We start from the raw sequence: 72,089 nt of genomic DNA on the forward strand, positions 1-72,089 counted from the left end.
CGATGATTCAAAGGGATCATCCCGTCGACCAAATTTTGGGTGATATTAGCAAGGGAGTAACTACTCGATCTCGATTAGTTAATTTTTGTGAGCATTACTCCTTTGTCTCTTCTATTGAGCCTTTCAGGGTAGAAGAGGCCTTGCTAGATCCGGACTGGGTGTTGGCCATGCAAGAGGAGCTAAACAACTTCAAAAGAAATGAAGTTTGGACACTGGTGTCTCGTCCCAAGCAAAATGTTGTGGGAACCAAGTGGGTGTTCCGCAACAAACAAGACGAGCACGGGGTGGTGACAAGGAACAAGGCACGACTTGTGGCAAAAGGTTATGCCCAAGTCGCAGGTTTGGACTTTGAGGAGACTTTTGCTCCTGTGGCTAGGCTAGAGTCAATTCGTATCTTGCTAGCATATGCCGCTCACCATTCTTTCAGGTTGTACCAAATGGATGTTAAGAGCGCTTTCCTCAACGGGCCGATCAAGGAGGAGGTGTACGTGGAGCAACCCCCTGGCATCGAGGATGAACGGTACCCCGACCACGTGTGTAAGCTCTCTAAGGCGCTCTATGGACTTAAGCAAGCCCCAAGAGCATGGTATGAATGCCTTAGAGACTTTTTAATTGCTAATGCTTTCAAGGTTGGGAAAGCCGATCCAACTCTTTTCACTAAGACGTGCGATGGTGATCTCTTTGTGTGCCAAATTTATGTCGATGACATAATATTTGGTTCTACTAATCAAAAGTCTTGTGAAGAGTTTAGCAGGGTGATGACGCAGAAATTCGAGATGTCGATGATGGGCGAGTTGAACTACTTCCTTGGGTTCCAAGTGAAGCAACTCAAGGATGGCACCTTCATCTCCCAAACGAAGTACACGCAAGACTTGCTAAAGCGGTTTGGGATGAAGGACGCCAAGCCCGCAAAGACGCCGATGGGAACCGACGGACACACTGACCTCAACAAAGGAGGTAAGTCCGTTGATCAAAAAGCATACCGGTCTATGATAGGGTCTTTACTTTATTTATGTGCTAGTAGACCGGATATTATGCTTAGTGTATGCATGTGTGCTAGATTTCAATCTGATCCAAGGGAGTGCCACTTAGTGGCTGTAAAGCGAATTCTTAGATATTTAGTCGCTACGCCTTGTTTCGGGATCTGGTATCCAAAGGGGTCTACCTTTGACTTGATTGGATATTCAGACTCCGACTATGCTGGATGCAAGGTCGATAGGAAGAGTACATCGGGGACGTGCCAATTCTTAGGAAGGTCCCTGGTGTCATGGAGTTCTAAGAAACAAACCTTCGTTGCCCTATCCACCGCTGAGGCCGAGTACGTTGCCGCAGGACAGTGTTGCGCGCAACTACTTTGGATGAGGCAAACCCTCAGGGACTTTGGCTACAATTTGAGCAAAGTCCCACTCCTATGTGATAATGAGAGTGCTATCCGCATGGCGGATAATCCTGTTGAACACAGCCGCACAAAGCACATTGACATCCGGCATCACTTTTTGAGAGACCACCAGCAAAAGGGAGATATCGAAGTGTTTCATGTTAGCTCCGAGAACCAGGTAGCCGATATCTTTACCAAGCCTTTAGATGAGCAGACCTTTTGCAAGTTGCGTAGTGAGCTAAATGTCTTAGATTCGCGGAACTTGGATTGATTTATAGCATACATGTGTTTATGCCTTTGATCATGCTCCTTATGCATTTTGTTGCTTAATCATGGTGCTCAAGTTGTACAAGCACTCCCCGGATCTCACATGTCCGTTGCACAGTGATGCACATATTTAGGGGGAGATGTGTTACAACTTGACCCTTTGAGACTAACCATGTGCTTGAGTTTGCTTGATTTAGTCTCTAAGGAGGATTGAAATGGAAAAGGTGAACTTGGACCATGCAAGACTTCCACTGCACTCCGATGAACGAGTAACTTCTTCCAAGTTCATCTTCCCACTTGTATTGCCTTTTACTCTTAGTTGAAGATTTTTGGTGAGGCAATGGGGTTAAAGGGCCAAGATTGATCCCGTTTTGGTGCTTGATGCCAAAGGGGGAGAAAATAAAGGCCAAAGCAATAACTGGATCAGCTACCACTTGAGAATTTTGAAAAAGTAGAGTTAAAGTTTTTGTTGTCAAAATACTCTTATTTGCTTCTTATTATCAAAAGTTAGTCTCTTGTGGGGAGAATGGTTGATTACGGGAAATAGAGGGAGTTTTTGAAATCCTTGATCAATTTCTTTTGGAATACCTCTCTTTATGTCTCTACGAGTGAAGTTGACTTAGAGGTAGGAAATTGAGGTCGATTTGCAAAAACAAACCAAGTGGTGGCAAAGAATGATCCATATATGCCAAATTTGATTCAAAACAAATTTGAGTTTTCATTTGCATTGATATTGCACTTGTTCTAGTTGCTTTATGTTGTGTTGGCATAAATCACCAAAAAGGGGGAGATTGAAAGGGAAATGTGCCCTTGGGCCATTTCTAAGTATTTTGGTGATTGAGTGCCAACACAAGTGCTGAAGTGTTAATATATGCAAAGTGGTGGACAAAGTGTAAATCAAGTCAAAAGGTATGTTTCTCAGACTTAGTACATTGTTTTAAGGACTAATGTATTGTGTCTAAGTGCTGGAAATAGGAGAAAACAAATTGGAGAGAGATAACTTTGTTTCAGCCAAAGCCAGCACTGTCTGGGTGCACCGGACTGTCTGGTGGTGCACCGGACAGTGTCCGGTGCGCCAGGCTGGCTCAGGCGAACTGGCCGCTCTCGGGAATTAATTAACGGCGTACGGCTATAATTCACCGGACTGTCCGGTGAGCCAACGGTCGGCCGGGCTAACGGTCGGCTGCGCGATCTGCGCGAGACACGTGGCCGAGCCAACGGTCGGGAGGGGACACCGGACTGTCCGGTGCGCCAACGGCTCCCAGGCGCCAACGGTCGGCTCCGCCACAGAAGGAAAGAAATCCGCATCGGACAGTGTCCGGTGTGCACCAGACTGTCCGGTGCGTCAGGCGACAGAAGGCAAGATTTGCCTTCCTGGAATGCTCTCAACGGCTCCTAGCTGCCTTGGGGCTATAAAAGGGACCCCTAGGCGCATGGAGGAGGACACCAAGCTTCCTCTAAGCATTCCTAAGCACTAAGACATCGATTCCGCGCCTTTGATTCTTTGCGATAGCAATTAGAGCTCTAGTTGAGTTGTGAACTCATTGAGTTGTGTTGTGAGCTCTTGTTGCGATTTGTGTGCGTGGTGTTGTTGTGATTTCTTGTCTTGAGTGTGTTGCTCATCCCTCCCTTACTCCGTGCTTCTTTGTGATCATCTAAGTGTAAGGGCGAGAGGCTCCAAAGTGTGGAGATTCCTCGCAAACGGGATATAGTAAAGCGAGCAAAGCACCGTGGTATTCAAGTGGGTCTTTGGACCGCTTGAGAGGGGTTGATTGCAACCCTCGTCCGTTGGGACGCCACAACATGGAGTAGGCAAGCGTTGGTCTTGGCCGAACCACGGGATAAACCACTGTGTCATCTCTGTGATTGATCTCTTGTGGTTATTGTGTTTTGTTGAGACTCCTCTCTAGACACTTGGCATTATTTGTGCTAACACTTAATCAAGTTTTTGTGGCATTAATTTTAAATTTTACAGGATCACCTATTCACCCCCCTCTAGGTGCTCTCATCTTGTTGCTTGGCTTTCATAATCGTGCTTTCTGCATCTCCTTCAAAACTCTCAAGTGACTTATAAAGATAGCAAGAGACAGCTAATTGTGTGGTGATCCTTGTGGGGTCTAAGTGACCCTCAAGATTAAGAATCACTCAATCGGTCTAAGTGATCATTTAAGAGAGAGAAAGGGTTGAAAGAGACTCGGCCTACGTGGTCTCCTCAACGGAGAGTAGGTTCTTTGGAACCGAACCTCGAGAAATAAATCGTTGTGTTCATTTGTGTTGATCATTACCTTACGATTTGATTCTTCCTCTCCCATCTCTCTAAGTTCACTTGCTTACAATTTTTTTTGAATTAGCTCCCAAAGTTACCCACATTGATTGAGCAACTCATAACAAGAACTCTCTTCCACACTTTGATTTCATTATAATCCTAACCGCGAGGAAAGTTTATAAATTTCAGGTTTCTCTTATTCGCCCCCTTTAGGCGACTTTCAGTCTCCATGATTGGGGTCCAATGTCCTGAGGATAGAGCCTGGTGTCGTAGCTTTCTTCGGTAGCATGGTGTGGTTGATGTGGTCGTGGAATCACCAAGGGTGGGCGCCAATGTTGATCACTTGTTTTCAAAAGCTTTATAGCATAAAAAACAATGCAACACACTGTTAAAAGGTATGAACCTTCTGAGAGCACCTAGAGGGGGGGTGAATAGGTGATCCTGTAAAAACTTAAACTTATAGCCACAAAACTTGATTAGGCGTTAGCACAGTTTATGCCAAGTGGCTAGAGAGGAGTCAAAACACAATAACCACAAGAATCCAATCACAGAGATGACACAGTGGTTATCCCGTGGTTCGGCCAAGTACAAAACTTGCCTACTCCACGTTGTGGCGTCCCAACGGACGAGAGTTGCACTCAACTCCTCTCAAGTGATCCAATGATCAACTTGAATACCACGGTGTTCTTGCTTTTCTTTTCTCAATCCCGTTTGCGAGGAATCTCCACAACTTGGAGCCTCTCGCCCTTACAAAAGATGTTCACAGAGAATCACAGAGCAAGGGAGGGATTAGCAACTCACACACGACACAAAGATCACAGCGAATACGCACACACAAGACCCAGACTTGAGCTCAAAAGACTAGCACACTAGAACGGAGCTCAAATCACTAGAATGTCGAACAAGTGCGCGAGATTGATGTGTGAGTGATCAAGAGTGCTCAAGGAATGCTTGATTGTCTCCTCCATGCGCCTAGGGGTCCCTTTTATAGCCCCAAGGCAGCTAGGAGCCGTTGAGAGCACATCTGGAAGGCTATCCTTGCCTTCTGTCGTCGGGCGCACCGGACAGTCCGGTGCACACCGGACACTGTCCGGTGCCCGATTTATTTCCATAAACAGCGCAGCCGACCGTTGCCGACCGTTGCAGATCTGGCGCACCGGACAGTCCGGTGCACACCGGACAGTCCGGTGCTTCCTTCCGACCGTTGGCTCGGCCACGTGTCGCGCGGCGATCGCGCGGCCGACCGTTGGCCCGGCCGACCGTTGGCTCACCGGACAGTCCGGTGCACACCGGACAGTCCGGTGAATTTTAGCCGAAGTCGCCGGAGAAAAACCCGAGAGCGGCCTCTTCGGCCGAGGCAACCTGGCGCACCGGACACTGTCCGGTGCCCCACCGGACACTGTCCGGTGCACCACCGGACAGTCCGGTGCCCCAGACCGAAACAGCCCCTTGGCTGCACACAGCCAAGTCTTCTCTTCTCTTCTTCTTTCTGTTTCTAACACTTAGACAAATATATTAGTACACAAAACCAATGTACTAAGACTTAGAAACATACCTTTGTTGAAGATTTGCACTTTGTTCATCCATGGGCATTGATTTACATTTAAGCACTTGTGTTGACACTCAATCACCAAAATACTTAGAAATGGCCCAAGGGCACATTTCCCTTTCAATCTCCCCCTTTTTGGTGATTTATGCCAACACAACATAAAGCAACTAGAACAAGTGCAAACTCACTTCAAATAAAAACTCAAGTTGGTTTTGATTCAATTTTGGCATATATGGATCATCCTTTGCCACCACTTGGTTTGTTTTTGCAAATCAAACTCAAATCTCTATCTCTAAGTCAAACACACATGTTGAAGCATAAAGAGAGTCATTCTAAAAGAGATTGATCAAAGATTTCAAAAACTCCCCCTATTTCCCATAATCAATACTTCTCCCCACAAGAAGCCAACTTTTGACAATAAAGACAATAAAAGCTTTTGACACAACAAAAACTCTATTCTACTATTTTCAAAATCTCTCAAGTGGTAGCTGATCCATTTATCACTTTGGCCTTTATTTTCTCCCCCTTTGGCATCAAGCACCAAAACGGGATCAATCTTGGCCTTTTAACCCCATTGCCTCACCAAAGTCTTCAATTAAGAGCAAATGGCAATAAGATTTCATGAGATGAACTTGGAATTAGTTACCCTCTCATCGGAGTGCAGTGGAAGTCTTTCATGGTCCAAGTCCACCTTTTCCCTTTCAATCCTCCTTCGAGACTAAATTACCAAACTCAAGCACATGGTTAGTCTCAAAGGGTCAAGTTGTAACACATCTCCCCCTAAACATGTGCATCACTTTGCAACGGACTTGTGAGGTCCAGGGAGTGTTTGTACAACTTGAGCACCATAATAAGCAACATAATGCAAAAAGGAACATGATCAAAAGCATAACTACATGTATGCTACAATTCAATCCAGGTTCCGTGAATCTAAGACATTTAGCTCACTACGCAACCTGCAAAAGGTCTTCTCATCTAGAGGCTTAGTGAAGATATCGGCTAGCTGGTTCTCGGTGCTAACATGAAACACTTCGATATCTCCCTTTTGCTGGTGGTCTCTCAAAAAGTGATGCCGGATGTCTATGTGCTTTGTGCGGCTGTGTTCAACAGGATTTTCCGCCATGCGGATAGCACTCTCATTATCACATAGGAGTGGGACTTTGCTCAGATTGTAGCCAAAGTCCCTGAGGGTTTGCCTCATCCAAAGTAGTTGCGCGCAACACTGTCCTGCGGCAACATACTCGGCCTCAGCGGTGGATAGGGCAACGGAAGTTTGTTTCTTAGAGTTCCACGACACCAGGGACCTTCCTAAGAATTGGCACGTCCCCGATGTGCTCTTCCTATCGACCTTACATCCAGCATAGTCGGAGTCTGAGTATCCAACCAAGTCAAAAGTAGACCCCTTTGGATACCAGAGCCCGAAGCAAGGCGTAGCAACCAAATATCTAAGAATTCGCTTCACCGCCACTAAGTGACACTCCTTAGGATCGGATTGAAATCTAGCACACATGCATACGCTAAGCATAATGTCCGGTCTACTAGCACATAAATAAAGCAAAGAACCTATCATTGACCGGTATGCTTTTTGATCAACGGACTTACCTCCTTTGTTGAGGTCGGTGTGTCCGTCGGTTCCCATCGGCGTCTTTGCGGGCTTGGCGTCCTTCATCCCAAACCGCTTTAGCAGATCTTGCGTGTACTTCGTTTGGGAGATGAAGGTGCCGTCCTTGAGTTGCTTCACTTGGAACCCAAGGAAGTAGTTCAACTCGCCCATCATTGACATCTCGAATTTCTGCGTCATCACCCTGCTAAACTCTTCACAAGACTTTTGGTTAGTAGAACCAAATATTATGTCATCGACATAAATTTGGCACACAAACAAATCACCATTACAAGTCTTAGTAAAAAGAGTTGGATCGGCTTTCCCAACCTTGAAAGCATTAGCAATTAAGAAATCTCTAAGGCATTCATACCATGCTCTTGGGGCTTGCTTAAGTCCATAGAGCGCCTTAGAGAGCTTACACACATGGTCGGGGTACCGTTCATCCTCAAAGCCCGGGGGTTGCTCCACGTACACCTCCTCCTTGATTGGCCCATTGAGGAAAGCGCTCTTCACATCCATTTGGTACAACCTGAAAGAATGGTGAGCGGCATATGCTAGCAAAATACGAATGGACTCTAGCCTAGCCACAGGAGCAAAGGTCTCCTCGAAATCCAAACCTGCGACTTGGGCATAACCTTTTGCCACAAGTCGAGCCTTGTTCCTCGTCACCACCCCGTGCTCGTCCTGTTTGTTGCGGAACACCCACTTGGTTCCCACAACATTTTGCTTCGGACGAGGCACCAGTGTCCAAACTTCATTGCGCTTGAAGTTGTTTAACTCCTCTTGCATGGCCAACACCCAGTCCGGATCTAGCAAGGCCTCTTCTACCCTGAAAGGCTCAATAGAAGAGACAAAGGAGTAATGCTCACAAAAATTAACTAATCGAGATCGAGTAGTTACTCCCTTGCTAATGTCACCCAGAATTTGGTTGACGGGATGATCCCTTTGAATCATCGCTCGAACTTGGGTTGGAGGTGCCGGTTGCACTTCTTCCTCCATCACTTGATCATCTTGTGCTCCCCCTTGATCATGCGTCTCCACTTGAGGTACCTGTTCGTCATCTTCGGTTGGGGGTTGCACCATAGTTGAGGAAGAAGGTTGATCTTGTTCATCTCGTTCCTGTGGCCGCACTTCTCCAATCGCCATGGTGCGTATAGCGGCCGTCGGAACATCTTCTTCATCTACATCATCACAATCAACAACTTGCTCTCTTGGAGAGCCATTAGTCTCATCAAATACAACGTCGCTAGAGACTTCAACCAAACCCGATGATTTGTTGAAGACTCTATACGCCTTTGTATTTGAGTCATAACCTAATAAAAACCCTTCTACAGCTTTGGGAGCAAACTTAGAATTTCTACCCTTCTTCACTAGAATGTAGCATTTACTCCCAAATACACGAAAGTACGATACGTTGGGTTTGTTACCGGTTAGAAGCTCATACGACGTCTTCTTGAGGAGGCGATGAAGGTAGACCCTGTTGATGGCGTGGCAAGCCGTGTTCACGGCTTCCGACCAAAAATGCTCGGGGGTCTTGAACTCTCCTAGCATCGTCCTCGCCATATCGATGAGCGTCCTGTTCTTCCTCTCTACCACACCATTTTGCTGTGGTGTGTAGGGAGCGGAGAACTCGTGCTTGATCCCTTCTTCTTCAAGGAACTCCTCCACTTGAAGGTTCTTGAACTCAGATCCGTTGTCGCTCCTTATCTTCTTCACTTTGAGCTCAAACTCATTTTGAGCTCTCCTGAGGAAGCGTTTGAGGGTCCCTTGGGTTTCGGACTTTTCCTGCAAAAAGAACACCCAAGTGAAGCGGGAAAAGTCATCAACAATAACTAAACCATACTTACTTCCTCCTATGCTCAGATAGGCGACGGGTCCAAAAAGGTCCATATGCAGCATCTCCAAGGGTCTTGATGTCGTCATCACATTTTTGGTGTGATGAGAGCCTCCCACCTGTTTCCCTGCTTGACAAGCTGCACAAGGTCTATCTTTTTCGAATTGAACATTAGTTAGACCTATCACGTGTTCTCCCTTTAGAAGCTTGTGAAGGTTCTTCATCCCCACATGTGCTAAGCGGCGATGCCACAGCCAGCCCATGCTAGTCTTAGCTATTAAGCATGCATCTAGACCGGCCTCTTCTTTTGCAAAATCAACTAAATAAAGTTTGCCGTCTAATACACCCTTAAAAGCTAGTGAACCATCACTTCTTCTAAAGACAGACACATCTACATTTGTAAATAGACAATTATACCCCATATGACATAATTGACTCACAGATAGCAGATTATATCCAAGAGACTCAACTAAAAACACATTAGATATGGAGTGCTCATTAAAAATTGCAATTTTACCTAAACCTTTTACCTTGCCTTGATTCCCATCACCGAATATAATTGAATCTTGGGAATCTTTATTCTTGACGTAGGAGGTGAACATCTTCTTCTCCCCCGTCATATGGTTTGTGCATCCGCTGTCGATAATCCAGCTTGAACCCCCGGATGCATAAACCTGCAAGGCAAATTTAGGCTTGGGACTTAGGTACCCAACTCTTGTTGGGTCCTACAAGGTTAGTCACAATTTCCTTAGGGACCCAAATGCAAGTTTTATCACCTTTGCATTTTGCCCCTAACTTCCTAGCAATTACTTTTCTATCCTTTCTACAAATTGCAAATGAAGTATTCAAAGCACAATAAATTGTAGAAGGTTCATTCACTACTTTCCTAGGAGCATGAATAACATTCTTTCTAGGCACATAATGAATAGCATTTCTCCTAGACATATTTCTACCATGCATAACATGAGAACTAGAAGCAGTCATAGCATAAGAGTCATAAGCATGTGAATCAAACACATCATGACCTCTAAAAGCATTTCTAGAATATCTCCTATCATAGTACATAAAAGCATGGTTCTTTTGCACATTACTAGCCATAGGGGCCTTCCCTTTCTCCTTGGCGAGAATGGGAGCCTTATGGCTTGTTAAGTTCTTAGCTTCTCTCTTGAAGCCAAGTCCATCCTTAATTGAGGGGTGTCTACCAATTGTGTAGGCATCCCTTGCAAATTTTAGCTTATCAAAATCATTCTTGCTAGTCTTAAGTTGAGCATTAAGACTAGCCAGTTCATCATTAAGCTTGGAAATTGAAACTAGGTGTTCACTACAAGCATCAATGTCAAAATCTTTACACCTAGTACAAATTTCAACATGTTCTACACAAGAATTGGATTTATTTGCTACTTCTAATTTAGCATTTAAATCATTGTTGACACCTTTCAAAGTAGAAATGGTTTCATGACAAGTAGATAGTTCAAAAGAAAGCATTTCATTTCTTTTAACTTCTAAAGTATAGGATTTTTGTGCCTCAACAAATTTATCATGCTCTTCATACAACAAATCCTCTTGCTTTTCTAAAAGTATATTCTTTTCATTCAAGGCATCAATTAATTCATTAATTTTGTCTATCTTAGATCTATCTAAGCCCTTGAACAAACATGAATAATCTACTTCATCCTCATCACTAGATTCGTCCTCACTTGAAGAAGCATAGGTAGAGTTGCGAGTACATACCTTCTTCTCCCTTGCCATAAGGCATGTGTAACGCTCGTTGGGGAAGAGGGTTGATTTGTTGAAGGCGGTGGCGGCGAGTCCTTCATTGTCGGAGTCGGACGAGGAGCAATCCGAGTCCCACTCCTTGCCTAGATGCGCCTCGCCCTTTGCCTTCTTGTAATGCTTCTTCTTTTCCCTCTTGTTTCCCTTTTCCTGGTCACTATCATTATCGGGACAGTTAGCAATAAAATGACCAAGCTTACCACATTTGAAGCATGATCGCTTCCCCTTGGTCTTAGTCTTGCTCGGCTGTCCATTGCGACCCTTTAGCACCGTCTTGAATCTCTTGATAATGAGGGCCATTTCTTCTTCATTAAGACCGGCCGCCTCAATTTGCGCCACCTTGCTGGGTAGCGCCTCCTTGTTCCCTGTGGCTTTGAGAGCAAAAGGTTGCGGCTCGTTGATCGGTCCATTCAAGGCGTCGTCCACATACCTTGCCTCCTTGATCATCATTCGCCCGCTGACGAATTTTCCTAGGACTTCTTCGGGCGACATTTTGGTGTACCTGGGATTCTCACGAATATTATTCACCAAATGAGGATCAAGAACGGTAAAGGACCTGAGCATTAGTCGGACGACGTCGTGGTCCGTCCATCGCGTGCTTCCGTAGCTCCTTATTTTGTTGATAAGGGTCTTGAGCCGGTTGTATGTCTGAGTTGGCTCCTCGCCCCTTATCATCGCGAACCGTCCAAGCTCGCCCTCCACCAACTCCATTTTGGTGAGCAAGGTAGCGTCATTTCCCTCATGAGAGATCTTGAGGGTATCCCAGATTTGCTTGGCGTTATCCAAGCCACTCACTTTATTATATTCATCCCTGCACAATGAGGCTAGAAGAACAGTAGTAGCTTGTGCATTCTTATGGATTTGCTCATTAATGAATATAGGACTATCCGAACTATTAAAGTGCATTCCACTATCTACAATCTCCCATATGCTAGGATGGAGAGAGAATAGGTGACTACGCATTTTGTGGCTCCAAAATCCGTAGTCCTCCCCATCAAAGTGTGGGGGCTTGCCGAGTGGAATAGAAAGCAAATGTGAATTTGAACTTTGCGGAATACGAGAGTAGTCAAAAGAAAAGTTAGAATTAACCGGTTTCCTTTGTTTGTCGTGGTCGTCGTCCTTTTGGGAAGAAGAGGACTCATCGCTGTCGTAGTAGACGATCTCCTTGATGCGTCTTGTCTTCTTCTTCTTCCCATCTCTTCGCTTGTGGCCCGAGCCCGAGTCATTGGACTTGTCATCCCTTGGCTCGTTGACGAAGGACTCCTTCTCCTTGTCGTTGATCACAATTCCCTTCCCCTTAGGATCCATCTCTTCGGGCGGTTAGTCCCTTTCTTGAAGAGAACGGTTCTGATACCAATTGAGAGCACCTAGAGGGGGGGTGAATAGGTGATCCTGTAAAAACTTAAACTTATAGCCACAAAACTTGATTAGGCGTTAGCACAGTTTATGCCAAGTGGCTAGAGAGGAGTCAAAACACAATAACCACAAGAATCCAATCACAGAGATGACACAGTGGTTATCCCGTGGTTCGGCCAAGTACAAAACTTGCCTACTCCACGTTGTGGCGTCCCAACGGACGAGAGTTGCACTCAACTCCTCTCAAGTGATCCAATGATCAACTTGAATACCACGGTGTTCTTGCTTTTCTTTTCTCAATCCCGTTTGCGAGGAATCTCCACAACTTGGAGCCTCTCGCCCTTACAAAAGATGTTCACAGAGAATCACAGAGCAAGGGAGGGATTAGCAACTCACACACGACACAAAGATCACAGCGAATACGCACACACAAGACCCAGACTTGAGCTCAAAAGACTAGCACACTAGAACGGAGCTCAAATCACTAGAATGTCGAACAAGTGCGCGAGATTGATGTGTGAGTGATCAAGAGTGCTCAAGGAATGCTTGATTGTCTCCTCCATGCGCCTAGGGGTCCCTTTTATAGCCCCAAGGCAGCTAGGAGCCGTTGAGAGCACATCTGGAAGGCTATCCTTGCCTTCTGTCGTCGGGCGCACCGGACAGTCCGGTGCACACCGGACACTGTCCGGTGCCCGATTTATTTCCATAAACAGCGCAGCCGACCGTTGCCGACCGTTGCAGATCTGGCGCACCGGACAGTCCGGTGCACACCGGACAGTCCGGTGCTTCCTTCCGACCGTTGGCTCGGCCACGTGTCGCGCGGCGATCGCGCGGCCGACCGTTGGCCCGGCCGACCGTTGGCTCACCGGACAGTCCGGTGCACACCGGACAGTCCGGTGAATTTTAGCCGAAGTCGCCGGAGAAAAACCCGAGAGCGGCCTCTTCGGCCGAGGCAACCTGGCGCACCGGACACTGTCCGGTGCCCCACCGGACACTGTCCGGTGCACCACCGGACAGTCCGGTGCCCCAGACCGAAACAGCCCCTTGGCTGCACACAGCCAAGTCTTCTCTTCTCTTCTTCTTTCTGTTTCTAACACTTAGACAAATATATTAGTACACAAAACCAATGTACTAAGACTTAGAAACATACCTTTGTTGAAGATTTGCACTTTGTTCATCCATGGGCATTGATTTACATTTAAGCACTTGTGTTGACACTCAATCACCAAAATACTTAGAAATGGCCCAAGGGCACATTTCCCTTTCACCTTCGCCCTCATGTTATTACTTCTCCAAAGTATTAGCTTGAGGACAAAGATACTGATGAGAGACAAAGGTAAAATAGAATTGGGTAAAGTGGCAATGAATAATAGAGTACAGAACTCATCTTGAATGCCTTATCATTTTTATTTCATTTTCATTCATGTTAAACAAATGTACACATACCTTGGGCTTTTTGGCACAAAATAATACAAAGGTGTTTTGGATGCTAAGCAAAATGAAGCTAAGGCCCTTCAAAAAGGTCCGCCTAAGTAGGGCACTGTTCACCTATATATAAGAAAGTTGAATGGCATCGTAGAAAATTACATACATGTCCATGGGGTTTACACACATGATTTACAAATGATACAGGGACATTGTCGTCTTTTCCCTTTCTTTTTTGCTGCGCAAGTTTTGACTTCTTCTCCTTCGCTGGCTTGCGCTCGAAGCTTTTCTCCATTGTCGAAGTTACCAACTTCGGCTCGCACCTTCACTGCTCGCACCTTCATCTGTGGCTTCATCTGTTGTGGTGGATGTATCCTAAGCTTGAATAACTTCTTCCCTCTTAGCTTTAGCAAAAAAATCATGGAGACGACACACTTGTCAAGCATGTCACACACATCTATTATTTGAAACAATGTGGTCTTAAGGGAATAGATAGACTGAGGTGGGTTACATTCACAACACCATTAGTGACCAGGCTGCGAATGATATCAAGGCTTCCCTGGATCACTCACACTGTGCTCTCTACCATTTCGATGGGGTCCTTGTCCATTGTTGGTACTAAAAAATACCATCATAGAATAAATGCGGTCTCTAACAATTGCATTTGCATAGAGAAAATTATCTACACTACCAACTCTTGAGCATAGGTGACACTTAATATGACAAGAACATGTACGATGTGCCTAAATCAAATAGTACTATGTAGGGTGAAAGATGGTATGATTTGTGCATTCCTATATTCCAGACTCTAGCTAGGTAGTTATTTGGCTATGTTCCCAACAACATCTGTGTCCAAATTTGTATGGGGAACAAAAAAAATTGGAGGTCCATTATAAACGTTTAGCAAAGTAGTAGCCCACGTTAGATTTCGACATGGAATCTATGGTGTCGTGTGGCAGGGGCGGGCCCATGTAGAAGCAAGGGTATTCAATTGAATACCCATTATTTTCTGGCAACAAAATTTATTTATATCTATATATATTATGTTTATACACTAAAATATTGTCAAAACATAAAATAACACTACTTTACAGCTATTTTGTCCTAAACTTCGCTTTTCGCTAGTGTTTTTTATTTCCCTACCGTGTGACTAGGGATAACAATCGCGTGGTTAGGACACAAGTATATAGTTTACAAATCTATAACTACAAGACAAAATTAGATTTATACTTGTACCCATATAGGTTCGCATATATAGATATATACTAATGTCAGATACACATCGGGTAACGGGTATGGATACTGTATATTCATATCTACGAAATGTTTACCAATGGATGCCTTTATACTCATACTCGTACTCGTGGACAACAAATTATATCATATCTGTGTTCGATGGATAAAGGATAATTATCTGTTTTTCATAAATAATAAATTTAGGCTACCAAGAAAATTGTGGTCACTGAGATTCGGAATACCATCCTTGAAATCCTGGGCCCGCCCCTATCGTGCGGGTTTAGGATTATTAAGTGTGCAGTTGTAACAAAGGTGTTGTGGACACCACTGATTAATGGGGAACAAAAAAAACTGTGAAGATTTGCCTTAAATTGTAGGGCGTGCTGTCAGTTTGAAGGGAGTGGACACGGCCTCAGAGTTCATCGAAAACCCGAACGAATAAACCCCTAATTGAAAACCTTGGAAGCTTTATGGCATTCAGATCGGCGAGATTTCAAGCGAGTGAGAGGGACAACCCGGATCTGTTACCGGTGACTTGAGCGACCAATCGTCGACGATGAGCATCATGCGCTTCCCGGGAATCTCTCTCTAGCCCGATGAGGTTTACACTCTGGTCAGGCTTCCATCACATGGACAACAACACGGCCGGAGCCACAGACAGGAACTAGAGGCGACGCTCGTGCTTGAAGAAGACGAACTATTTGGAAAGCAGCGTTGGAGTGCGGGGGAGAGAGAGAACGCGGAGGAAAAGGGAGTCCACAAGCCGGCCTCCATTTTCCACGCCTGGATGCAGAGCAGAGCTCATTGGGCGGATGAATAGTGCACGCGACCGCGCATTTTGGGGATGGTGAGCGCGATGCAGTCTCTGCTGAAGTTGGTCTAATAATTCCATTCTGGCCCAATGAACCTTGGGTTGGGTTTTACAGTCCGTTTGCTGCTTCCCCCTTCCGTCGGCCCATCCGGCTCCTGAATCTTGATTTTCCCCAGCAGAGCCGTTGTGACACAGCGCCCTCTCATTTAAATCCGCAATGACACAAGTTTTGCCACACCTGTGAACAATTTAATCCACGAAATCGCAGATGTCTTTTGCTATCCTGTATGCTAGCTAGTACGAGTAACATCCCCCACCGCAGCCCGATACAGACACACACAAAGAACGAGAGTGCTTTATTGATTACTCATAGCTCTTAAGCCTGGTTATGATCTTTTTTAAGATACAGCCATCATACTGCACAATGGGCCCCAAGTCCAGGTCATCTCAAATGTGCTCTCTTCCATGTGAGCTTTTTTTTTGATAAAGGAAGATTTTATTAATAACTTCAAGCACATTACATCAAGGAGATACACGCTCTTGAAATTTCTTCCAGCCTCTGCTTAATAAGCACACAGCTTTGTAAATGAAAAAAAAAGTTTATAACCCACACACTCTAATGGTAATCAATCCGAAGACTAGACCGCCACCCATGTGCCCGGGAAAAAAAGTCCTTGGCCACCCGCACCAAGTATTGCGTAGCCTCCACAACCATAGGTCGCAACTCCGCCTTCTGTAAAACAGCCCATGTACGAAGGCAATGGGCAATGGTATGGATAACCTGCAAGGGAGAAGAATTTTTTTTCTTTTCAAAGACAATATCATTCCTGTTCAACCAAAGAGACCAACAAGTTGTAGCAGCGCCAAGTAAGATTATCTTTCTAATATTTCTATCAAAGCCACTAAGCCAGGTACCAAACAAATTAGAGACATTAAACGGTTTAGATATCCTGAAGGCCATGTGAATTAAAGCCCACGTCATACGAGCAAACCGACAATCAAAAAATAGATGTTGAATTGTCTCATCTTCATGACAAAAGCAACATGTTTTGTTTTCATGCCAGTTACGTCTCGCTAAATTATCCTTGGTAAGAATCACTCCCCTCTTGAGATACCATAAAAAGATTTTGATCTTAAGAGGGGCTTTTAAATTCCACAGTCTTTTATTTAAATTTGGTACCTCACGCCTAATCAATGCTTGATAATGTGACTTTACTGAAAATTGTCCTGACTTGGACAAGGTCCAATAGAAGGCATCCTCATCTTGTGTTAGGTGAATATTAGCGATGCGTGAAAGTAATTCATTCCACGCCACCAATCTCGACCCAAACAAAGTTCGTCTCCAATAGGTGTTAGATTGTGTTGTCGTTAGAAACTCACCAATGGTTACGTGCTTCTTTCTAGTTATACTATATAACCCAGGGTATTGGTATTTTAAAGCGTTTGATCCAAGCCATGTGTCTTCCCAGAACCTCACCTGCGATCCATTGTTAATTTTGAAGGTTCCAAAGCGAAGAAAGTCTTGCTTCACCTTCATCAAACAGGACCAAAAATGTGAGTCTCCTACTTTCCATTCAGCTCGGACAAGTGGTTTAGAGCCCAAATATTTATTTTTTAAAATTTGTTGCCAATTCCCATCTGATGTTAATAATTTAAATAGCCATTTACTTAGTAAGGCTATGTTCTTAAAATTCAAATCGTGAATCCCAAGGCCTCCTTGATCCTTAGGTTGACATAGGATACTCCATCTAACAAGGCGATATTTTCTTTTATTCTCATCACCTTGCCAGTAGAAACGAGAGCGAAAATAATCTATTTTTTAAGAACGCCTTTGGGAATCGCAAAAAAGGACATCATATACATTGGAAGGCTACTGAGCACTGAATTAATCAATGTCAATCTACCTCCAATAGAGAGAAGTTTCCCTTTCCAACTGGCAAGCCTCTTCTCCACTCGTTCTTCAATATTCCTCCGGTCAGAGTTTTGAAGCTTCTTGTAATGGATAGGTATGCCTAAATATTTTAAAGGTAGATCTCCATGTTTGCAACCAAACAAATCCAAGTAAGAGTTTAAGGAGTCTTGAGCATCCCCAAAGCAGATCAACTCACTTTTATAGAAATTTATTTTGAGTCCTGAAATTTGCTCGAAGGCACAAAGCAATAACTTCATGTTGCGAGCTTTTTCTAGGTCATCGTCCAAAAATAGGATGGTGTCGTCTGCATATTGTAGGATAGATAGGCCTCCATCAATTAAGTGAGGCACTACCCCACTGATTTGCCCTTGATCCTTAGCTCTTTTAACTAAGACCGAAAGCATGTCTGCAACAATATTAAATAGGATAGGTGACAAAGGATCCCCTTGTCTAAGACCTTTCCTAGTTTGAAAGAAATTCCCAACATCATCATTCACGTTGACTGCAACGCTGCCACCCGAAATAAATGATCTTACCCAAGAAATCCACTTGGTGGAAAATCCTTTCATCCGAAGGGCTTGGAGCAGAAAAGGCCATTTTACCTTGTCATAGGCTTTTTCGAAATCGATCTTAAAAACAACCCCACTCATTTTTTTTCTATGTAACTCATGTATCGTTTCGTGCAGAATGACAACTCCTTCTAGGATGTTTCGTCCCCGTACGAAAGCGGTTTGCGTTGGACTCACGACTTTATCAGCAACTAAGCTCAACCTATTTGTGGCAACTTTGGTGAAGATTTTAAAACTAACATTTAGTAGACAAATAGGCCTATATTTCTGGATTACATTGGCCTCCTGAACTTTAGGTATTAGGGTGATAACACCAAAGTTTAGGCTAAATAATGGCAAGTCTCCAGAATGCAACTCTTGGAACATGAGAAAGAGGTCACCTTTGATGACCTCCCAGAATTTCTGGTAAAATTCGGCAGGGAAGCCATCAGGCCCGGGTGCCTTGTTGTGCTCCATCTGAAATAAAGCATCCTTAATTTCCTTCTCAGTAAACTGAGCAGTTAAAAGTGCATTTTCAAGCTCTGAAACTTGTGTTATGTCAGCAACCACTTCTTCATCTAAAGTCAAAAGGCTCTCCTCCGGTTCCCCAAAAAGTTCTTTGTAGAAATCAGTTATGTAACTTTTAAGATTAGCCTGACCCTCAATCTTTTTGTCCTCATGATCCAAGGAAAAAATTCTTTTCTTTCTATGCTTGCCATTGGCAATCATCTGAAAGTATTTGGTGTTACTATCCCCGAGAAGGACGTCATTCACCTTAGCTCGCTGAAAGTATTTGATCTCCTCCTCTCTCAATAGGCAAACAAGATCATCTCGAGCTTGGGCTAGTTGTTCTCTTTCGTGCTCGGTCAGGTCTCTAACTTCTGCGGCTATATCCAGCTCATTTATTGTTAACTGGAGACTCTTTTTCTTCTGTTTGTATACATGTGAGCTATACTGCTAATGTGCACCCTTTCGGTTTAGGTACTAACTTGAGTAAAAAAAATAAGACAGCGTCAGAGCCGAGCATCAGGTACATGAAAGTTGGACAGAAAATGGATTCAGTAGAACAATCTGACGTGTATATACGAGCCAATTGCATTATTGCATCCGAGCAAGTGCTCCATGTCATTAACAGCATCAACATGGATGATTTGTGGTGCATCATAATTCATATATGAACATTGTTCTGAACATAAATGCCACTATAGTGTTTTGTCGAAAGAATCTAAATTCATATGACATCAAGTGATTTGGACGTCTCTTCGATTCTATAAACTATGTTGGTGCAACATCCTGTACTCCAAATAGCATGTAGCTGAGATAGCAGCGTAGGCAGTGTGCACTAATGTTTAGCAGGTCCTGCTAGCATTGAAGAGCAGTCCTTTGTGAACTTTGGCAATTTGAAATGCGCTCTTCGCTCTGTAAAGTCTGGCGGTCGCTCGTATACAACTGAAGCAGCATGGATCAAGACGCGGGCGGTCAGACCCCAGATTAAGTACTTCTGGATTCCGTTCTCATAAGTGAAGTAATGAACTGTGAATGTCTGGCCCATCTTTTCTCGCTCCTCCGATGTCCTGTTCTCATCCTGTGCCATTCAACGCAAATTGGCCATGGGGTAAATGCATCAAATGAAAATGACAAAGACCATTTGCTATTTGCAATTGCTAGTTCTACTAGTACACCAAACTATCATAGTTTGCTATTCTGTACAGTAATGTATAGACCACAGGGCTGCATGACGAGCCAATTCAGTTCGGCTCGGCTTGTTTACGAGCTCAAGCTGCCTTGTTGCATTTATCTAAAGCTTGAAAGTAGTAATAATACAAAAGTAACGCATCCAATAGCCTTAAATCGAACAAAAAATTAATATATGCTAACATATATACAAGTGTAACAATATACTATAGTATTATATCATGCATCCATGGTCCACTCCCCATACCATATATAAAACATCCATAAGTATCCGTAGTTCCGTACATCTATTAAAAACAAAATGATGAAGTCGTAAATAATACCAAGTTTGCAAGGGCTAATGACTGTACCAGCCATCAATTGGGCGCAAGACATGAAGTAATACAAAACTAATATAAGTTCAAGAACAACAGTTTTGGCTCGTTAGGCTCACAAGTCACAAGCCGGCTTGTTAACTACACAAGCTAAAAAGCTAGCTCAGCTCATTGATAAATATAAACAAGCCAAGCCAAGCTACTAACGAGCGGCAAGCCAAGCCAAGCTACTAACAAGCGGGAGTCAAGTAAGCTAACAAGCTGTGAGTTTTTTGTCCAGCCCTAATACACACTATCATGATGCACATGCACTCAACCTGGTGGTATTTTTCAGTAAAACTGCATAAGGCAGTTACCATAATATCAAAAACTACACGGCAGATCTTAGTGTGGTATGAGGACAAAGTTACTAACCTTGAGGAACATCTCCAGGGGTACATCAAATATTTCGTCTACCTCAGCAATATTAAGAGCAGGTTTAAATGCTTGTCTGTCTAACAGTATGCCAACAACAGGAACAACTACCAGAAGATGCTGTTGAGAACATGAGAAATTTTTTAGTGATGAATCATGAGATTAAATAGTGATATTCCTATACAACAGAATTTTATCATTTCAAATAATGTGATAATACACTTTACTAAAACGCTGGGAAAATGATCACCAGAACTATCTATACTGCAACCAAATCCTAAACAAGACCAACAGAACTAAAAAAATGATCATAGCATCAGTAAAATGACAAAGTGCACCATTTGCATAAGCTTAGTAGTTCCAATGTCACAATGGAAGCACAGCTTTGGTCCAACCCAGTCACATAAAACGGGTTCAATGCATTTTATCCTTTGACCAGGTTCATCGACCCAGACCCAGATTCACGGATTCATTTTTTACCCGAAGTGCAAAAACCTCCAATAAGTAACAAGCCATGTTCCACGGCCCCTTGACCATGTCGACCCAGAAACTGTGACTATGGTCCAAACCATACTACAAAATCATTTTTTTCACATTTTAGATAAGTAAAACACTTTGATATGCAAGTCATAGTACGATGGTAATCCAAGATACTGGAAGCATAGTAATACAAATTTCTTTTGGATGCAGAATGATTGTTATCCTCAAGTTATAAGAAAAAAGGAACGATTATTGAATGTGGCCTGGCAAGAAAGAACAATTTATGTGTGATCCTCAAGACATATATAAGAGGACCCAGAGTAAAATTGAATTGGCTACAGATGCATGTTTGGTTACATAGTCTGAAATCCGAAAGGATGAGACTTTTGAACTCTTCCACTGATGCATCATGACTCAGTGGGCAGCATACACAATTTGAGGCAATATCCTGTTGGGATTCAAGAGAGAACAAAAGGCATTCACCTTGGACAAGAAGTGTTCAAGAGAGGCAACCACAGTTACCAGAGCTGGATCAAGTCCAATCTCCTCTTTTGACTCTCTTAACGCTGTTGCTACATCATCAGCATCACCCTCCTCGACCTTTCCTCCTGGCAATGAAACTTCACCTGAAAATCCCAGTTCGACGAAATGGAATTATAAACAAACACACAGAAGTTGTCCCACAAAATTAATCAAGAATTGACCTATATTCTTCATGTTTTCATAGAAAGCTAAATGTACGTGTCGATTTGAGAGTTCACTACAGCAAGAGATCAGGGACTAAGCTCCCGTTGTTTCTTTTGTTGGCCTTTGGTGCCCTCTTCTCTTTCCTTTTATTTCATTATCTATGTGCCTCTGTGTGTGTGTGAGGGGGGGTGGACGCGGGGACCATTCAAGCCAATAATAATCATGCATGACAAAATACATAGACGACAAGTATATACATAACAAACAAATAAATCTTTATTACAATACAAAAAACTTAAAAACAAAAAAAACATTAAATATTATAGAGAAGGGGAAAATAATTAGCCTCGGGTCTTGAAAGGGAAATGTGCCCTTGGGCCATTTCTAAGTATTTTGGTGATTGAGTGCCAACACAAGTGCTTAAATGTGAATCTATACCCATGGATGGACAAAGTGCAAATCAAGAGTAAAGGTATGTTTCTAAGCCTTAGTACATTGTTTTGAAGACTAATATATTGTGTCTAAGTGCTGGAAACAGGAGAAATCCAATTGGAAATGTCTTGGCTCGAGCAGCCAAGACTCTGCTGAGTCTGGGAGCACCGGACTGTCCAGTGGTGCACCGGACAGTGTCCGGTGCGCCAGACTGACTCGGGCGAACTGGCCGCTCTCGGGAATTTACCGGCGATGTACGGCTATAATTCACCGGACTGTCCGGTGTGCACCGGACTGTCCGGTGAGCCAACGGTCGGGCGGGCCAACGGTCGGCCGCGCGATCTGCGCGGGACACGTGGCCGAGCCAACGGCTAGAAGGGGGCACCGGACTGTCCGGTGTGCACCGGACATGTCCGGTGCGCCAACGGCTCTCTGGCGGCCAACGGTCGGCTGTGCCGTTTAAGGAAAGAAATCGGGCACCGGACAGTGTCCGGTGTGCACCGGACTGTCCGGTGCACCAGTCGACAGAAGGCAAGATCAGCCTTCCTAGATTGCTCTCAACGGCTCCTAGTTGTCTTGGGGCTATAAAAGGGACCCCTAGGCGCATGGAGGAGGAGATCAAGCATTCCTACAACATTCCTAAGCACCAAGACATCGATTCCGCGCATTTGATTCATTGTGATAGCATCTAGAGCTCTTGTTGAGTTGTGAACTCATTGAGTGGTGTTGCGAGCTCTTGTTGTGACTTGTGTGCGTGCTGTTGCTCTGATTTTGAGTCTTGTGTGCGTTGCTAGTTCCTTCCTTACTCCGTATTTCTTTGTGAATCTCAAGTGTAAGGGCGAGAGGCTCCAAGTTGTGGAGATTCCTTGCAAACGGGATATTGAAAGGCAAAGCAAAACACCGTGGTATTCAAGTTGGTCTCTGGACCGCTTGAGAGGGGTTGATTGCAATCCTCGTCCGTTGGGACGCCACAACGTGGAGTAGGCAAGCGTTGGTCTTGGCCGAACCACGGGATAAACCACTGTGTCATCTCTGTGTTTGATCTCTTGTGGTATTGTGTTTTGTTGAGACTCCTCTCTAGCCACTTGGCGATTATTGTGCTAACACTTAACAAGTTTTTGTGGCTATAAGTTTAAGTTTTTACAGGATCACCTATTCACCCCCCCTCTAGGTGCTCTCAATTGGTATCAGAGCCGTTCTCTTCACAAAGGGACTAACCGCCCGAAGAGATGGATCCTAAAGGGAAGGGAATCGTGATCAACGACAAGGAGAAGGAGTCCTTCGTCAACGAGCCAAGGGATGACAAGTCCAACGACTCGGGCTCGGGCCACAGACGCAAAGATGGGAAGAAGAAGAAGACAAGACGCATCAAGGAGATCGTCTACTACGATAGCGATGAGTCTACTTCCTCCCAAAAGGACGACGACCACAACGAATACGAGAGAAAGAAACCGGTCAATTCGAACTTTTCTTTTGATTACTCTCGTATTCCTCAAAGTACTAATGCTCATTTATTATCTATTCCACTTGGTAAACCTCCTCATTTTGATGGAGAGGACTACGGATTTTGGAGTCACAAAATGCGTAGTCACTTGTTCTCTCTCCATCCTAGCATATGGGAGATTGTAGAAAGTGGAATGCACTTTGATAGTACGGATAGTCCCATGTTTATTAATGAACAGATTCATAAAAATGCACAAGCTACTACTGTGTTGCTAGCCTCTTTGTGCAGGGACGAGTATCATAAGGTGAGCGGCTTGGACAATGCCAAGCAGATCTGGGACACCCTCAAGATCTCTCATGAGGGGAATGATGTCACCTTGCTCACCAAGATGGAGTTGGTGGAGGGCGAGCTTGGACGGTTCGCAATGATAAGGGGCGAGGAGCCAACTCAAACATACAACCGGCTCAAGACCCTTATCAACAAAATAAGGAGCTACGGAAGCACGCGATGGACGGATCACGACGTCGTCCGCCTAATGCTAAGGTCCTTTACCGTTCTTGATCCTCATTTGGTGAACAATATTCGTGAAAATCCTAGGTACACCAAGATGTCGCCCGAAGAAGTTCTGGGGAAGTTCGTAAGCGGGCGAATGATGATCAAGGAGGCAAGATATGTGGACGACGCGTTGAACGATCCTATTCATGAGCCTCAACCCATTGCTCTCAAGGCAACGAGGAGCAAGGAGACGCTACCGAGCAAGGTGGCACAAGTTGAGGCGGCCGGGCTAAATAATGAGGAGATGGCTCTCATCATTAAGCGCTTCAAGACGGCGCTTAAAGGTCGCAAGGGACAGCCAAGCAAGACCAAGACAAAGGAGAAGCGCTCGTGCTTCAAATGTGGTAAGATTGGTCATTTCATTGCTAACTGTCCCGATAATGAAAGTGACCAGGAAAAGGGGAACAAAAGGGAGAAGAAGAAGCATTACAAGAAGGCCAAGGGCGAGGCACATATCGGAAAGGAGTGGGATTCGGATTGCTCCTCCTCCGACTCCGACAATGAAGGACTCGCCGCCACCGCCTTCAACAAGTCATCCCTCTTCCCCAACGAGCGTCACACTTGCCTCATGGCAAGGGAGAAGAAAGTAAGCACTCATGATACTAGTATTTATGCTTCTTCAAGTGAGGATGAGTCTAGTGATGATGATGAGATAGATTACTCATGCTTATTCAAGTGATTAGATAGATCTAAAATTAATAAGATTAATGAGTTGATTGATGCTTTGAATGACAAGAATAGATTACTAGAAAAACAAGAGGATCTTTTATATGAGGAGCATGATAAATTTGTTAGTGCACAAAATTCTCTTGCTCTAGAAATTAAAAGGAATGAAATGCTCTCTAGTGAATTATCTACTTGTCATGAATCCATCTCTAAATTAAAAAGTGTTAATGATGATTTGAATGCTAAGTTAGAAATAGCTAGTAAATCAACATCTTGTGTAGAAATTGTTGAAACTTGCAATAGGTGTAAAGATTTTGACATTGATGCTTGTAGTTAACACTTAGTTTCAATTTCCAAACTTAATGATGAATTGGCTAGTCTTAATGCTCAACTTAAGACTAGCAAGAGTAATTTTGATAAGCTAAAATTTGCAAGGGATGCCTACACAATTGGTAGACACCCCTCAATTAAGGATGGACTTGGCTACAAGAAGGAAGCCAAGAACTTGACAAGCCATAAGGCTCCCATCTCCGCCAAGGAGAAAGGGAAGGCCCCTATGGCTAGTAGTGTGCAAAAGAACCATGCCTTTATGTACCATGATAGGAGACAATCTAGAAATGCTTATAGGAGATGTAACGCATATGATGCTTTTGATTCTCATGACATGTTTGCTTCTAGTTCTTCTTATGTGCATGATAGAAATGTTGGTAGGAGAAATGTTGTTCATAATATGCCTAGGAGAAATGTTGTTAATGTTCCTAGGAAAGTAATGAATGAACCCTCTACAATTTATCATGCTTTAAATGCTTCCTTTGCTATTTGTAGAAAGGATAGGAAAATAGTTGCTAGGAAGTTAGGGGCAAAATGCAAGGGAGACAAAACTTGCATTTGGGTCCCTAAGGATATTTGCACTAACCTTATAGGACCCAACATGAGTTGGGTACCTAAGACCCAAGCCTAAATTTGCCTTGCAGGTTTATGCATCCGGGGGTTCAAGCTGGATTATCGACAGCGGATGCACAAACCATATGACGGGGGAGAAGAAGATGTTCACCTCCTACGTCAAGAATAAGGATTCCCAAGATTCAATTATATTCGGTGATGGGAATCAAGGCAAGGTAAAAGGGTTAGGTAAAATTGCAATTTCTAATGAGCACTCTATCTCCAATGTGTTTTTAGTTGAGTCTCTTGGTTACAATTTGCTATCTGTTAGTCAACTATGCAATATGGGATATAATTGTCTTTTTACAAATGTAGATGTGTCTGTCTTTAGAAGAAGTGATGGTTCACTAGCCTTTAAGGGTGTATTAGACGGCAAGCTTTACTTAGTTGATTTTGCAAAAGAAGAGGCCGGTCTAGATGCATGCTTAATTGCTAAGACTAGCATGGGCTGGTTGTGGCATCGCCGCTTAGCACATGTGGGGATGAAGAACCTTCACAAGCTTCTAAAGGGAGAACACGTGATAGGTTTGACTAACGTACAATTCGAAAAAGATAGACCTTGTGCAGCTTGTCAGGCAGGTAAACAGGTGGGAGGAGCGCATCACAGCAAGAATGTGATGACCACATCAAGACCCCTCGAGCTGCTACATATGGACCTCTTCGGACCCGTCGCCTATCTAAGCATAGGAGGAAGTAAGTATGGTTTAGTTATTGTTGATGACTTTTCCCGCTTCACTTGGGTGTTCTTTTTGCAGGATAAGTCTGAAACCCAAGGGACTCTCAAGCGCTTCCTCAGGAGAGCTCAAAATGAGTTTGAGCTCAAGGTGAAGAAGATGAGGAGCGACAACGGGTCCGAGTTCAAGAACCTTCAAGTGGAGGAGTTCCTTGAGGAGGAAGGGATCAAGCACGAGTTCTCCGCTCCCTACACACCACAGCAAAATGGTGTGGTAGAGAGGAAGAACAGGACGCTAATCGATATGGCGAGGACGATGCTTGGAGAATTTAAGACCCCCGAGCGTTTTTGGTCGGAAGCCGTAAACACGGCTTGCCACGCCATCAACAGGGTCTACCTTCATCGCCTCCTCAAGAAGACTTCGTATGAGCTACTAACCGGTAACAAACCCAATGTATCTTACTTTCGTGTATTTGGGAGCAGGTGCTACATTCTAGTAAAGAATGGTAGAAATTCTAAATTTGCTCCCAAAGCTGTAGAAGGGTTTTTGTTAGGTTATGACTCAAATACAAAGGCGTATAGAGTCTTCAACAAATCATCGGGTTTGGTTGAAGTCTCTAGCGATGTTGTATTTGATGAGACTAATGGCTCTCCAAGAGAGCAAGTTGTTGATCTTGATGATGTAGATGAAGAAGACGTTCCAACGGCCGCTATGCGCACCATGGCGATTGGTGATGTGCGACCACAGGAACAATTGGAGCAAGATCAACCTTCTTCCTCAACAATGGTGCATCCCCCAACTCAAAACGATGAACAGGTTCATCAAGAGGAATGTGATCAAGGGGGAGCACAAGATGATCATGTGATGGAGGAAGAAGCACAACCGGCACCTCCAACCCAAGTTCGAGCGATGATTCAAAGGGATCATCCCGTCGACCAAATTCTGGGTGACATTAGCAAGGGAGTAACTACTCGATCTCGATTAGTTAATTTTTGTGAGCATTACTCCTTTGTCTCTTCTATTGAGCCTTTCAGGGTAGAGGAGGCCTTGCTAGATCCGGACTGGGTATTGGCCATGCAGGAGGAGCTCAACAACTTCAAGAGAAATGAAGTTTGGACGCTGGTGCCTCGTCCCAAGCAAAATGTTGTGGGTACCAAGTGGGTGTTCCGCAACAAACAGGACGAGCACGGGGTGGTGACGAGGAACAAGGCTCGACTTGTGGCAAAAGGTTATGCCCAAGTCGCAGGTTTGAACTTTGAGGAGACGTTTGCTCCTGTGGCTAGGCTAGAATCAATTCGTATCTTGCTAGCATATGCCGCTCACCATTCTTTCAGGTTGTACCAAATGGATGTGAAGAGCGCTTTCCTCAATGGGCCAATCAAGGAGGAGGTGTACGTGGAGCAACCCCTGGCTTTGAGGATGAACGGTACCCCGACCACGTGTGTAAGCTCTCTAAGGCGCTCTATGGACTTAAGCAAGCCCCAAGAGCATGGTATGAATGCCTTAGAGACTTTTTAATTGCTAATGCTTTCAAGGTTGGGAAAGCCGATTCAACTCTTTTCACTAAGACTTGCGATGGTGATCTTTTTGTGTGCCAAATTTATATCGATGACATAATATTTGGTTCTACTAACCAAAAGTCTTGTGAAGAGTTTAGCAGGGTGATGACGCAGAAATTCGAGATGTCGATGATGGGCGAGTTGAACTACTTCCTTGGGTTCCAAGTGAAGCAACTCAAGGACGGCACCTTCATCTCCCAAACGAAGTACACGCAAGATCTGCTAAAGCGGTTTGGGATGAAGGACGTCAAGCCCGCAAAGACTCCAATGGGGACCGACGGACACACCGACCTCAACAAAGGAGGTAAGTCCGTTGATCAAAAAGCATACCGGTCAATGATAGGGTCTTTACTTTATTTATGTGCTAGTAGACCGGATATTATGCTTAGCGTATGCATGTGTGCTAGATTTCAATTCGATCCTAAGGAGTGTCACTTAGTGGCGGTGAAGCGAATTCTTAGATATTTGGTTGCTACGCCTTGCTTCGGGCTCTGGTATCCAAAGGGGTCTACCTTTGACTTGGTTGGATACTCAGATTCCGACTATGCTGGATGTAAGGTCGATAGGAAGAGTACATCAGGGACGTGCCAATTCTTAGGAAGGTCCCTGGTGTCGTGGAACTCTAAGAAACAAACCTCTGTTGCCCTATCCACCGCTGAGGCCGAGTATGTTGCCGCAGGATAGTGTTGCGCGCAACTACTTTGGATGAGGCAAACCCTTCGGGACTTTAGCTACAATCTGAGCAAAGTCCCACTCCTATGTGACAATGAGAGTGCTATCCGCATGGTGGAAAATCCTGTTGAACACAACCGCACAAAGCACATTGACATCCGGCATCACTTTCTGAGAGACCACCAGCAAAAGGGAGATATCGAAGTGTTTCATGTTAGCACCGAGAACCAGCTAGCTGATATCTTTACCAAGCCTCTAGATGAGAAGACCTTTTGCAGGCTGCGTAGTGAGCTAAATGTCTTAGATTCGCGGAACTTGGATTGAATTGTAGCATACATGTATTTATGCTTTTGATCATGTTCCTTTTTGCATTTTGTTGTTTAGTATGGTGCTCAAGTTGTACAAACACTCCCTGGACCTCACAAGTCCGTTGCAAAGTGATGCACAGTTTTAGGGGGAGATGTGTTACAACTTGACCCTTTGAGACTAACCATATGCTTGAGTGTGCTTGTTTTAGTCTCGAAGGAGAATTAAAAGGGAAAAGGTGGACTTGGACCATGCAAGACTTCCACTGCACTCCGATGAAAAGAGTAACTTTTCCAAGTTCATCTTTTAACTCTTATTGCCTATTTGCTCTTAATTGAAGATTTTGGTGAGGCAATGGGGTTAAAGGGCCAAGATTGATCCCGTTTTGGTGCTTGATGCCAAAGGGGGAGAAAATAAAGGCCAAAGTGATAAATGGATCAGCTACCACTTGAGAGATTTTGAAAATAGTAGAATAGAGTTTTTTGTTTTGTCAAAACTCTTTTATTGTCTCTCTTGTCAAAAGTTGGCTTCTTGTGGGGAGAAATGTTGATTATGGGAAAAAGGGGGAGTTTTTGGAATCCTGAATCAAATACTCCTGAAATGACTCTCTTTATGACTTAACATGTGTGGTTGACTTAGAGATAGAAATTTGAGTTTTGATTTGCAAAAACAAACCAAGTGGTGGCAAAGGATGATCCATATATGCTAAAATTGAATCAAAATAAATTTGAGTTTTATTTGAAGTGACATTGCACTTGTTCTAGTTGCTTTATGTTGTGTTGGCATAAATCACCAAAAAGGGGGAGATTGAAAGGGAAATGTCCCCTTGGGCCATTTCTAAGTATTTTGGTGATTGAGTGCCAACACAAGTGCTTAAATGTGAATCTATACCCATGGATGGACAAAGTGCAAATCAAGAGTAAAGGTATGTTTCTAAGCCTTAGTACATTGTTTTGAAGACTAATGTATTGTGTCTAAGTGCTGGAAACAGGAGAAATCCAATTGGAAATGTCTTGGCTCGAGCAGCCAAGACTCTGCTGAGTCTGGGAGCACCGGACTGTCCGGTGGTGCACCGGACAGTGTCCGGTGCGCCAGACTGACTCGGGCGAACTGGCCGCTCTCGGGAATTTACCGGCGACGTACGGCTATAATTCACCGGACTGTCATGTGTGCACCGGACTGTCCGGTGAGCCAACGGTCGGGCGGGCCAACGGTCGGCCGCGCAATCTGCGCGGGACACGTGGCCGAGCCAACGGCTAGAAGGGGGCACCGGACTGTCCGGTGTGCACCGGACATGTCCGGTGCGCCAACGGCTCTCTGGCGGCCAACGGTCGGCTGTGCCGTTTAAGGAAAGAAATCGGGCACCGGACAGTGTCCGGTGTGCACCGGACTGTCCGGTGCACCAGTCGACAGAAGGCAAGATCAGCCTTCCTAGATTGCTCTCAACGGCTCCTAGCTGTCTTGGGGCTATAAAAGGGACCCCTAGGCGCATGGAGGATGAGATCAAGCATTCCTACAACATTCCTAAGCACCAAGACATCGATTCCGCGCATTTGATTCATTGTGATAGCATCTAGAGCTCTTGTTGAGTTGTGAACTCATTGAGTGGTGTTGCGAGCTCTTGTTGTGACTTGTGTGCGTGCTGTTGCTCTGATTTTGAGTCTTGTGTGCGTTGCTAGTTCCTTCCTTACTCCGTATTTCTTTGTGAATCTCAAGTGTAAGGGCGAGAGGCTCTAAGTTGTGGAGATTCCTCGCAAACGGGATATTGAAAGGCAAAGCAAAACACCGTGGTATTCAAGTTGGTCTTTGGACCGCTTGAGAGGGGTTGATTGCAATCCTCGTCCGTTGGGACGCCACAACGTGGAGTAGGCAAGCGTTGGTCTTGGCCGAACCACGGGATAAACCACTGTGTCATCTCTGTGTTTGATCTCTTGTGGTATTGTGTTTTGTTGAGACTCCTCTCTAGCCACTTGGCGATTATTGTGCTAACACTTAACAAGTTTTTGTGGCTATAAGTTTAAGTTTTTACAGGATCACCTATTCACCCCCCCCCCTCTAGGTGCTCTCAGGTCTCTAACATTCACTCAAACAATCTAACTATAATAATAGGAACAAAGATGGTAGGTAACATAACATGAAGACTAATTCTAAATAATATAGATGCCATTGGAGATCAATTCGAGGGAGCAAACGAACAAAGCACTAATTACAATTAACTAGTTAAATAGAGGGTGTGCCATGGGGATGAACTAGGGGTGTGATTAGTTCAGTGTTCTTAAGGTGGTAAGACGAGGTGAGGAGCTGGACCACTGCCTTAACGCCTAGGCGGCGCCTAGAATTATACGAGCGCCTGGACGCCTAAGCGACGCCTTAAAAACACTGGATTGGTTGATTGTATATGCCAGCCAAGCTAAGCTGGTGGGATCCAAGGTTCTGCTGTTTGGTTGCCTGTGTTGCTTTCTAGGCTTGGCTCGTGGGATGTAAAAGAGGTCTCTAAGGCGCAAATTTTGCTTATTTCTAGGGAGCCTGGCTTGCTGGATGCAGATGCTTACAAGTTACAACAACAACAATAATAAAGCCTTTTATTTCAAACAAGTTAGAGTAGGCTAGTGTTTTTTTTCTCGAACACGCAGGAGAGCTGCGTATCATTATATTAAAGGAAGAAATACACAAGGTCTAAAATAGACCGGGGTACAACTGACGCCTTACGGCGGCCTGAACGAAACTAGCATAGATTGACTCATCTATAAAAACTCTAGGCTACATGAGATAGGGAGGCAACAAGGGATGTCAACCCCTTGGCCCCGGCAGTCTCCCACCGACGGCGCTCATCCCCCACATGGATTAGGAAATTAGCAACATTAGGGGAAAGGCCATCAAAGATGCATCTGTTCCGGAGATTCCACAAAATCCAAGCGCCCAGCATAATGAGGGAGTTTAGGCCATCTCTGAAGGACCCCTGAATAGCTTCATTTGTTTGATGCCACCACTCCATAAAATTAATATCCGTTGGTTGGGGGGCCAAACCCTGCAGCCCGAATTGCCTTAGAAGGAGGAACCAACATTCTCTTGAGAAAACACAATTCACTAGCAGATGGTCAATTGTCTCCCTTTCCTGCTCACATAAAGGACATTTTTCCGGATGATCCAGCCCCCGCTTCTCAAGTCTATCTGCTGTCCAACATTTCTTGTGAGCCACCAGCCACAAGAAGAATCGACATTTGGGCGGAGCCCAAGTTATCCAAATCCGCTCAAAAGGTTCAAACTCCACAGATCCAATGAAGAGCCCCTCATAAGCGGCTTTAGTCGAATATTTGCCATTAGCAGCCAACCGAAAAATATGTTTGTCCTCCTTATGGGGGTCCAGATCAACATGTGCCACCAAATCCCAAATACGCAGGAAATCTGCAAGTGCACCAACAGATAAACTCCCAGGAATATCATTAATCCAGCCATTATCCTCAAACGCCTCTTGAACTGTCCTTTTGTTAATCAGCTTCATAGGAATGGTCTCAATAAGTCGGGGAGCGATTTCACTAATCCGCTGTCCATCCAACCATCGATCACTCCAGAAAAGGGTAGAAGCTCCATTTCCAATCTCAGAATACAAGGCTACTTGTAGAAACTCTCGAATTTTTTTCGGGGTATGCAAAGGCAGGGATGCCCAGGGCCGACCTGGCTCAGTTTTTTGCAGCCAAGCCCAACGCATTTTAAGGGCCCAACTCAGTTCAGTGATGCTGAAAATACCCAGTCCACCAAGCTCTCGAGGTCTGCACACACTGCCCCAGGCCACTGCACAATGTCCACCCATGGCATTTTTACGACCACGCCAAAGGAACCCTCTTCGAATTTTATCAATGTCCTTCAAAGTAGTAGAAGGCAAGTCTACAGCCATAACACTATAAATCAGCACCCCTGTCAAAACAGATTGCACCAATACGCTTCTTCCTGCTTTAGTCAACAAATCAGCTTTCCATCCAGGTAGTTGATTAGCTATTTTATCCACAATGGGCTGCACCTGCTCCCTTCTTAATTTATGTAACGACAGGGGCAGCCCAAGGTACTTGCAAGGAAAGCTAGAAATCTCGCAGGGCCAAAACTGTTGAATAATCTCTAAATTGTTTTCATGGCATCTGATGGGGTAGACACTAGATTTCTGATTATTATTATATAGACCAGAAGCCTCACCAAAAAGCTGAAGGATGTCTGAAATCATAGTCATGTCCTCTGCCACGGGATTAATAAAAAGAACCACATCATCAGCATAAAGAGAAACCCGGTGTTGAAGCTGCCTAGTAGAAAGAGGTTGTAATAAACCTTCCTCATCTGCTTTAGAGATAAGTTGACCAAGCACATCCATGACAAGCACAAACAGCATCGGAGAAAGAGGATCCCCCTGTCGCAGCCCTCTTCTATGAGAAATTATGCTTCCCGGATGACCATTAACTAACACTCGAGTAGAGGAAGTGAGAAGCAGCCCTGAAATGATATCTCTCCAGATCTGCCCAAACCCTAGATTCTGCATGACCTCAATAAGGAAAGGCCAGGAAACCGAATCAAAAGCTTTAGTAATATCCAGCTTGAGCATCAGGCAAGGATGCCTTTGTTGATGAAGTAATTTAGCCGTCTGCTGAACCAACATGAAATTATCCTGGATAAAGCGACCCTTAATGAAGGCATTTTGGTTTGGAGAGACCAAATCGTTGAGCCTTGAAGCCAATCGAGAAGCCAATATCTTTGTGATTAATTTTGCAAAGCTGTGAACAAGGCTGATAGGTCTAAAATCTTTGACTTGATCAGCATTATCTTTCTTTGGGATTAGAGTGATAAAAGCAGAATTCAGCTTATGAAAATTATCAAATTTTCTGTTCCAAATCGCAATCACCGCAGCCATAAGATCCTCTTTAATAATGGACCAGCAAATTTTGTAAAATCTACCAGTAAATCCATCCGGTCCAGGAGATTTATCAGAGGGCAGAGAATTTATAGCATTGCACACTTCTTGCTCAGCAATGGGGCTGTCCAACTCGATCAAATTTGGGAATGGAATGCCAGCAGTTTCTAGAGCCTCAAGGTTAATCGAAATATTTCTGTCTTTACTAGCCCCAATTAAATCAAAGTAAAACTGATCCACTGCTGCAGCAATGTCGCTATGAGCAGTAAGGACTTGATTTCCAACAGTGAGCTTGGAAACACTGTTTTTCTTCTTTCTGTACCTTGCAAAGGAATGGAACAACTTAGAATTTGCATCTCCTTCCTTGAGCCAAGAAATTCTTGATCTAAGGCGGGCAATGGTACGTTTGGTTGAGGCCAAAGCCAGAGCAAGCTTCTTCAATTTATTTAGCAGCCACCTTTCCAACACAGACAGAATACGGCCATCCTGCGCAATCTCAAGCTGATGGATCAAATCTCTAGCAAGATGCAGTTGAGTCTCAATGTGCCCCACCTTCTTGCTGCTCCATCCTTGAAGGGCTTTGGCTGTCCCTTTGAGTTTTAAATCAAAAGTGGAGAAGGGGCAGTGGCCAACAGGAACCGAATTCCAGGCGCTGTGCACCACATCGTGGAATCCTTCAATTTTCGTCCAGAATGATTCAAAGTGGAAGCGCCTTTTATCACCTTTGCAATCTTTGAAACCCAATAATAAAGGACAGTGATCAGAATCTTCAGAAGCCGCACTTTGTAACACTGCACCAGGAAACAGCTCCTCCCAATCAATAGAGCACAGGACTCTATCAAGTTTGACAAGAGTAGGCTGGTTCTGCTGATTAGACCAAGTAAACTTGCGCCCATGGAGTGGAATTTCTTTAAGAGCGATCAGAGCAGAGTGTCAGTCCATGAACCTGCTATCAAGGTAGATGGCGGTTCCGCTCCCCTCCCCTGCTCCCGCCCCCTCCGCTCCCGCCCCCTCCCCTTCCCCCGACGCTTCGTTTCTCCCACAAACCACGCCGGCGTCCACTCCGGGCCCGGCGGCCACCGTGCACCTGCCGCCGTCGGGGCAGGCATCGCCTACTGGGTCGGGCGGGCGCTCCCGTTTTGAGCGGTGGCGGGATGCCTCCCCACGTTCGGCAGAGTCGTCCAAATCGTTCTGTGAAGTGGTTGCGGCTGGCCGGATGGTTACGGCTCCTGCTCCGGCGGTGCGACCTGCCTGCAACCGGGAGAAATGCGATTCCGGCGTCCAGAAGAGGTTTGTGTCGTCGACGGGTGTTGCTCAGGTTGATCGGAACACAGAGAAAACAGAGCAGCTAGTGGATGGATGGCAGTTGGTGGAATCCAAGCAGTCAAAGCGACGCCGATTGAAGATGGAGCGGCAACGTCAGAAACGGCCCGTACCAGAGGACCTGGCTGGCAGGTGCTTTAACTGCCTCTCTCATGATCACTTTGCCTTCCAGTGTACGCAGAAGACGAGGTGTTTTCGGTGCCGGAAGCAGGGGCATCGCTCCTTTGACTGCAATCTACTTAAAAGGCCGATGAGGCTTGAGGCTGTGAAGGTGGCGGTGAACAACAGTGCTGCTTCTCGACCTGAGACTAAGATCTCGGTTTGGAGGAGGATCAATCTTCCGGAGCCAAGTACGACCAGTGGAGACAGACTAAGGGAGCAACCTCGACCTGAGACACGGCTCTCGGTCTGGAGGAGGCTCTCTTCGTCTTCAGCAACCTCTGTGATCAAGGTGAAGAAGAAGAGACTGGTGTGGAGAAGGAAAGACAACCAGCATCCTCCTAGTGATTCAGGTATCGCTGTTCGACACCAGGAAACATCAACAATGGAGGGCGACGGAGGAGGCTTGATTTCACTTGATGCTGTCGGTGTCCAATCAAAAAGACAGCGGACTCGCAAGAGACGGCGTAGAGCCAAACCGATTTCTGATTTGGATAAGCGCCCCGCTGGACCGGTGTCGCCTACTGAAGATGATAAGCCTTGCATCTTGAGATGGAGTCAGCAGATGACCAGAGCTGAGGATGATCTTCAGAAGGCAGTGGTGATTACTGTTATCAGCGATCGTGAGAAAGTACCGGTTGAAGAGATTGCTGAGTTAATTGCTCCTAGGCTGGAGCTGGAAGAGGGGACACTGATAATTCGGCAATATTCCCAGTCAAGTTTCATTCTCTTTCTACCTGGCTGTGACATGGTGGAGATGCTAGTGGGCAATTGGCCTTTTCTCAGGGCAGCCACGTTCACAATCACCTGCAGGAAATGGTCCCGGTTTCTGAACTCCAGGGGTGTTGTGTTACCTGTCTTGTTGGACTTCGAGCTTCAGGGTATCCCCATTCATGCATGGGAAACCATAACTGTGGAACAATTGCTTAATCCCTTTGCTAGTGTTCATCAGGTTCATCCTGACACCCTGGAGCTTAAGGATGTGGCTGTTTACCGATGTTCTGCTTGGTGTTTAGACCCGTCCTTGGTGCCTGCTTCAAGGGAGCTTTGGATCGTCGAACCTCCCGTTGCCGTTGATGGGATATCTTCTGGCAGGAGAACGCTGATGTATCCAATCCGCATCACATTCTCGTCTGCACCACGGAGGGATGGATCCGATCCTAAGCTTCATGCTATTACTTCGGGCGGGGATGGTTCTGGTCACGTGCAGCAGGGATCCCCTCCTTTTTCAAGACCTCCCCATTCGAGTGGGAGAAGGGGGGATCATGGTCATTCGGGACGTCTCTCAGTTCATGAGCGTTTGGGCCCAAGAGATGTGAGCATGCAGCAGCGGAGCATTAGTTCCGGGGTGGCAGTTTCAGATTTGAAGAGAACTTTGGAATCTGATGGGGGGAACTTGCCTCCTAGGCTGGCAGAGATGACTGATGACATGGTTATTGTTTCACCGGTGAAGGCGAAGCAGCTGAAAGTTTATTTTCGTCAAAGACTCAAGAATGTCCTGAACCAGGAGGAAGCTGGAACTCCCAATTCTGTCACTGTGCTTCCTCCATCACCCTCAGACGTGGCAGCTGCTGACACAGATCCATCTGAGTATCCTGTTTCAGATGTTGACGCTGTGTTGGCAACTCCGTCTAGAACATTAACTTCCTCCCTGTCTGATGTGGCAGCAGCACACGCGGCTCCGTCGGAGGCTAATGCCTTAGACGTTGATGCTGAGTTGGCTGCTCCATCTGAGGAGGACATTTCAGCAACAACAATTGCTGCGTTGGCTGCTCCATCTGAGGACCCTCCAGCAACAACACAAGATTCTGTGGAGATTTGTGCTCAAGAGCAATTCATCAGCAAATTGTCAAACCAGATCACACGCATATTACCAATCCCAAAATCTGTCAGACGTCAGTCCTCTATCCCCCTGGCAGTTCCAAGACGCAGCCGACGTGTGGCGGGGGTTGGAGTTGAATTTAAAATTCAGGATTGGGGAAAAAGATCTAAGAAACAAGCTATGGTGGCTCTAAATATTATTGAGGACAATGAAGGATTCAGCCGTCAAGCTTTAGATGACTACGCCAAGCTCTTCAAGAATACTCTTTCTCGTAGTCATGTGCAGGCTCTTGCTGCCCTTTTTGGGTGGTCTGTCCCAGATAATTTAGAATTTATAACTGGGACTGGGGATATTACCGCAGCAAGCTTAGTTTAGCTGGCGATGTTGCTGATATTGTTTGTCGATTTACCTCTCACTGTTTCTACATGGATCCGGAAAAAATAATTGTTTGGAATGTTAGAGGTCTTAATTCTCTAGCTCGACAGAATTCTGTCCGTGAGCTCCTCAATTGTTATGGAGCAGATATAATCTGTCTTCAAGAAACTAAGATGGCACAACCTTCTTCGCGTGTTCTCCTCTCTATGTTGGGGTCTGATTTTACCGGTTCTTTGGCCCTGCCTTCTAATGGTTCAAGGGGTGGAATCCTTATTGCTTGGAGACGACACTTGGGGATAACTGGAGCTACCAGGATAGACATCCATAGTATTTCTGTGCAGTTTTGTTCAGTGGAGGGACACCAGTGGTGGCTTACTTGTGTGTATGGACCTCAATCTAATGAAGCCAAGATTGAATTTCTGCAAGAGCTGAGACATATTAGAGCAGCCAGTCAGGGCCCTTGGATGATTACTGGGGATTTCAATCTCATTTTGCATGCCGAGGATAAAAACAACTCGCATATTAATCGGGCTATGATGGGTCGATTCAAAAAAAAGAGTAGGCTAGTGTTAAGAAACTAGTAGAACCCATGAATTAATGTTCGGGCACATAAATAGTTGTTTCCATGCACTCCTATTCAAAGCTAAATCTTTGGGTATATCATATCCTTTCAAGTCTCCTTTTACTATCTCTTCCCATGTCAACTTTGATCTTCCTCTTTTTCTCTTCTCATTGCTATCGCGTCTTAGGATCCCACTACACACTAATGACTCTAGAGGTCTCTGTTGGACGTGTCCAAAGTTCAAACCATCTCAAACGATGTTGGATAAGTTTTTCTTCAATTGTTGCTACCCCTAGCCTATCACATATATCATCATTCCAGACTCGATACCTTCTTGTATGGCTATAAATCTAATGCAACATACTCATTTCCACAAGACTTGTCTATTGAACATGTCGTCTTTTTGTAGGCCAACATTCTGGATGCAAATGCTTGCTCAACTAATAATGTTATGTGTATGGTTAGTATATATCAAGTGATATTAATGTGTTTTAAAGAAGTTTAATACATAATAAGATAAATAAGAACTTAAAGAATATATTTGTACAAAATAAAAATCATAATCATAACCTTGTAATATTTTTACCTCTTGCAACATATCTCCATACATGTAACCAAACAACATCTCTTCTCATCCAGACAAAGTACAGTCAACCAAACACAATAGTGTTATATGTGCTCAACATGTCACATGTGGGCCTAGCTCTATGAGCTAGTACATGATCAAATCACCCCAATATGTATGGTAGGCAATAATAAAAAACAGCAGAGATGGAGAAAATAGTAAAAAACTCGATCGGGAAGGGAAAGACCGTCCTCCCGGTATTATATTAAGAGACCGAAACATGGTCCAGGTCGAGAAAATCCCCGAACCCTGGCCCGCCATCACTAGTGGGCCGTCACCGCCCACTCTGCAACGGCCCAGCCGCAGGGTGGCACGCAGGATGTAACTCGGGAACGAGCGAGGCACAATAAGGGGTTTTTTTAACAAAGCCTAAAATTCGCCCCCGATGTGGATCGAATCCAGGACCTGGAGGTGGTACTCGAAAGCCTATTAGAAATTTATAATCAAAGTACAAATAACATCATTAACTAGCTAATTAGACTACTAAGTACCTAATCAAGGGGTATATTATGGGAGGCCACGGCCTGGGGAGCCAGCTCCCCCCCCCCAACTCTACCACTAGGGGGGCAAACCATTATGTTTCCTCTACAAAAACGAGAAGGCAGGGTATCTGCCATTTGCCTTTAAAAAGAAAGATGAGGAAAATTCACTCATGTCTAATATGAAGATAGTAGTTTGTGCTCCACTTTGTATTCTTGACTCTCCAATTATAAAAATATTTTTATTGCAAGCAATTTGAGCACAGAAGAAAGCTAGTTTGGCCCACACAGCCTATTTTATATCTAGGAATAAACCCAAGTTAGTTCAACTTCCAGAGATGAAGCCTTTGTTCTGACTCGTGACTTGATGGGGAGGGGGTCACTATAGGGAATGCCACACCATTATTTACTGTCAATTCCATTTTCCATCTCAATCACTAGTAAAATAACCCATAGTTGTTAAGGCAGCAAAGCGAGATAAGGCGACTGGCCCCCTTTTTACCTTTTAAGTGATAAGGCATAAGGCGAGGCGACGCCTTAAATATAGTTAACAATAGAAAAAAAATATTGATATTTGAGGAAGTATTTAGGATAAAAACATTAATAAAGAAGAGGAAAAGATAAAAGAAAAACTCATCCCCCAGCCTACAAATCAGCCCAAAATCCCACTAGCCCAATAAAACTAGGTTAAGCCTATTTTCTCTCCCCCACTCTCCCAGACCTCTCCCTCTCTATCTTCTCCCAGCCGCCACACTCCCGATTTCCCCCTCCCAATTGTAAGTAGAGGGACTCTAACTCTCATCAAGAGGATGACACTATGAGTTGGGGCAATTTTCTGTTTATTTCCTCAAACACTACACAATGCCATACCCATCTAAGGGTTGGAGACCCATATTTATAGCCCTAGAGGCTGCACTACCACACCTTCTCACACACACTACACAACAGGATTGTCCTCTAGATGCTAAAGAGACTACAGAGGACAGTCAAAAGCGACTTTTGTCCTCTAGATGCTAAAGCGACTACAGAGGACAGTCAAAAAGTGACTGCTGTCCTCTAGATGCTAAAGAGACTATAGAGGACAGTCAAGCTGTCCTCTAGATGCTAAAGGACTACAGAGGACAGTCAAAAGTGACTGTTGTCCTCTAGATGCTCAAGACTTATTCCATCATTCTCCCCCTAAGTCTTGGGCGTCGTCTTGTGAGAAAGTTGGGCCATCCCGGACCTGGAGCAAAGCTCAACAAACTTGATCTTCCCAAGGGGCTTGGTGAGCAAGTCTGCAAGCTGATCCTTGGTGTTGATGTAACGCGCCTTGATGCTCCCTTCTGCCAAGCAGTCTCGGATGAAGTGGTATCTCAGCCGGATGTGCTTGCTCCGTTCATGGAACACGGGGTTCTTGGCCAATGTCAGAGCGGACTGGCTGTCCACCCTGAGTTCCACCGCTCCAGTGTCTCTCCCGAGGAGATCACCAAGCAGTCGAGCCAGCCAGAGCGCCTGAGTCGAAGCAGTGGACGCCGCTATGTACTCGGCCTCGCAGCTGGACATGGCCACCACCTGCTGCTTGACCGACTGCCAGCTAATGAGGCACTTGCCGAGGAAGAAGAGGATCCCGCTTGTGCTCTTGCTAGTGTCGATGTCGCCGGCGTGGTCGCTGTCGCTGTACCCAACAAGGTGTGCCTCCCCAGGGCACCTCGGGTAGTAGAGACCGTGGTCGAGAGTCCCCGCAACATAGCGGATGATCCTCTTCACAGCCTGCTCATGCTCCGTCGTCGGTCGCTGCAAGAACCGACTAACGTAGCCGACGGAGTATGCCAAGTCAGGCCGTGTGTGCACGAGGTAGCGAAGGCTCCCCACAAGACGCCGGTACTGAGTAGCATCCACCTCCTCCGTCGTGCTATCGCGACTCAGCTTCAGCCTCTCCTCCATCGGAGTGAGAGCTGGGTTGCAGTCGGTGAGCCCAGCCAGCTCAACAATGCGCCTGGCATAGGCGGTCTGGCGAAGTGTGATCCCGGAGTCTCCCTGGTGCACCTCAATCCCCAGGTAGAAGGAGAGATGCCCCAGGTCACTCATTTGGAAGGTGGCCTTCATCTCTTCCTTGAACGCTGCCACCTCTGCATCCTTGGCGCCGGTGATCACCAAGTCGTCGACGTAGACACCCACCAGCAGGGCATTTTCTCCATTGCCCCGCCGATAGATAGCCGCCTCGTGCAGGCTTGGCATGAAGCCCATCCTCTTGAGCGTGGAATCCAGCTTGGCATTCCACGCCCTTGGTGCCTGTCGCAAACCGTAGAGAGCCTTGCGCAGGCGCAACACCTTGCCCTCCTTGCCAGGGATCGCAAAACCTGGCGGCTGATGTACATAGACCTCCTCCTTTAAGTCGCCATTAAGAAACGCCGACTTGACATCCATGTGATGAACATGCCAGCCCTTCAGGGCTGCCAGCGCGAGGAGTCGCACGGATTCCATCCGTGCTACAGGGGCGAAGGCATCGTCGAAGTCGATCCCCTCCTGCTGCAAGAAACCGCGTGCCACCAAGCGAGCCTTATGCTTGACGATGGCGCCGGCTTCATCCCTCTTCAGTTTGAACACCCACTTAAGGGTGATCGCGCGATGACCATGAGGGAGATCAGTGAGCTCCCAAGTGCGGTTCGTCTCAACCGCGTCCATCTCCGACTGCATCGCGGCACGCCAAGCCGCATGTTTCTCGGCCTCCGCGAAAGACCGAGGCTCACCATCGTCGCATGCAAGATGCAACTCTCCTGCCAGAATGCGAGACGCAGGGCCCGGCACCGTCGGGTCGATGAGAAGGCCCTCCACCCTTCGATACCGCAACGGCTCGCCGTCGTAGCACGCGTCGACGCGCTCCTCGTCGCGGGACAGAGGGGTCACGAGCTCCACTGGGTCGTGCTCGACACGAGCTGGTGTCGGAGAGGACGTTCCCGGAGAGGGTACCGTCGGTGCTGGAGTGCGTGGTGGCGAAGAGCTCGCTGTAGCCGGAGTCGTGGCTGGAGTGCGTGGTGGTGAAGAGCTTGTTGTAGCAGGAGCTGGAGAGTTTGGCGCTGGAGTCGGTGGAGACTTGGGGGCTGGGGTAGACCTGCTCGGAGAAGAGTTGCCTACTCCCCCAGCTCCCTCAAAGTGGACGTACTCGATGGTGAAGTCGTACGTCGGAGTCGTGCCGTCGTCCACCGCCTTGTCCCACGCCCATCCTCGCCCTTCATCGAACACTACGTCGCGCGCCGTGCGCACACGCTGTGTTCTTGGGTCAAAGATGCGGTAGGCCTTCGTGCCCTCCGCGTAGCCAATGAACACCCCCGGGGTGCTCCTATCGTCGAGCTTGCTGATGTGGCCAAGCTCCTTGGTGAATGCGAGGCAGCCGAAGACCCGTAGGTGAGAGACCGCCGGCTTGCGCCCATGCCAAGCCTCGTACGGTGTCATCCCGTTGAGAGCCTTGGTGGGCGAGCGGTTGAGGATGTAAACCGTTGTCACCACCGCCTCTCCCCAGAAGACAGCTGGCATTCCTCTCTGCTTGAGGAGAGCCCGAGCCATACCCACAACCGTCCGGTTGCGCCGCTCGACGACGCCGTTCTGCTGCGGGCTGTACGGCGCGGAGTAGTGGCGCTGAACGCCCTCATCCGCGCAGTACGACGCGAACTCAGCCGCCGTGAAATCGCCGCCGTTGTCGGTGCGCAGCACGCGCAGCTTGCGGCCGCACTCCGCCTCCGCAGCGACCTGCACACGCCTGATGGCGTTCGCAGCCTCTCCCTTGCTGCCAAGGATCATCACCCACATGTAGCGGGAGAGATCGTCGACGAGCAGCAAGAAGTAGCGTCGTCCTCCTGGTGTGGCTGGTGTCACCGGGCCACACAAGTCCCCATGCACGAGCTCGAGCCTCTCCTTGGCTCGGAAGCTCGACTGCTGGGGAAAGGGGAGCCGTCTCTGCTTTGTCAACACGCAGACATCGCAGAATTGCTCCACATGGTCAAGGCACGGCAGGCCTCGTACCATCTCCTTGGCACTGAGCCGCTTCAGGGCCTCGAAGTTAAGGTGCCCGAAGCGCTCGTGCCACTGCCATGCCCCGTCGTCTCGACGAGCAGCAAGGCAGCAAGGTTGTGCCACCTTCACATTGAGGATGTATAGCCGATTTGGACTCCTGTGTACCTTGGCAAGAAGGCGACGAGAGGGATCCTAGATCCTCATGACTCCGTGCTCGACCTCCACGCGCGAACCGTTCTCATCCAGCTGTCCCAAGCTGATGATAGAGTTCCTCAACGCGGGGATGTAGTAGACTCCGGTGAGCAGCCTGTGCTCACCAGACGCGGCGGTGAAGTGAAAGCTCTCTTGTGAGTTTTGGTGTTTGGATGACAACTCAATTAAAGGACTAACAAGTGTACTAAGTGTTGAACAGGTGCTTAAGGTAAACCTAGCAGGGTTCAACACAAGTGAACAAATGTGATGGTCCAAGAACTGGATTATGGATACATAATGGACATCACAAGTAAGATGGACATTGCAAAAGTGATACTCGGATGCGTAGCTCGGAGACAACTGATCAAGCCAAGGACGGAGGCAAGAAGAGCTTCGAGGTACCAAGTGCACGGGAGAAGGTCAAGGAGGCTGAGGAACCCAAAGCCAAGGGTGAAGAAGAAGGCTTGCAAAGTCAAGGGTGATCGAGTTGAGAACAGCTACGACACATCAAGGATCACTACATAAGGACGTGACTTACAACCAATGAGGTAACAGCTACAATTATGTGGTGTAAGTCATAAGGCTCAAGATCAAGCTCTAAGAAGGAGATCAAGATCACTAGAAGGAGAACAAGTGTCAAAACCAGGACTGGAAGCAGCCCAAAAGAGCTAAGTTCACCTTGATCTTTAGTTTGGGTTGTTCCTATGTTTGGAGATGTTCTATGTGACCTATGCAGGATGTTGGAGCTAAGAAATGTCAATCTAGATCAAGTCAAGCAGACTTGATGAGTTATGAGTCCAACATCAAAGCTCAAGCATATCAAATGCTATAGATGTAATAATTAAGAGAAGGTATGTTTCTAGACTTAGTACATTGGTTTTGTGGACTAATATACTTGTCTAAGTGTTAGAAACAGAAAGAAGAAGAAAAGGAAAGAGGGTGCGAAAGGCTTGGCTGTGTACAACCAAGATTCAGCTCAGTCTGGCACACCGGACTGTCCGGTGGAGCACCGGACAGTGTCTGGTGCGCCAGGTTGAACTCCGTCGAAAAGGTCGCTCTCGGGAGGAGTCTGGCGACGTACGGCTATAATTCACCGGACTGTCCGGTGAGCCAACGGTCGGCTGGGCCAACGGTCGGCCGCGCAATCCGCGCGTGACGCGTGGACGAGCCAACGGTCAGATGGGGGCACCGGACTGTCCGGTGTGCACCGGACAGTGTCCGGTGCGCCAACGGCTCCAGGACTGCAACGGTCGACTGCTCCATTTATGGAAGGAGATCAGGCACCGGACAGTGTCCGGTGGTGCACCGGACTGTCCGGTGCGCCAACCGACAGAAGGCAAGATTTGCCTTCCTGGATTGCTTTCAACGGCTCCTAGGCCCCTTGTGCCTATAAAAGGGACCCCTAGGCGCCTCAAGCAAAGTACAAGAGCAGCCAACAAGTGTAGACATCACTCGAATCAGTTCTCACTCTCCCTCTTGTGTGTAATTCTATAGTTTGTGTAGAAGGCACAGCTATAAGCCTTTAGAGAGAGAAGTGCTGCTAAGAGCTAGAGCAAGGTCTTGAGCATATCGTTACTCTACCGAGGTGCTGCAGAGAAGTTTGTGAGCAGCCACGGTGTTGTTGTAACCCAACTCAATAGTGAAAGGCTCTATCTGTCATACTGACAGATCTGAGCAAACGGAGGAAGGAGTTGAAATAGACTCCAAGCCCAGGTGTGGCTAACTCCAACGAGGACTAGGCAAGCATTTCAGGCTTGGCCGAACCTCGGGATAAATCCTTGCGACATTCTGAGAGAGGATCTTCTATTCCGCTGCAACCTACTCAAAGAGTCTTCTCACTCCACTGCGTACTAAGTCTTCGAGTAGAGTAAGAATTTAAGTTTTAAAGTAATAAGTTTTATTCGCCTATTCACCCCCCCCCCCTCTAGGCGACATCCAGATCCTGTTCCCGGGTCAAAGGGAACTTTCAATTGGTATCAGAACTAGGCCTCTCCAGTGTGGGCTTAGCCGTCCGGAGATAACGATGTCGTCACAAGAGGTAACTGTAGAACTTCTTTTAGGCGATGGCTCTAATTACAAATCTTGGTCTGTCTCTATTTATAATGCTTTCATGAGTGTTGATCCTGATTTGAGACAGATCTTTAGTAGAAGTATTTTTCCATCTGATTTTAGTAAAAATCCCTCCAATGATGAACTAAGATGTTTATCTCTCAATCACCGTGCTTGCAACATCTTAGTTGATTCTCTTTCTAGAGGTGCTTATTTTGCCATCATGAGTAGTGATAATGATCTATTTGTTGATGCTCATGATTTATGGAATAGAATTAAAGTAAAATATTGTATGGCAAATTGTACTGCTTCTACTCCCTATATTGCTTGTGATGCTAACCTTTCAAAGGGAGAAGATCAAGAACGATGGGCACCCAACGATGAATCCACCTCGTCGACAGGTTTGGTCTCCACTAATAATAAGTGTTTTATTGCTAACAATGACGGTGGAGACAAAAGCCATGATGAGGAGGAATATGAGGATGATAGCGAGGATGAATCTTCATCACCTCAAGGTACATTTTCCTATTTGGCTTCCACTGACATTAATGACAGGGAAAATGAGACCGATGATGTGGAAGAAGAGGAGATTCGCTGTTTCTACATCCATCTCAACAAAGAGGACAAGGCACTCTTGGTAAAGTTGTTGAGAAGGAACAAGGAACAAGGCGAGACGCTTCTCAGGCTAGAGGAGTCCCTCATCAAAACCAACAACAGCCTGGAGAAGATGACCAAAGAACATGAGAAGCTAAAGCGCTCTCATGATGATTTGGTCCAAATGTATGAATATGTTTTAATTGAGCAAAGAAATAGTCATGATGCATTATCTAATATTGCTCAACTTAAAACGGAAAATTCTATGCTTAAGAGTCAAGTAGAAACAATGGACTTAGAAAAACGTGCTCTAGGTAAAAAGTATGATATGTTGTCATATTCTCATAATAAATTAGTTGATGACCATATCATGCTTAATGTTGCTCATGAGGTTATAATTGCAAACTTAAATTCATGTGAACCTCATTCTCGCACGTGTGCGCATTTGAATTGTATATCACCATGTGCTAACCCCTGTTGCTCAAAAGAAAGCCAATCATGGATTGAGCAACAAGTTTTAGGGTCACAAAAGAAATTCTGTGGGAACAAGAAGCAAAGACAACTAAGGAGAAGACACATTGCTCAACTTTTTCAAGATATCCACGGGCGCGTGGTGAAGAAGCTTGAGAAAGGAAAAACTGCAGCAAGTGTTAAGCTCCATAAGAAGGATGTTCCTAAAGATGAGGAAATCAACATGAGCCCGGAAAAAGGTAAAGATTCAATTAATCATGTTGTTTGCACTAACCTTTTCTCTATGTCATCCAAGAACAAAAAGAGAAAAGGGAAAAGGAGGTGCTTTAAGTGCAACAAGTCAGGACACCTCATTGCGTCGTGTCCATACACCAACAAGGGTGAAGGGATAAGGAGATGCTTCGGATGCAAATGACAAGAACCACACGATCACTTCTTGTCCTCTATTGACGGATCAAGCATGTGCAGTCTCCAAGATGACTCTCACCAAGAAAAATGGCAAACAGCAAGCATTATGTCAGAGTGAGCGACGCTTCTGCTACAAGTGTGGTGAGCAGGGTCATCTATCAAAGGTATGTTATAAAGGTAAGATTCCTAAGCAAGTGAATTTGTCTCACTCTCATTCGCTTAGGAGACCCAAATCATACACTTGTGCTAGATCTATAACAAGATCATCTAGAACTAGCACAAAGGCAATTTGGGTACCAAAGGCACATTTAGATGATCATTATGGACCCATCCCGAGATGGGTACCAAACTGTGCCAAATAGATCATGCAGGTGCCTTGAGATGAATTGGAGACCATGGGAGAGCTTAAGACGGTTAATTCAAACTCTATGCTTAGGCTGTAACTTGTTTTAATGTTTGATCATTTACCCAAGGTTGAAGTATTGTGAGACACTAATCTCATATTCATCTCAAGTGAAATAAGTTGTAGAAGTCCTTATTGGTGAATCAAGCAAAGGACCTCGATTGCGCATCTGTCTCTCCAAAGGACGGTACCTGTGTTTCTTAAGTATCGTGTTATCTGTCCTTGGAGTAGTTATGCTTTTTGATTGCCTGTGTTAGGTACCTTTTGATTAATGATTAATGATTTCCATGTTCGTAATTATGCTCGCTTAATCATGAGTATGTGCTTTAAATGTTATATCTCTTGAATCATTTAATGGGCAGTTTTTCATTGGATATATCCACCATGATTAGCTCTTGGTGTGTTCATGAATAAACATGTATTCAGTTGTGAGTTATGCTATATGGTTTTTATGATTAACCTGTGTGCAAATATGACATATTGTTTAGTTTATGGTGTGTCTTCAATGCACTCTTTTGAGCTATAAGGTGCATGAACAAAAGGAGCTCTCAATTAGTATCTTGGCTTAGGTGCTCCTTCTGTATAATGTTGATTCTTTTGGTGTATCTAAGGAACCTTCTTAACTATGATGTGCTTAAAACATGAACGTGTTGTTTTTCAATTGGTATATGTGATGCAATGATAGTTAAGTATGAAGCATGTCTAAGTTGCGTATAAATGTTAGACTTCCTGTGAGTATTCAATTGGCTTAGATGCTCCTGAGGCATGCATTGTTGTATTTAGTCAACCTTTCATTTAGCCTTCAATTTGTATTAAGTGGCTTTCAATTTTGGTATTTAATTGATATCTCTTTGGGATGAAAGTGATAGAGTATGCCTTGACCAAGGTATGTTGTGATCCCCTCTAGTTCTGAGGAAGCTAGAATGTGCAAAGTGCAAGTCATTCAAATACTTGATGCACAACTTGAGGGGGAGCACACATAACTTGTGTCTTTTGAGACTAACTGTTTCTTGAGCAATCTTGTATAGTCTCTAGGTGGAAAAGAGAAGATGAGCAAGAAATGGAGCAATCAGGACTTGGGTACCTCTGTAAGTCAAGAAATTGGTATCTCAAGTTGTGAGTAAGTGCATATTTTTAGATTGCTCATGCTCTATAATATCTGGTGATAATAGATGCTTATTCTTAAATATCATGGAGCTATGATAATAAATGAACTTTGCAATTGGTATCTTTCAATTGGTAGCCATGATAGTTTGCTTCAATTGACATCTTTTGATAATCATTAGAATAGAAGTTTCTTCTTGTGCCCAATACTATAACTTGTTCTAAGTTTGGTGTCTTAGCAACAAGAAAAAGTTAGGATAAAGATTCAGGCACAAGTGTGGAGAAGCTCTCGAGAGATTAAATACTTTCAAGATGGGAAGTACACTACAACATGGTAAAGGTTCAAAAGGAAGTATTAATCTTTTTCCGTATATGTATCTTACTTAAATGCTGGTGGTGCATATGTTCAATAAGTAAGGGGGAGTGTTGATAGTGTGTTTTTCCTCCTAAAACACCCTGCTGTCCCTTGACATCATCCTATGTTCTTGCTTGAGTATAGTTTTTGGTGTTTGATGTCAAAGGGGGAGAATTTGTGTATTAAAGCTTATCTCAACCTGAGAGGAAAGCTTATCCTAAGGGGTGATGTGTTAGTTTAAGCTGTGCTAGTGTGTAATTCATATGGTTCTTGCAGTATTATATGTGTTGCATCATATGGACTAGTGTTTCCGCTGCGATAAATTATTTGGCTTCTATAGTGTAATAGATAGTCATGTGGTTAATGGTGCTTTAAGATTAAAGGTGCTTTAAGATTGCTTTAAATTGGTATCTTAGTTTAAATTGGTATCTTAATGGTGAATAGTGGTAGGTTGATATTCCTGTGATATATCCACTAATTTGAATGATGTTTAACTCTGATTATGTGCATTTGTGTGTTATAGCATCATGGTTTGATTCTTGATACAATGCATCCTAAAAAGTTCTAAGGTGTAGAAATGTTTCGAATTGCCTAAGTATGTGCAAATTGGCGTCTGAGGCCAAAATGATGTTTTTGAAGTAAGCACATATTTAGGGGGAGCATTCTATAAACTTAGAGTTCAAAAATTGTGCTTCAAATCTTATTCTTATGTGAGCTTTAATTGTGTTGCCATCAATCACCAAAAAGAGGGAGATTGAAAGCTCTCTTGTGAGTTTTGGTGTTTGGATGACAACTCAATTAAAGGACTAACAAGTGTACTAAGTGTTGAACAGGTGCTTAAGGTAAATCTAACAGGGTTCAACACAAGTGAACAAATGTGATGGTCCAAGAACTGGATTATGGATACATAATGGACATCACAAGTAAGATGGACATTGCAAAAGTGATACTCGGATGCGTAGCTCGGAGACAACTGATCAAGCCAAGGACGGAGGCAAGAAGAGCTTCGAGGTACCAAGTGCACGAGAGAAGGTCAAGGAGGCTGAGGAACCCAAAGCCAAGGGTGAAGAAGAAGGCTTGCAAAGTCAAGGGTGATCGAGTTGAGAACAGCTACGGCACATCAAGGATCACTACATAAGGACGTGACTTACAACCAATGAGGTAACAGCTACAATTATGTGGTGTAAGTCATAAGGCTCAAGATCAAGCTCTAAGAAGGAGATCAAGATCACTAGAAGGAGAACAAGTGTCAAAACCAGGACTGGAAGCAGCCCAAAAGAGCTAAGTTCACCTTGATCTTTAGTTTGGGTTGTTCCTATGTTTGGAGATGTTCTATGTGACCTATGCAGGATGTTGGAGCTAAGAAATGTCAATCTAGATCAAGTCAAGCAGACTTGATGAGTTATGAGTCCAACATCAAAGCTCAAGCATATCAAATGCTATAGATGTAATAATTAAGAGAAGGTATGTTTCTAGACTTAGTACATTGGTTTTGTGGACTAATATACTTGTCTAAGTGTTAGAAACAGAAAGAAGAAGAAAAGGAAAGAGGGTGCGAAAGGCTTGGCTGTGTACAACCAAGATTCAGCTCAGTCTGGCACACCGGACTGTCCGGTGGAGCACCGGACAGTGTCTGGTGCGCCAGGTTGAACTCCGTCGAAAAGGTCGCTCTCGGGAGGAGTCTGGCGACGTACGGCTATAATTCACCGGACTGTCCGGTGGTGCACCGGACTGTCCGGTGAGCCAACGGTCGGCTGGGCCAACGGTCGGCCGCGCAATCCGCGCGTGACGCGTGGACGAGCCAACGGTCAGATGGGGGCACCGGACTGTCCGGTGTGCACCGGACAGTGTCCGGTGCGCCAACGGCTCCAGGACTGCAACGGTCGACTGCTCCATTTATGGAAGGAGATCAGGCACCGGACAGTGTCCGGTGGTGCACCGGACTGTCCGGTGCGTCAACCGACAGAAGGCAAGATTTGCCTTCCTGGATTGCTTTCAACGGCTTCTAGGCCCCTTGTGCCTATAAAAGGGACCCCTAGGCGCCTCAAGCAAAGTACAAGAGCAGCCAACAAGTGTAGACATCACTCGAATCAGTTCTCACTCTCCCTCTTGTGTGTAATTCTATAGTTTGTGTAGAAGGCACAGCTATAAGCCTTTAGAGAGAGAAGTGCTGCTAAGAGCTAGAGCAAGGTCTTGAGCATATCGTTACTCTACCGAGGTGCTGCAGAGAAGTTTGTAAGCAGCCACGGTGTTGTTGTAACCCAACTCAATAGTGAAAGGCTCTATCTGTCATACTGACAGATCTGAGCAAACGGAGGAAGGAGTTGAAATAGACTCCAAGCCCAGGTGTGGCTAACTCCAACGAGGACTAGGCAAGCATTTCAGGCTTGGCCGAACCTCGGGATAAATCCTTGCGACATTCTGAGAGAGGATCTTCTATTCCGCTGCAACCTACTCGAAGAGTCTTCTCACTCCACTGCGTACTAAGTCTTCGAGTAGAGTAAGAATTTAAGTTTTAAAGTAATAAGTTTTATTCGCCTATTCACCCCCCCCCCCTCTAGGCGACATCCAGATCCTGTTCCCGGGTCAAAGGGAACTTTCATGAAGACGACTGAGCCGGCGCCCTTGATCTCTACGCCGGAGGCGTCCCCAAACTTGACGGAGCCTCGGACGCTAGAGTCAAGCTCGGTGAAGAACTCCCGTCGGCCGGTCATGTGATGAGTGGCGCCGGTGTCGAGGCACCATCCTTCGATCATGTCCTTGTTGGAGCCGTCGCCGAGGAAAGCGCGTGCTTTCGACTCATCAAGGTGGAGGAGTGCCGCTGCGGCCGGTGCCGCTGGAGATGGCTCGATGCTTGCATGTGCCAGGAGCAGGGCCTCCTCCTCCGCCTCCGCCTGTGCGACGTTGGCCTGGCCACGTCGTGGCTGCCGACAATCCCTGGCCCAGTGGCCAAGCTTGCCGCAGTTGTGGCAGCCGTCGTCTCGTGCCGGCTTCTTGTTGCCGACGGCGCCGCCTTGGGCACCTCCACGTGCACCACCCTCAGCATGTCCTCGCGCCCCGGCCTGGGCGCCTCCACGCGCCTTGCGCGGCTTGCCGCGTTTGCGGCCTCGTGTCGAGGAGGACTCCCCCTTCTTCTTGTCACCCTGGCAGGCCTCCCACTGCTCCCGAGTGAGATGTAGCTTCCCGCCGATAGTGATAGGCCCAGAGAGAGCCTGTGGTTCGTCGCCGTCGACCACCTTGAGGCGACCAATCGCCTCTTCGATCGTCATCGTGGAGAGGTCTAGCAGAGACTCGATCGAGCGAGCAATCTGCCTATACTTCTCGGGGATGCAACGGAAGAGCTTCTCAACAGCTCTCTCCTCATCGTAGGTGTCGTCGCCGAACTGCACCATCTTCTGCAACAGAGTGTTGAGGCGGAGAGCAAAGTCATCAACATCCTCACCTGGCTTGAAGGTCAGGTTCTCCCACTCCTTGCGAAGTGCCTACAGTGTGGTCTTGCGGGCACGATCGCTGCCGATGCGGGTCGCAGCGATGGCGTCCCAGGCCTCCTTGGCAGTCCGCTTCTGGGAAAGCGAAAACTGCATCTCAGGCGGGACTGCAGCAATGAGGGCATCCAGCGCCCGCCGATCCTCGTGGTAGTCGACGTCGTCGTAACGAACTGCTTCCCACATGTGGCGAACCTGGAGCCGTACCCTCATCATCGCGGCCCACTCGACGTAGTTGGTCTTGGTGAGGGTAGGCCACCCACCGCAGGGACCGATGTCCCTGACAATGGCCTGGGCCATGCGGCGACCATGGTACCGATCCGGGGAGGGAGAACCGCGCCGCCTGTAGAGGCTGCGATCTCCGTCGACTCGGTCGCCGCCGTCGGGAGCACCGCCGGCGCGTCTACGCCCGTCTGGGCTGCCGCCGCGTGCGCCCCCGCCTGGAGCGCCGTCAGCGCGTCGGCGCCTATCCGGGCTGCCGCCACGCGCCCCCCCATGGGGATGCGCGGCTGCCCACTGTGCCGCCTGCTCTCGCGCTGCTTCCCTCGCCAGCCTGAGCTCTTCGTCGGTGTTGTCGTCGATAGAAGCAGAGCTGCCAGCTCTACTGCCGCGCAGAACCTCGAGCTCTGTTGCCGCCGCACGTGCAGCATCTGCCGCCTCCGCTGCTTCTACTTCCGCTCTCGCCGCTGCCAGTTCCGCCGCCGCCAACCGTGCTGCCCTCGCCGCTGTCGCTGCAGCCACTGCTGCTGCTCGCTCGCGTTCTTGTGCCGCGGCGACCTCGGCCTCCTGCTGGCGCCGCGCACTCGAAGTGGCCGAGCGTAGGGACATGGTGGGCTAGTGAGGGGTCGCTGCGTGTGGAAGAGGCTGTCTCAGACGAAAGGCTGCTCGTCTGAGCAGGGGAGGAAGGAACAGTTGGAGCTCTTGCTGCCGACTGAGTGTGGGGAGAGGCGCGGGAAGGAGATGAGCACGAGATGTTTAGGCTGCAGGATAGTTTGGCTCCGATACCAATTGTAAGTAGAGGGACTCTAACTCTCATCAAGAGGATGACACTATGAGTTGGGGCAATTTTCTGTTTATTTCCTCAAACACTACACAATGTCATACCCATCTAAGGGTTGGAGACCCATATTTATAGCCCTAGAGGCTGCACTACCATACCTTCTCACACACACTACACAACAGGATTGTCCTCTAGATGCTAAAGAGACTACAGAGGACAGTCAAAAGCGACTGTTGTCCTCTAGATGCTAAAGCGACTACAGAGGACAGTCAAAAAGTGACTGCTGTCCTCTAGATGCTAAAGAGACTACAGAGGACAGTCAAGCTGTCCTCTAGATGCTAAAGGACTACAGAGGACAGTCAAAAGTGACTGCTGTCCTCTAGATGCTCAAGACTTATTCCATCACCAGTGACCCAGCCGCCTCACTCCCGACTCCCAGCGACCCAGCCGCCTCCCCCTCTTTCCCCACTGACGTCTCTCCCTCCCTCTCCCCGCTGGCTCCGTCTTTCTTGTGTCGGCCGCTGCTGGAGGAGCCGTCGTGCCGCGCTGCTGGAGCCACCGGTGGCCTCTCCCACTCGCCTTAGGTGCAAGCGTAAGGCGAGCAGGACGCCTTACATCACCGGGGCGCCTTACCGCTTAGCATGGTTATTAAAGAGTTAAAACGTTAAAACGTTATGAACCAACTTTTCAAAGTTTAAACGTTTAAACGAACGTTGAAACGTCTTTTCAGACTTGACATAGAATTTCAAATATAGAATAAGTTCATACATAAGTTGAGTTCACAAACCAAATAGCATTAGCATAAAAAGAAACAGATCAAGTTCAACAACACAAGTTCAAACACACAACACAAGTTACAACTTTCATGCATGATTAGTAACCATCACCGAACTCATCAATATTAAGACCATGAGCATCCACGCCTTGATCATCACCATCGTTTCCACTATTGCTTCCTTCAATTTCATCTTCCACATCAAGATCATCAAGAATATATTCCTCATCCTCGTCATCTTCATTTGCTAAATTAGTCTCCTCTTCCTCAAGGTCTTCATTCCTTCTCACACACCCACCAGCAGCTCTCCTAGGAAAATTACGACCTCTGAGATGTGCAGATGCACCAATAGCTTCATCAACTTGGTCCCACGATAAATTGAAACCATCTCCAAGAGCATTGCTAACATGAGAAGAATTAGCTAATGGATCAACCCATTCATTGTCCCAATCAAAGTCTTCTAAAATCAAAGGATCAAAGTTTTTTCCTTCCTCACGTATTTTTTGAAACCTATCAGCCATCTTTTTGTTGTATGAAACATATACCAAGTCATTCAACCTTTTGTGCTCCAACCTATTCCTCTTTTTGGTATGCATCTACAAATGCAAATAAAAGTAACCATTTAACCAATGAAGAACTAAGGATTAGGAGAATGGTGCTGATTATTCAGTTATCACACTGGTTATACTAAGCAGTTTATGAACATCAGCAGCCAAGGGATTAAGAGTGGTGGTGATTATTCAATATGAGTGGGATTATGAACATCAGCAGCCAAGGGATTAGGAGTGGTGGTGATTATTCAATATGAACATCAGCAACCAAGGGATTAGGAGTGGTGGTGATTATCACACTGGTTATACTAAGCAGTTTATGAACACACAGTAGACATTGACCTGCTTCCCATATACTAAGCAGTTTATCACACTGGATCTGGAGGGCGGCCGACGGCATACCTGGGTCCTGGAGGGCGGAGGGAGGAGGGGGCCCGGCGGCATACCTGGAGCCTGGAGGGCGACCGACGGCGTCTGGCGGCTGGCGGCTCCTGGCGCGATGGCGTCTGCGACTCTGCGTTTGGGCGCGATGGCGGCTGGAGGCCTGGAGCGCGCGATGGCGTCTGCGTCTGGGCGCGATAGCTGGAGCGCGCGATGGCGGCTGGCGGCTGGGTAAAGGCCCATTAAGGCCCACTAGTGTATAGGCGCGTAGAACGTCCAAATAACAGAGAAAACGTCCAGAACGAACGTTCTACGCGTTTTTTGTAAAACGTGCGAACGCTTTAGCCGCTAATCATGTTTTAGCGTTTAAACGACGCTTAATCGTCGTTTAAACGACGTTTTAATAACCATGCCTCTTAGGCGACGTTAAGAGTCGCTTTGGGGACGCCTTAACAATTATGAAATAACCCAAAATTCACACTCATTTCACATGCTTCTGTCAATGAGCAAGCTTCTCACAAGGAAAAACTTGACCAAGACAAGAGATGTCTCAGACCTTGATCCCTATTTTGAGGTGAGGCAGAGAACATCCATTACCTATTATTTGGGTGTGTGGTGGCATGGAGACCCTGGGACTCACCAGCTCTAGCTGAGCTGACTGGCATTCAGAGTGTAGTAGGCTTTGAAACTATGGCTGAATTTTAGTTGAGTAAAAACCATGCTGTTTTTAATATGTTCAGTTCAGCCATAATGTGGGGATTGTGGGAACTGAGAAATAACATGTGTTTTCAGAGTGGTAGCTTTGATCTTGGAATCCATCTGTGTGTGTGTTCTGTGACGAAATTGGGGGTAGCCGAAATTGGAAGCCAGGGGGAGCTTTGAGAGCAATGTATTGAACTCATACCTATTTGGCATGTTGCTTCTTGCAACTCTAAAAAAGTTCACATGTACATAGAACTTTTGCCCAATTATTTAGTTTATTTTCTTTAATAACCGGAATTCACGGAGTCACATGACTGAAATGGTAACTCAGCTAAGAAGAGGAAAACAAGAGGCAAACCTATATAAAACCCAACTTCCCAACCCCTCGCATGCATTGGCACATTTCCGCCTAACAGCAGGCTAAGCGCCCCAAAAAGAATCCACGTGAGAAAAAAAACCGAGCAACTGCTCACCGGAGTGGGTGGAGAGGGAGGACGAGCGCTTAGTGAGGATGACGCGGAGCTCGCCGCCGTCTCCCCGGAAGAGGCAGACAAGCACGGCAGCTCTCCGCGGCCGGAACAGCTCGCCGTCGCCGGCGGTGGCGGGGACGGGGGCCGCGGCCGGATCGGGGTCGTAGGGGGATGGGGACGGCCGGTGGAGCTTCAAGCGTCGTACGAGCGCGTCCATTTCCGCGCCGGAGCGGCAGTCCTCCCCCGCCATGGCCGGGATCGGAGGGAGTTGGTGAAAATGGCGAAGGGGTTCTGGTTTGCACAATGGCGGTCAATTTGTGCAGTCACAGCCGACGGGAAGGTATTTTATGCTCTATCCGAAACTCGTGGGTTTTCTCTATTAGGGCCCGTTTGTTTCCTTTCATTTTGAGGAATTGGAATCTTACTATTAAAATAGTCTATTTTTTTAGAATGTGACATTCCACCACTTTCCAAAGTTATCATATAAGGCTATCTCAAATTCATAGGATGAGATATAGAAATTGATTCTATAGATTTACATGTTATTTTTTCGATGTACAACTTATAGCATACTCTTCTAATTGCTTCGTTATAACATAAATGTAGTATATAACTATCTCTCTCATATGATTTAAGATAATATACAAATATATTACATATATAAATATATAAACTTAATTAGTTTTATCTAAATTATAATTTTTAAAATGGAATTCAATTCCAATGAAACAAACGGGGCCTTAGAGTATTGATTTGGGTCAATTTCTTTATCCATAGCTTTGTTGATGGGTTTAAATGAAAACCCAACGGGTACGTGGGCATGGATTTGTTCTTCGACTACCTATACCCACAAACCCATGGATTTTTAAAACCCGCCTTAAAATCATCATTCCTTATAAATATGTCTCATAATATTATTAATTGAATATGTTTAATTGAAATAAACTTCATGTAACAAATTCTAAGCTAAAATTAGTTATCATTTGTTCCTTTTAGCCTAGTTTATTAATGTATTGATTGTTATTTACATGATGAATTATTTTTTAGGGAAATTTGGATCCATACCATTAAAAGATCACCACTTTGGATCCATACCATTACTATCTCACTTACATATGGGTCCACATGAGTCAATGACATGTGGGGTCCATGGTATATATCTAAAGTTTGGATCTTTTAATGGTATAGATTCAATTGTTCCTATTTTTTATGTTGGTGTTAGTGGGTATGGGAAACCCGTTGGGTACCGGAAACCCGCATGGGTATGGGTTTGGGTAAAAATTTATACCCGTCATGGGTATGGATTTTTTAGCGGGCGTATTTTTTCTTCGTGGGTAAGGGTTTGGGCAAGTAATACCCAATGGTTTTTTACCCTTTACCATCTCTATTTGGGAGCCTTGCCTCGAGACTGGGGACGGACGAAACACTAAAATCATTTTGGTTTTCATATTTTTTCTGAAAAAACTTTGAAAACGAAAACGACATCGATAATTTGGAAACATCAGAAAATAAAAGTTCGATACAAAAATTACACCGATTACGATTGGAATCTAAAATAAGATTGGTAAAAACTGTAACATGTGACTTCAATTAATTTCAAAAATTCACGCAAGTCATACATTCATAAAATTAGTAATAATATATAAGATAGAAGATCATAATAAATATATAAGATAAGAAGTCATACAATAATAAAGTTATTATTATGTATTTAAATAAAGTAGAATCAAGATGTGTATAATGATATGCATGTTCTAATAATTGTACTCCTACTACTTGATATAGTCGATATAATTAGTGTCCTCTTGGTGCAAATTATGAATATATATATCAAGAGTAATAACAGGTAAGAAAACTATATACCAATGGATAGATCTTTATTTTAGGAAAATAAAAAAATAGTTTCATATTTTCCTAAGCTAAGATGAATTTATAAAAATCAATTCAGATTTAATATTTTTTTGAAAAATACCGATTTTATTACCGACGCTAAAATACAGAATAAAAACGGTAATTTCTGGGAACTGTTGGAAGAGACCCAAACCGTTTCTGATTCCGATTTTTTCTACCGATTTTGTTTTCGTATTTTAGGTAATCGTTTTCGTTTTCATTTAGACCTAAATTTTGGTAAAACTTCGAAAACGATTACTGGTATCCAAAAATTAATGTTTCCATTTTCACCCCTACTCGAGACTCTCCAGCAGATGGTGTATATGATCTCTTAAAAACTATTTTACATTGTAGATAATATTGTTTATATAGTAAAATCTGATATAGAAGATTGTACAGAAGATAGAGTAGGTAAGCTATTGTAGACAACCTTGTGAGTATTTTAAAGCTTAGCTTGGTCCAGTGGACCATAAATTAGAGTGTTGAGATAGATTAAATCTTCTTTTATTCAATTTTAATTAAAAATAGTTTAATTTCCTCTAATTCTCTTCAATTCTCTCCTAATTAAACAAGCCTTGAAAGAAATAGTTTGGAAACTCAATTCCCTCCAAGATTGTAGGAAACTCAATTCTACTTTGCATCTTCCTCATTCATAACATTTGGTTGAACATGGGTTCTATCATGTTCATGTCCTTCAGTGTAACCATGATCAATAACATTTGGCACTACAAGTTCGCTCTATGGAAGAGGTTGTTGTGTCTCGTGAATGAACTAAAATTTGTCGTCGATGTTCGCAAGGTTTCCAGCTATATAAGGCGAAGAGCTACCCTCTCCATGCTTTGTCCAAATTATGTAATCCTTCATAAATCATCGGCATACCAGATGAGATATGATTTGTTCTCTATCATCAAATATAACATCATTTTTGCAGTCCATACATGGACAATATATGTGCTTTTTCTTTGTTCTCCAAGCATGGTTCGTAGCTACATCAATAAACATATGGACCTCGGATATGTATGATGGATGTAGCCTTAATAATTTATACATTCAGAATGTCCTCTCCATTACCACTTGTAAAAAAGCACAATAAACACACAAGAACACAAAATTAGCAAGAGAAACAGAAACCAACATTTCCTAACAACTAAATATATCATGGATAAACAAAATTTGGCAAAAGAAACATAAACCAACCTTTCTTAGCAACGTTATTCTAAAAAATAAAGATCAACCCCCCTTGTATTATGTGAAATTTGGCCCTCCAATGGAAGTTGGGCTGCGAGCCACAGTTCCTGTTGGGAAGGATGGAGGGGTATTTATACAAGCAAATGTCATATACGGTTGGATGAGGCAACGTAACTACTTTTATCTCTAACACATGGTGAAACCCTAGATCCAAAATATGGCTAAAATTGAGGAAAAATGAACAAAATTCTAGAACTAAACATGAAAGGGAGAGGGAGGACACACAAAATCTAGCCATCTTAAGCAACATCATTTGATGAAATAGAGAAAATAACCTAGCTATACTTTTCTCTCTAACACATGTGAAAGCCTAGTTCCAAAATGTAGCTAAAATTGAGCAAAAATGAACATTAATTGGCAATTAAAACATAATTAAACCAACCTTTCATAGCAACTAACAAAAATATTAATTACCAAACCTATCTTCCACTCTCTCCATACAAATTAACACATGCATCATTCATTAACCAACTAAATATGTCTCATGGATAAACTAATTTGACAACAAAACATGAAAAAGGAGAGAGGATAGACAAAATCTAACCATCTTAAGCAACCCCATTTGAGGAAATACAGAAAATAACCTAACTTTATTCTTCTCTCACACATGGTGAAACCCTAGATCCAAAATGTGGCTAAAATTGAGCAAGAATGAACAAAAATTGACAAGAGAAAGATAAACCAACCTTTTTAGCAACCTTCTTCCAAAAATGAAGATCAAAACCCCAGCTTGTATTTTGTGAAATCTAGACCTCCAAAATCGCTTACAATGGAAGTTGGCTGCGAGCTACAGCTCCTATCGGGAAAGGATGAAGGGTTATTTATACTACCAAGGTCACTGGTGGTTGTGTTAAGGAACTGCCAGTGGAAACCAATTTCCACTGGCGCTTCTCTTAACACAGCTGCCAGTGGAAATGGAGCATTACCACTGGCGGTTGGTGTTCCTTAACACAGACATGACAAACACAGCCTCGTATATTGTCTCTAGAGCCTTCATGTCGTCTGTCATGGCTGCCTCTTATTCTCTGAAGCCTTTGCCCTGATAGGTTTGGAGGACTAAAAGCATTACAAACTTCCTGCTATTGAGCTTGAATATGGGTCATGGAGGTTGAAAGGGAAATTAGGTTAACCCTTTTCCTACAATTAATTTTGGTGGTTGAATGTCCAACACAAACATATGGACTAACTAATTTGCTCGAGAATTCATGTATTACAGGTGCATAAGGTTCAACACAAACTAATAAATATTCAAGTTAGGGACCCAATTCAAAAGGAGCAAAAAGGACTTGAGTGTGCTGTGGTCTGGCGCACCGGACTGTCCGGTGTGCCACCGGACAGTGTCTGGTGCACCAGGACCGTATAGAGTCCAACTAGCCACTCTCGGGAAAACACAGGCGCGCTCCGCTATAATTCACCGGACTGTCCGGTGTGCCAGTGGGCAACGGCTATCTAGCGCGCAACGGTCAACTCTGACGGATGAACAGTGCAGCACAATACCGTGGCATAAGTAAGAGCAGCAAGTCAGAGGGGCACCGGACTGTCCGATGTGGCACCGGACAGTCCGGTGCCGCAAGAGGACAAAGCTCCAACGGTCGCCCGAGCTCCGAACCCTAACGGTTGGGTGATGTGGCAGTGCACCGGACAGTGCATAGTACCTGTCCGGTGGCGCACCGGAGTGTTCGATGCGCCCATCGCCAGCAGCCTCCCCAAAGGCTACTTTGGTGGTTGAGGGCTATAAATACCCCCCAACCACCACAACTCCAAGAATCCAAGTTTTCTGAGTATCACATTCATTACAAGAGCTCTAGCATTCACTCCTAGACATAATTCAAAAGATCAAAGCCTCTCCAAGTCCCAAATTCATCTCAAACACTTAGTGACTTGTGAGAGAGAGATTTTGTGTTCTTGTGAGCTCTTGCTTCTTGGATTGCCTTTCTTATTTTCTCATTCTTATTCTCAAGTGCTTTGTAAGAAAGGCAAGAGACACCAAGTGTGTGGTGGTCCTTGCGGGGTCTTAGTGACCCGTGAGATTAAGGAAGAAGGCTCACTCGGTCTAAGTGACCGTTTGAGAGAGGGAAAGGGTTGGAATAGACCCAGTCTTTGTGACCTCCTCAACGGGGACTAGGTTCTTTGGAACCGAACCTCGGTAAAACAAATCACCGTGTTCATCCGCTCGATTCTCATTTGATTTGTTTTCACCCTCTCTCCCGGACTTGATTTTAGTTCTAACGCTAACCCCGGCTTGTAGTGTGTGTTTAAAGTTGTAAATTTTAGATTACGCATATTCACCCCCCCTCTTGGCGACTTTCAGAGGTCATGCTCAAGCATATTGTCGTTGACGACGGCCTAAACACAGCTAGCACTGGATGGCAATGAGAGGTGGTTGTTGATTCAAGGAGTATGGGTGGAGATGTTGTGCTATTCTGTCAAGGGATATTTGCATATGAAGGCCATGGAGTTTCTCATTGTATGTCACACCCGGATTTAAGAACAAGCCTGGGCATGAATCAAATGTGTCCTAGGATCAAGTCTCACACATATGATGACTCATGGTATAGAAAGCAATGTCATATCTTTATTATATAGTAGGGGTTCTATACAAAATAGCTAAATAATCACATCATATGAATAAAACGATCCTCTGCAACCATAGTTGACTGGGAGACAACGACATAGACCTTTCATGAACTCATCGCGACATCCTTCATGCTCTTCATCTTGCGGTACCTATTCTTGACCTAGGGGGTGAGTACAGCAAGGGTTCGCTCACATAAGTTCATCGCTCAACAAGTTGTGGGGAATAATGTGCATGAGCTCACTTATGGTGGAGGCGTAAAGTGTAAGGCTTACCAAAGAGGATGGTTAAGGCTGAGCATTGCTTTTAAAGTTGGTCAAAAATTTATTAGCAATTACTAAGTATAAGTGTATACCAACACAATTAAATAAGAAATCATAATTAATAATAAATCCCACAATGCAATGCAAATGACAGATTTTTAATTCTATAATTTAATCATGTGAGGATCCTTAGTCGCTCTTGACCGTGAACACTACTGATATATCAATTTTACACTCTGCAGAGTTTGCGCATCTTTACCCACAAGCTATGTTGCCTTTTCGCCCGGGGTTGTACGGACCCTTAAACACTTCCAAGGTGAGTTGGCGAGGGTACACTATGAGGCCTTTACAAAGTTTCACTAGCTACAGAAAACCCGCGACGTTTCCTTAAGGGGGTGATATAGGAATCCATCGTCCGAAAAGCCATCACAGCATGATCGCTCTGATAACCTCCCTATACTGGCAGCTCCTCTACCGCCCTTGCCCCTTTCGAGTAAGGTAGTCATCCACTACTTTTCTAATTAGTCAGTCAAGAGCGCCACATACCACTCTTGTGGTAGCACTGTTATCTCAAGTTAAGTTCCATGTTCCAGTTAATCAAAATGATCTTATCATGAACAGTAAATAATCCATTGACAGAAACAAGCATGTTCATGATTCATATATATCATAACACTCAAAACCACATAGAGCAATAGCAAATGCTACCCAGTAATTCATTTGTAAGCAAGGTGTAGGGTAGACAAAACTAGGGTAACCTATTAGGTCCCATCAAATTAACCTAAGCATGTCACAGTGATTAATAGTAACATTATTAGGTAAATAAGAGTGATCAAGGGCACGACTTGCCTTATTCTTATGATAACCTTTTGTCCAGATACTGACCTAAAAGTTGGGCTTCTGATTCCTCGTCACATCATCTCTTCTCGTAGCAATACATAAAATCAAGAAAATAATAGATATGGTAATATTACACCAAAGCATAAGAACAAACCGCGTAAGAATAATCTATGCTTAGCTACGAGATAGTAGGTTCGAGTACCATTGAGATCAGAGTTAAAACGAATAAGTTATGGGTAAAACAATTTTTTAGGCACAATAAATTTAATAGATGTTGCATTTAAACTAAGCAAGTATTAAATTAAAATATTTGAGTTGATATTAATCACTTTAACAATTATTTAGAATAAGCGTAGGTTACAACTATAAATTAGATTAACTAGATTGCCTAGCTAACTAACATAAATTAAACAAATAATTAATTAATTAAATAAAACATGTGGTATTAAAATAATGTTATTACTACGTACACAAAATTAATATGAACCTAACAGAATTTGAACAAATTAAAACAAATTATTTGACCCAAAAGATATCGTATTTTTAATAATTTAGAGGGATGTACAGAAATAGGTGACATGACAGGATCAAATTGATTAGATCGATTTGTTAAATATGTGAAATATTTCTTTATAAATACATGATCTATATGATGCAAACTTATCATAATTATACTTATTGTTAAATTCATGTTGCATGACTGAAAGTCGCCTAGAGGGGGGTGAATAGGGCGAATCTGAATTTTATAAACTTTAAACACAACTACAAGCCGGGGTTAGCGTTAGAAATATAAACGAGTCCAAAAGAGAGGGCGAAAACAAATCACAAGCAAATAAGGCGGATGACACGGTGATTTGTTTTACCGAGGTTCGGTTCTTGCAAACCTACTCCCCGTTGAGGTGGTCACAAAGACCGGGTCTCTTTCAACCCTTTCCCTCTCTCAAACGGTCACCTAGACCGAGTGAGCCTTTCTCTTCAATCAAATGGGACACTAAGTCCGCTACAAGGACCACCACAACTTGGTGTCTCTTGTTTTGATTACAAGTGAATTGAGCATAAGAATTAGAGGAAGAAGAAAAGCAATCCAAGCGCAAGAGCTCAAATGAACACAAATGTCTCTCTCTCTCTCTCTCTAGTCACTATTTTGGTTGGAGTGATTCCGGACTTGGGAGAGGATTTGATCTCTTTGGTTGTGTCTTGTATTGAATGCTATAGCTCTTGTATGAGGTGTGAAGGCTGAAAACTTGGATGCAATGAATGGTGGGTGGTTGGGGTATTTATAGCCCCAACCACCAAAGGAGCCGTTGGTGGAGGCTGCTGTCGCATGGCACACCGGACAGTCCGGTACGCCACCGGACACTGTCCGGTGCGCCAGCCATGTCACCCGGCCGTTGGGTTCTGACCGTTGGAGCTTCTGACAGCTGGGCCACCGGACAGTCCGGTGGTGCACTGGACAGTCACTGTTCACTGTCCGGTGCGCCTTCTGGCTCTGCTCTGACTTCTGCGCGCACTGTAGCGCATTAACTGCTCGTTGCAGACGACCGTTGGCGTTGTGTAGTTGTTACTCCGCTGGCGCACCAGACAGTCCGGTGCTACACCGGACAGTCCGGTGAATTATAGCGGAGCGGCTCCCAGAATTCCCGAAGGTGGTAAGTTCGGAGTCGGGTTCCCTGGTGCACCGGACATTGTCCGGTGGCACACTGGATAGTCCGGTGCGCCAGATCATGGCACACTTCGGTTGTCTTTTGCTACTTTTGTTTGAACCCTTTCTTGGTCTTTTTATTGGTTTGTTGTGAACCTTTGGCACCTGTAGAACTCATAATCTAGAGCAAACTAGTTAGTACAATTATTTGTGTTGGGCAATTCAACCATCAAAATCAATTAGAAAAAGGTGTAAGCCTATTTCCCTTTCAATCTCCCCCTTTTTGGTGATTGATGCCAACACAAACCAAAGCAAATATATAAGTGCAGAATTGAACTAGTTTGCATAATGTAAGTGCAAAGGTTGCTTGGAATGGAACCAATAATTATTTCTATTACATATGCATGGATGGCTTTCTTCTAATTTAAAATTTTGGACCACGCTTGCACCACTTGTTTTGTTTTGCAAAGTTTTGGAAATTCTTTTCAAAGTCTTTTTGCAAATAGTCAAAGGTATATGAACAAGATTTTGAGAAGCATTTTCAAGATATGAAATTTTCTCCCCCTGTTTCAAATGCTTTTCCTTTGACTAAACAAAACTCCCCCTTAATGAAATCCTCCTCTTAGTGTTCAAGAGGTTTTTAGATATTAATTTTGAAGAGGGTATACCAATTTGAAATTGTAACAAAAATAAGATACCAGTTGAAAAAACTTTTCTTAACTCAAATTTGAAAGACTATATTTTTGAAATTGGTGGTGGTGCGGTCCTTTTGCTTTGGGCTAATACTTTCTCCCCCTTTGGCATGAATCGCCAAAAACGGATACTTGCGAGTGAAATATAAGCCCTTTTAACTACTTTCTCCTCCTATGGTAAATAATATATGAGTGAAGATTATACCAAATTGGAGAGCGTTGTGGAGTGACGACGGAGGATGAATAATGCGATGGAGTGGAGTGGAAGCCTTGTCTTCGCCGAAGACTCCATTTCCCTTTCAATCTATGACTTAGCATAATATTCACTTGAAAACACATTAGTCATAGCACATGAAAGAGATATGATCAAAGCTATAAAAATGAGCTATATGTGCAAAATATCAATCAAAATTCCTAGAATCAAGAATATTTAGCTCATGCCTAAGTTTGGTAAAAGTTTGCTCATCTAATGGCTTGGTAAAGATATCGGCTAATTGTTCTTTGGTGTTAATATAAGAAATCTCGATATCCCCTTTTGTTGGTGATCCCTCAAAAAGTGATACCGAATGTGATGAGGGCATCACTTCTATACATACAATGAATGGACCGATAACACGATCACGTGCGCGACAGCTAAATATTCAGGTACGTTCTACCCTAGTCAATTGTGTTTCAGAGCTTACGCTTTGTCGGGGACCATAATTAGGGGTACCCTCAAGGCTCCTAATTCTCAGCTGGTAACCCCCATCAGCATAAAAGCTGCAAAGGCCTGATGGGTGCGATTAAGTCAGGGATCGGTCCATACGAGGGACTCGATCACGCCTCGTCCGAGCCTAGCCTCGGACAAGGGCAGCCGACCCCGGAGGATCTCCGTCTCGCCCGAGGCCCCCCTCCAATGGCGAATGTGTTCCCGGCTCGCCCGAGGCCCTGTCTTCGCTAAGAAGCAACCCTGACCAAATCGCCGCACCGACCGACCAAGTCGCAGGAGCATTTAATGCAAAGGTGGCCTGACACCTTTATCCTGACGCGCGCCCCCCAGAGCCGAAGTGACCGCCGTCACTTCGCCGCTCCACTGACCAGCCTGACAGAAAGACAGCGCCGCCTGCGCCGCTCCGACTGCGGTGCCACTCGACAGAGTGAGGCTGACAGGTAGCCAGGCCCGGTCGAAGGCACCATAGGAAGCTCCGCTTCGCCCGACCCAGGGCTCGGACTCGGGCTAAGTCCCGGAAGATGGCAAACTCCGCCCGACCCAGGGCTCGGACTCGGGCTAAGTCCCGAAAGACGGCGAACTCCGCCCGACCCAGGGCTCGGACTCGGGCTAAGTCTCGGAAGACGGCGAACTCCGCCCGACCCAGGGCTCGGACTCGGGCTAAGTCCCGGAAGACGGCGAACTCCACCCGACCCAGGGCTTGGACTCGGGCTAAGTCCCAGAAGACGACGATCTCCGCCTCGCCCGACCCAGGGCTCGGACTTGGGCTCAGCCCTAGAAGACGACGAACTCCGCTTCGCCCGACCCCAGGGCTCGGACTCCGCCCCGGCATCAGCCGGCGACCTCCGCCTCGCCCGACCCGGGGGCTCGGACTCAACCTCGGCCACGGAAGACAGACTCGACCTCGGCTTCGGAGGAGCTTCCACGTCGCCCAACCTAGGGCGCAGACCAGCCACGTCAACAGGAGGCACCATCATCACCCTACCCCGAGCTGACTCAGGCCACGGGGAACAAGACCGTCGTCCCATCTGGCTCGCTCCGCTAGATAGGCGATGATGGCGCCCTGCATACTCTGTGACGACGGGGCTCTCAGCCCCCTTACGGAAGCAAGAGGACGTCAGCAAGGACTCAACAGCTCCGACAGCTGTCCCTCCGCCAGGCTCCATCACTCCTCCGACGGCCACGACATCACACCAGCTGGGTGCCAAGATCTCTCCGGCTGCCACAACGGCATGTACTTAGGGCGCTGGCTCTCCCCTGCTAGACACGTAGCACTCTGCTACACCCCCCATTGTACACCTGGATCCTCTCCTTACGCCTATAAAAGGAAGGACCAGGGCCCTCTTAGAGAAGGTTGGCCGCGCGGGGACGAGGACGAGGTACGCGCTCGCTTGAAGCCGCTCGCTCCCTCTCCCGCGTGGACGCTTGTAACCCCCTACTGCAAGCGCACCCGACCTGGGTGCGGGACGAACACGAAGGCCGTGGGATTCCCACCTCTCTCATGCCGGTCTCCGGCCGCCTCGCTCTCCCCCCTTCGCGCTCGGCCTCGCGCTCGACCCATCTGGGCTGGGGCACGCGGCGACATTCACTCGTCGGCTCAGGGACCCCCCCCGATCTCGGAACGCCGACAGTTGGCGCGCCAGGTAGGGGCCTGCTGCGTGTTGACGAACAGCTTCCCGTCAAGCTCCAGATGGGCAGTCTCCAGCAACCTCTCCAACCCGGGACGGTGCTCCGTTTCAGGAGCCTTGAGTTCATGTCCCTCGACGGCAGCTACGACATGATACTCCTTCCACCGCCGTGCGACAACGACAATGGCGGTCGACAGCCCGCCCGCCGGCGGCGGAATCGACGACGTCTTCCCCGCGTGGTGGAAGAACAACATTCGAGCTCACCCCGTCCTCTCCCCCGCCGATGGAGGAGGAGGCGGGGCAACCAAGGCCAAGCAGGAGGCAGCGCCTCGTCGGCTGTCGAGCGAGTCGACGGCCCCAGCGCCCCAATGGGGGGCGCGTCGGGCATCAACCCCGCGTTTGAGACGAAGGCGAGCGCCATCTCCCCGCGACACGCCAATCCCGGGCAAGCGGACGACGCCAGCACGCTCGTGAAAAGCTTGCTGGACGTCACCCTCGTACCTGAGACGACGGTGCAGTCAGTCCCCGACGTGACCTCATCGCCGCCCGTCGACCAGAAGGTACCGACAGATTCCCATCCCACGTCTTTCGGATTCAGCCTCGACCCGCCTAGCGGCTTTGCTTTGGTGGGTGCTCTCGTAGAGGCAAGTCCAAACCCTCTGGGGTTTCGTACGCGGTCACCTTGGGACCGGCTGACGAATGTCTCGACCTACGGGCCCTCTGGGTCCGAGGAAGACGACGAGCCCAACATCTGTTGGGATTTCTCTAGACTTGGCAACCCCAGTGCCATGCGGGACTTCATGACCGCATGCGACTACTGCCTTTCCGACTGTTCCGACGGTAGCCGTAGCCTCGACGACGAGGACTGTGGCCCAAGTCGCGAATGCTTCCACGTCGATCTAGGGGGTCCCTCCGAAGGCAACCATCTTGGCATGCCGGAGGACGGTGATCTCCCTAGGCCGATGCCTCGCATTGACATCCCATGGGAGCTAGCTGTGGTCCCCGTTCAGGCGGGGGGCCATGACCCACAGCTCGAGCAAATCCGCGGGGTGCAGGCCAGGCTCGACGAGGGAGCAGGAGCGCTTGAGCCGATCCGCCGGGACGTCAGGCAGGCATGGGCGGGCCAACCCCCGGCCGGAGAAATATGTCATCTACCCCAGGGCTTCCAGCACCGCGTCACCGACGACGTCAGGGTCAGGCCACCACCCGCATCTAGTGGGGTCAGCCAGAACCTGGCAGCAGCAGCGATGCTTCTCCGTGCGATGCCGGAGCCATCAACCACCGAGGGGTGGCGAATCCAGGGGGAGCTCAAGAATCTCCTGGAAGGCGCCGCGGTCCGACGGGCCGAGAGCTCTGCCTCCCGAAGGCAGGGGTACCCCTCGGAACCTCATGTCGCGACTTCCCGATTCATGCGGGAAGCCTCGGTCTACACCGGACGCACGCGCAACACAGCGCCTGCGGCCCCGGGTCGCCTCGGCAACGAGCACCATCACCGCGACCGTCGGGCCCACCTCGACGAGAGGGTGCGCCGAGGCTACCACCCCAGGCATGGGGGACGCTACGACAGCGGGGAGGATCGGAGTCCCTCGCCCGAGCCACCCGGTCCGCAGGCCTTCAGCCGAGCCATACGACGGGCGCCGTTCCCGACCCGGTTCCGACCCCCGACTACTATCACAAAGTACTCGGGGGAGACGAGACCGGAACTGTGGCTCGCGGACTACCGTCTGGCCTGTCAGCTGGGTGGAACGGATGATGACAACCTCTCATCTGCAACCTCCCCCTGTTCCTCTCCGACACCGCTCGCGCCTAGTTAGAGCACCTGCCTCCGGGGCAGATCTCCAACTGGGATGACCTAGTCCAAGCTTTCGCTGGCAATTTCCAGGGCACGTACGTGCGCCCCGGGAATTCCTGGGACCTTCGGAGCTGCCGACAGCAGCCGGGAGAGTCTCTCCGGGACTACATCCGGCGATTCTCGAAGCAGCGAACCGAGCTGCCCAACATCACCGACTCGGATGTCATCGGCGCGTTCCTCGCCGGCACCACCTGCCGCGACCTGGTGAGCAAGCTGGGTCGCAAGACCCCCACCAGGGCGAGCGAGCTGATGGACATCGCCACCAAGTTCGCCTCCGGCCAGGAGGCGATCGAGGCTATCTTCCGGAAGGACAAGCAGCCCCAGGGCCGCCCTTCGGAAGATGCCCCCGAGGCGTCAACTCAGCGCGGCGCCAAGAAGAAGGGCAAGAAGAAGTCGCAAGCGAAACGCGACGCCGCCGACGCAGACCTTGTCGCCGCCGCCGAGTACAAGAACCCTCGGAAGCCCCCCAGAGGTGCCAACCTCTTCGACAAGATGCTCAAGGAGCCGTGCCCCTATCACCAGGGGCCCGTCAAGCACACCCTTGAGGAGTGCGTCATGCTTCGGCGCCACTTCCACAGGGTCGGGCCGCCCGCGGAGGGTGGCAAGGCCCGCGACGACGACAAGAAGGAAGATCACCAGGTAGGAGAGTTCCCCGAGGTCCGCGACTGCTTCATGATCTATGGTGGGCAAGCGGCGAACGCCTCGGCTCGGCACCGCAAGCAAGAGCGCCGGGAGGTCTGTTCGGTGAAGGTGGTGGCGCCAGTCTACCTAGACTGGTCCGACAAGCCCATCACCTTCGACCAAGCCGACCACCCCGACCATGTGCCGAGCCCGGGGAAATACCCGCTCGTCGTCGACCCCATCATCGGCGACGTCAGGCTCACCAAGGTCCTCATGGACGGAGGCAGCAGCCTCAACATCATCTACGCCGAGACCCTCGGGCTCCTGCGTGTCGATCTGTCCTCTGTCCGGGCAGGCGCTGCGCCCTTCCATGGGATCATTCCCGGGAAGCGCGTCCAGCCCCTCGGACAGCTCGACCTTTCCGTCTGCTTCGGAACACCCTCCAACTTCCGAAGGGAGACCCTGACGTTCGAGGTGGTCGGGTTCCGAGGAACCTACAACGCGGTACTGGGGAGGCCATGCTACGCGAAGTTCATGGCCGTCCCCAACTACACCTACCTGAAGCTCAAGATGTCGGGCCCCAATGGGGTCATCACCGTCGGCCCCACGTACAAACACGCGTTCGAATGCGACGTGGAGTGCGTGGAGTACGCCGAGGCCCTCGCCGAGTCCGAGGCCCTCATCGCCGACTTGGAGAGCCTCTCGAAGGAGGTGCCAGACGTGAAGCGTCATGCCGGCAACTTTGAGCCAGCGGAGACGGTTAAGTCCGTCCCCCTCGACCCCAGCAGTGACGCCTCCAAGCAAGTCCGGATCGGCTCCGAGCTTGGTCCCAAATAGGAAGTTGTGCTCGTCGACTTTCTCCGCGCGAACGCCGACGTCTTCGCGTGGAGTCCCTCGGACATGCCCGGCATACCGAGGGATGTCGCCGAGCACTCGCTGGACATCCGAGTCGGAGCCCGACCCGTCAAGCAGCCTCTGCACCGATTCGACGAGGAGAAGCGCAGAGCCATAGGTGAGGAGATCCACAAGCTAATGGCGGCAGGGTTCATCAAGGAGGTATTCCATCCCGAATGGCTTGCCAACCCTGTGCTTGTGAGAAAGAAAGGGGGGAAATGGCGGATGTGTGTAGACTACACTCGTCTCAACAAAGCATGTCCGAAGGTTCCCTACCCTCTGCCTCGCATCGACCAAATCGTGGATTCCACTGCTGGGTGCGAAACCCTGTCTTTCCTCGATGCCTACTCGGGGTATCACCAAATCAGGATGAAAGAGTCCGACCAGCTCGCGACTTCTTTCATCATGCCCTTCGGCATGTACTACTATGTCACCATGCCGTTCGGCTTGAGGAATGCGGGCGCGACGTACCAGCGGTGCATGAACCATGTGTTCGGCGAACACATCGGCCGCACGGTCGAGGCCTACGTCGATGACATCGTGGTCAAGACGAGGAAAGCCTCCGACCTCCTTTCCGACCTTGAAGTGACATTCTGATGTCTCAAGGCGAAAGGCGTCAAGCTCAATCCCGAGAAGTGTGTCTTCGGGGTGCCCCGAGGCATGCTCTTGGGCTTCATCATCTCCGAGCGGGGCATCGAAGCCAACCCGGAGAAGATCACAGCTATTACCAGCATGGGGCCCATCAAGGACTTGAAAGGCGTACAGAGGGTCATGGGATGCCTCGCGGCTTTGAGCCGCTTCATCTCACGCCTCGGCGAAAGAGGTCTACCGCTGTACCGCCTCTTAAGGAAGGCCGAGTGCTTCACTTGGACCCCTGAGGCCGAGGAAGCCCTCGGGAACCTGAAGGCGCTCCTCACGAAGGCGCCTATCTTGGTACCCCCAGCTGCCGGAGAAGCCCTCTTGGTCTACGTCGCCGCGACCACTCAGGTGGTTAGCGCCGCGATTGTGGTCGAGAGGCAAGAAGAGGGGCATGCATTGCCCGTTCAGAGGCCAGTCTACTTCGTCAGCGAGGTACTGTCCGAAACCAAGATCCGCTACCCACAAGTTCAGAAGCTGCTGTACGCGGTGATCCTAACGCGGCGGAAGCTGCGACACTACTTCGAGTCTCACCCGGTAACTGTGGTGTCATCCTTCCCCCTGGGGGAGATCATCCAGTGTCGGGAGGCCTCAGGAAGGATTGCAAAGTGGGCGGTGGAAATCATGGG

At 46.6% G+C, this 72,089-nt stretch overlaps 1 protein-coding gene and 1 long non-coding RNA gene across 2 annotated transcripts; both read right to left on the minus strand.

Annotated features, from left to right (window-relative positions):
- Window positions 1–13,409: 13,409 nt before the first annotated feature.
- Window positions 13,410–15,523, minus strand: LOC103652971 (uncharacterized). Its single transcript, XR_565169.1, has 2 exons — window positions 15,216–15,523; window positions 13,410–13,855 (listed from the first exon to the last, which is right to left on the minus strand). It is a non-coding gene; the product is annotated as an uncharacterized lncRNA (long non-coding RNA).
- Window positions 15,524–19,111: 3,588 nt separating this feature from the next.
- LOC100192859 (uncharacterized) lies at window positions 19,112–56,258 on the minus strand. The gene is made up of 4 exons (NM_001138048.1): window positions 55,974–56,258; window positions 21,345–21,487; window positions 20,382–20,501; window positions 19,112–19,543 (listed from the first exon to the last, which is right to left on the minus strand). The coding sequence occupies exons 1-4, from the start codon at window positions 56,218–56,220 to the stop codon at window positions 19,301–19,303; spliced, it is 753 nt and encodes a 250-aa protein (NP_001131520.1). The 5' UTR covers window positions 56,221–56,258; the 3' UTR covers window positions 19,112–19,300.
- Window positions 56,259–72,089: the final 15,831 nt, after the last annotated feature.

Source organism: Zea mays, chromosome 4 (assembly GCF_902167145.1).
Source record: "Zea mays cultivar B73 chromosome 4, Zm-B73-REFERENCE-NAM-5.0, whole genome shotgun sequence".
NCBI classification, from domain to species: domain Eukaryota; kingdom Viridiplantae; phylum Streptophyta; class Magnoliopsida; order Poales; family Poaceae; genus Zea; species Zea mays.

What these genes read in the sequence shown, in the direction of transcription:
- LOC100192859 (NM_001138048.1), bottom strand. Translation starts at nt 56,220, where the DNA reads ATGGCGGGGGAGGACTGCCGCTCCGGCGCGGAAATGGACGCGCTCGTA. An exon ending in TTGAACACTTCTTGTCCAAG is followed by an intron (nt 20,502 to 21,344) that starts GTGAATGCCTTT and finishes TGTTCTCAACAG; the next exon opens with CATCTTCTGGTAGTTGTTCC. An exon ending in CCCTGGAGATGTTCCTCAAG is followed by an intron (nt 19,544 to 20,381) that starts GTTAGTAACTTT and finishes TGAATGGCACAG; the next exon opens with GATGAGAACAGGACATCGGA.